At 34.4% G+C, this 70,785-nt stretch overlaps 2 protein-coding genes and 2 pseudogenes across 2 annotated transcripts; 2 read left to right on the top strand and 2 right to left on the bottom strand.

Annotated features, from left to right (window-relative positions):
- Positions 1-12,264: 12,264 nt before the first annotated feature.
- Positions 12,265-13,795, bottom strand: LOC120149017 (annotated as a pseudogene).
- Positions 13,796-31,770: 17,975 nt separating this feature from the next.
- On the top strand, positions 31,771-35,595 carry LOC120149065. Its single transcript, XM_039161976.1, has 6 exons — positions 31,771-32,420; positions 32,536-32,611; positions 32,696-32,747; positions 32,833-33,336; positions 35,307-35,359; positions 35,530-35,595. The coding sequence occupies exons 1-6, from the start codon at positions 31,771-31,773 to the stop codon at positions 35,593-35,595; spliced, it is 1,401 nt and encodes a 466-aa protein (XP_039017907.1).
- A 9,773-nt stretch (positions 35,596-45,368) lies between these two features.
- Positions 45,369-49,999, top strand: LOC120149026. The gene is made up of 2 exons (XM_039161961.1): positions 45,369-46,039; positions 48,783-49,999. Exons 1-2 carry the CDS (start codon positions 45,410-45,412, stop codon positions 49,653-49,655), a joined length of 1,503 nt encoding a protein of 500 aa, XP_039017892.1. The 5' UTR covers positions 45,369-45,409; the 3' UTR covers positions 49,656-49,999.
- Positions 50,000-50,670: 671 nt separating this feature from the next.
- On the bottom strand, positions 50,671-64,505 carry LOC120149063 (annotated as a pseudogene).
- Positions 64,506-70,785: the final 6,280 nt, after the last annotated feature.

Raw genomic sequence — 70,785 nt, 5'->3', positions numbered from 1 at the left:
AACCCATAGAATGATTCAGTTATTTCCACGGATTTCATTCGTTCTTCTAAGTTCTTGATCTGTCTGGTTAATTCTTCATTTACTTTTTCTTTCTCATTCAGCTCATTCAAATCTGGGATTAGATGCTCAGCATTAAAATCCCTTATTTTCACATCTGATATAAGTGGATTTTTGCTTGAAGATGCAGGATCAACTTGTCGATTTTCATGTGGTTTGGCTTCTTGAAATGCTGATGTGCGAGCATTGATTTGTATAGGTGTAGTACCAGAGTGATAAATTGGTTCTGGTGGAAAACCTAAAGGATACATAGGTTCTTGGTCAAAAGATACAGTATTTTCATGCATTTTTCCAATGATAGCCTGCCTTTTAAACATGTCTTCTATTTTCTGCATCATGCTGTCTTGTGAATTTGCAATACTGACTTTAATTTTCTCCAGCTTCATTTTCATTTCTGCTTGTTCTTTATTATGCTGTTCCTCAATACGTTGTATTTTATCCTCCATAATTCTCTTAGTAGCTTGTCTAGTACCGTAGTGATGTTGTATTTCTCTTTTGGCCAGAATAACTGCGATTGAAAAAATCTTTTGATATTATTTTCCAAATTTTAATTAATGAATTTTATCTTAAAAAATATCCATAAAGAAAATCATGAAATGAATAATGAATGTATGCAAAATGCATGTATGCAAAAAGGTATTGATCCCAAAAAGTTAACTGTCATAGAACAACTTTCAACGGCATACAAAAGTTTCTTTATAATATTTCATAACTACAGATAAGGCGTAACTTTCCTATTAAGCTCTATAATTTCTTTCATTAACCTTGACACCCTCTTTCCGAACTTAGAGACTGGATCAACGTGATGCTCAATTATTTTAGCTTCAACAGCTAATTCCCCAACATATCTAGCAACTTCGCTCATTTGTACCATGGCCTCGAACACCATATTACTTCTTTCTTCACTTCTTTCAACATAGAAATCAGTTGACTTTTGCCATTGTTCATTAGTTCCTTCAAGAGTTTGCTCTAACTCAGTGATTCTGACTTGGCAATTGTACAGAGTTTTTTCAAGATCTCTAATGCGTCTTCGCAGTGAAGCATTTTCCTCATTACTTTCTTTGAGATCATTAGGTCATAGATGAACCTTTTCTTGAAACAATGATTCTTCAAGTTGCAAAATGTAAGCGTTAAACTCTGAGTTTTTGTTTCTAGACTGATCCAGATCTTCTTCAAGTTTTGTTCATGCTTCTTGCGTTCTTTGATTAAGCTTCTGGATTTGAACATTCTTGTTTCTGCATCTTTGCATCCAATTGCTAGCCACCTCTTGCTCTACCTCAATTTTGCTGTTGAAATTCTTTCTTTCCAACTCCCATTTTTCTTTTTCAATATTGAACTCTTCAATCTTTTGGCCCCCGACTTCAAGTTCAGCAATTAGCTAGTTCATTTCAGATTCAAATCCCTTGAACATGATATTTTTCTCACCTTCAAATTTATCAAAGATGTCATTCTTCATCTCTTCTAAATCTTTGGCTCGATCCCTTTCTCTTTGCATTTCATTCATGATCTCGCGGTGTTCAGGCTTGTGTTTTATAATTCTCTCTCTTCTGTCGATCTCAAAATCTTCCATTTTTTGCTTTCCTTTCTCAAGGCTTTTGAGTAGACGGATATTCTTTCCTTTCAGATCTTCAACTCGACTTTTCTCGATGTTTAATTCTCTGGTCATCTGTACCGTTGATTGGCTTGGTTCTGATGCTTTCCAGGATTTATATAACTTTTGGTAATTTTTCTTTAATGTTCTAAATTCACCATCAACTTTTTCTTTGTTTTCTCTCAACATTGCACATTGTGATGAATGAAAGTCAATATCAACACCCAACATAGCTTTATCTCGTCTCATTTGCTCTAATTCTCTTGACCAGCTTTCTCTTTCTGCTTCAAACTCAGCTCTCAGGATTTTAATCTCTGATGGAACCACCTTAATGCGATCTTCCATAGAGATATCCTCATTTTGATCTGGTAGAGGAATATTTTCATTTTTCCTGACAGATCTCCATTCCTCATAATCAGGAGTTAGCATTTCTTTTGCTCCTTTAGCTCGGATACAAAAAGTTGTTTTCCAAGCTGTAACGACTTCCATGATATTTCTTTTATAATTTTTGCTGTGGAATGCGAACTCAGATGAATGTAATCCAGCGGTGACAGGTACAAATTGACGACCTTCATACTGTCTTATGACCAAAAGTGGTGCATATCCAATTCCTCCCCATAATCCGAGCAGCATTATCCAATTGTAATCACCACATTTGTAAAAGAATTCCCTTTGGATTTGCCACGGGGCTCGCCAAACAATGTCATTGCTTTGCAGATTTCGAAAGGCATTAATCCACATATCTTTCTTAATTTCTTTCGGCCATTCTTGCTCCAGAAATTCTTTTAATGGTGAGTAATCCGTATTAAAGCGTCGGTATAAAACCTTTTCTGTCCTCCAAAAATGGCTACGGATCCAAACATATAACAACTGGGTACACCCTGAGAATCGTCCACCTCCTAGCTTTTTACAAGCATTTAACGATCTGAAAGTCTCTGCTAGAATTGCAGAAACATGATTAATCTTTTTCGGTAGCTGTTCAAACAAATCTACCACTACAGCTTCAACATATCCCAATACTTTTGGGAAGATGACCATACCATACATACCCAGAGCAAATAGATCGAATCGTACTTTAGTGTCTGGATGACTCTGAATAAGTTCTTTAATGTTGGTCCAAGCAATGCCTTCGCTTTCGCCTTTTTGTTTTGTACGGGATGCCACCCATTCTTCTCGTACCCCGACAATCTTTGCTAATTTAACTCGAAAGGGTTGAGTTTTAATTGACTTTGAATAAATTCGATTCTCCAAAGCCCCTTCTATATGTAGCAAAGTTGTATACTCTTCAATAGTAGGGACCAAGTCCTCCTTATTGAGAGTGAAGCAATTATACCCTGGATTCCAGAATTGAATTAGGGCTCTGAGTAATTGATCATCAACTTCGACATAGAGCAAATATGGGATGTCTCCGTAAGTCTGATAAAACTGCAACTTTTTGTTTGAGTCCCAACTTTCCCAAATGCTTCGCAAATCTTGCATGTCATTTCTTTTTAACGAAACTGGAGCATAACTGGCCAAGTCCGATACATAATCATCTTGCAGGCTGTCTCCTCCTTGTCTTTGTAAGTCCTCAGCCCACTGTCTTACTTCTGAATTTAGAATTATTTGATTTGAACACTTTTTATCCATGGATGAAGGCTTTCCAATGAGACAATTAACACGAGGATCAATGCCTTTTATTCTGTATGATGCTATGCAAACAGAAAAAATAAAGAACACACAAAAAGAAATTAGTTTATATAATAAAGAAATTTAATAATAACATCTACCTAAATATCTTTATTAAAACATGCTTTTTCATAATTTAAATGATTTAAATATACATGTAATTTAATCAGTAAGAAAATAAATAAATTAAAAGGAAAGTTAAAAATTCATTTCTCCTGTGTGTACACCTATTTTGGGTATGGCTTCAGATCGGAAGGGTTTCTAGGGTTTATTATATGCAAGGTTTTAGATCTAAGAATAAAGATACCCGAATTGTCCTTGTTAATGCCCCCTTGGGCTGTTAACCCTCAATCCTAATCCATCACAGACTAAAGTGGATCGAGTTCAATTCGAGGGGATACATTTCTCTATGCCTGACACGGAGAATAAATTCTCACGAAGACATAAAGTATATGAACCCCGAAAGTTACTTGCTAGGTCTGACACGGAGAATAAATTCTCATGAAGACGTCGCTTTCACTCCCACTTAAAAGGGACAAACTCAATTATAGAGCTTTATGTTATGCAATGCAAGTGTTGTGTGTGAGGAGAAATGTTCAAACCTCTAAAATTAAATATTTAAAAATAAAGCATTAAATAACATATAAATATTATGAAAATAAATAAGTATATGTATAAAAATTTGGAAAGAAAGAATTAAAAATTAAATATATGAGTTTTTAATTTTTTAATTGATAGAGACAATTAATAATTGGTTTTAAAGTTTGACTCGTCCCCAGCAGAGTCGCCAAGCTGTCGTAACCGGTTTTCGTCCGGGCACGAAATATTTATTTGGCGGAAAAATTGATGTGAATAAATGGTTTTGAAAATAATTTGGGAGTCGCCATCGGCCTTTTGGGTCAGGTAGATCGAATACCTAAAAATTATTTTTTTTAAAAGAGTTTTAAGAAAACATCAATTAAAAAATGAACTGATCTGCGTTTATAACCAAAAATTTGTTCTTTTTAATAAAAAAAAGGGATTCGTGGTCGGTTACGTTTAGGGAAGGATTAGCACCCCTACAACGCCCAAAATTGGTACTTTTTAATTATAAATTGTCTCTATTATTAAAATTTAAAAAAATTCAAAATATATTTAATTTATAATCCTATTATTTCAAAATTATATAAAAAATATTTATTTATTTAAAAATATCGGAAAAGGACTTCTAGATGCCTTAAGACAGCTCTTTTCTTTGATATTAATAAATATTAATTTAAATAAAATTAAATAAGAATTTTTTATAATATTTAATTTTAAAATACCAGAATAGGACATCCAGTTGTATTAAGACTGCCTTTTTCTTCGATATTGAAAAATAAATATTAAAATAATTTATTGAAAAAATATAAATCATTATTTATTATATATATTTATGACTACATAATAATAATAAAAATATTTAAATATATAAACAAGTAAAATTAAAATAATAAAAATACAATTAGAACGATATATTTAAAAGCAGTAAAATAAATAAAAACATTTAAAATTAGTGACTAAATTATAGTAAAATTAAAATTAAAAACCTAATTCATAATTAATCAAAATTATAGGAATTAAACATGCTATTTTTTATTTATTAATTTAGTGACTAAAATAAAATTATATAAAATTCGGATATTAGATTAAAATAAATTAAAACATACTATTCAGATTAAAATATTAATTATTAAAATTAACGGACTAAATCTGTTATTTACCCTAAATATATTATTTTAATATAAAGGACTAAAATAAATAAAATTAAAATTAAAGATCTGAATTAAAAGGATTATAAACTCGATTTAGTGACTAAAATGTAAAGTTTACAAATTAGGCTGACTGCGGAAAGGATTTAACTATTATTTAATTACACGAATAGCCCTCCCCGAAACGACGTCGTTCGGGAAGGGCTATTTAAAGCCGAATTCAGCTGGCCCTTCGGGCCATATTTCATTTCTTTTTTTTATTTCTCTCTCTAACTGAGAGAGAAATAAACGCTCTCCCATCTCTCTAGCTTCCCTCATCGGAGGGAAGCCGGTCACCAGACGGCAACCGTCTGCCGCCGTGACCCTCACCGCCGGCCACCGCATCCGGTGGCCGGAAAATTTTATTTTTTTATCATTATGTAGATCGGACCGTCCTAAGAACGGTTCCGGTGCTTTTTTTCTCCTAAATAGCTCTTGATCGGAGCAAATCTAAAGAAATACCTTCGGTTTCCGAAGGTTTTGGTGACGTTTGAAAGGTCCGGTGGCTTTCTCGGTAAGCTTATTTCCTTTCTTTTTGTTTCTGTTTTGGTTTACTGCTGGTTGTGGGTTGTTTGTTCTTCGTTTTTGTAGTTTTGCTCTCTGTTTTTGTCTCTCTGGCTCTGTGTTCTCTTTTTTTTCTTTCTGCAGATGGGGTGATGGCTTTATAGCCATCACCGGTGTGGCCATCGGACCGGGTAAAAGAATACCCTTCGGTGAGTCACCGGACTCCCAGTGGTGACTCACCCCATAACCATAACGTGGACGGCTGGCGTTGGAGCTTCTGGAGCCTTCGGTTGGGGCGTGGCAGCGGTTGGAGCGACGTGGAGCGGCGGCAGCGGGTGTAGTGCCTAGGGTATCATAACCCTAGGGTTTCGTCTGGCGCCATCTGGACCGTTGGATCAATGCTAGATCCAACGGTAGAGAGGCAAAGCGGCGGCAGCTGGATAGAAAACCCTAATTGGGTTTTAGGGTTTCTGATTTGGGCCAGTTGGGTCCTTTGTAATTGGGCTGGTCCAATATGGGCCTGTTTGTAATTATTTTTTAATAATAATAATAATAATAATAATAATAAAATGAGTAAAAAAATTTAGTATCTTCAAGTACTGTGATATTCCAGTCCAAACATTAACTGGAGCAAGTGCCACGTTCTTGTAGTAGAAATAAGGAGACCCAACAACATCTTCTGGAAGTGTTCTTTGAGTTATCTGATCTGGTTCGGTAGGAACCCCAAAACCAATCATTAAATTTAAAAGATGAATTTGCTTATAGTAGAAATAAGGAGACCCAATAGCATCTTCTGGAAGTGTTCTTTGAGTTATCTGATCTGGTTCGGTAGGAACCCCAGAACCAATCATTGGAATTGAAAGATGAACTGCATGATCGTCTTCATTAAGAAGCTTCTTTTCAAGCTTCATCTGCTTCTTCCTTTTCAAAAATCATAGCCCAAGTTTCACCTTTGCTTGTAATTGGGGTCATTGCATAATGAATTCCTACCTTCTACTGGAAGAAATGCGTCAGCAACTTTAGCCATTTGATCAGCACATATAAAATCTGTCAATTCTACAATTGATGAATCTGGACCACATCTCTCCATGGTTATTGAAGCCTCAACCTCTGAGTACCCCATTTTCGTCAAGAATAACAGTTTATTCTCCTCATCAGAATCAGAATTCAGGATTTTCTCGGTATCAGAAAGAACTATCAATATCTGTGAAATCATCCTGAAAGATCGCTTCATAATCAGATGAGTTGCTATCAGAATCAACATGATGCATGGGTGTGGATTTTTGATGAGCCTGTACCACTATATATGTAGTCTTGCTATTGCATCAGATTACTGTTTGCATAAATTGGTTTCTCTCCTACGGAAAAGTATATTTCAGAGATAGCCTTCACTGAAAGATGATAAGCCACTGTGTCAGCCTGGAACGTATTACCAAGCTATTTTTACTGCTCTGTCTGACTAGATCCCTCCAGATACAGAAAATGGTCACCTCATTCAGAAGACACACATCTCAGACGTTTCTGTCAGAATGATTGAGTACTTCTTAAGTTTGTGACAACATGAAGAGAATTTCTCCAGTTACTTGGCGATACTACTGTTTAGTGACACCAAAATGAGAGTATTCAAGATAAACAGATTTGGGGCACGAATAAAGCTACAAGTACCTACAACAGTTTATTGTTAAAATTGGACCTCGTAAGGATCATGACATTTCAATCAAACAGACGTCGAGAGTAAACCAGAAATAAAAAATTGAGGCATCTCGAAAGCCCAATTCAGACAGATCTAGAGGGACATCTTGAGGGCCCATTTCAACCAGAAATAGAATATTGGGGCATTTTGAAGGCTCACAACAATATGAATATTTGGGCATTCTTGGAGGCTCATCTCAACAAGAAGCAATGTTGAGCACACTTTTAACATCTGTATCAGCAAATGTTGGGGCATTTTAAAGGTTCCTTCAGACATATCCATGTGGGGCATTTTGAAGGCTCAGATTAACAAGAAGCAAATGTCGGGGCATGCTGAAAGCCCATTTCAATCAGAATTAGGAATGTTGATGCATTTTTGAACGCTCGTATCAGCAATGCTGAGACATGCTGAAGGCCCGCATCATTATGTGTTAAAGATCATTACCTTGAACAAATATTTCCAATGAGACAGAAAGATATGAAGAATGAAAATGATGAAACAGTGACAGTCAAGCTGACTATACATAATTGTTTCGTTCATCAAGCAGTTACATATTGATCATATTGTTGAACAAATATATACTCAGCAAGTATGGTTTCAAATACCCAATCTTCTTAAACCATGTGTCACATGACAGTGTGTTAAACTACATCATGGATAAAGATGGTCCCCAGGCATACTACTCGATCCAGGGTTCAATTCCTCAAGATCTCATCTTTGAATTTTGTATTCTGTGTGTCAGTGATGATTGGAAATATTTCTTTGAGATTCCTGGCAGTTAGTTACAACCATACTGTTGGGATTACGAAGTTATTTTTCACAATAGTTTTCTCTTAATCGATGACATTGGAAAGGGAGACTCGATTCACTTACATTACTGTTATTCCCGTTGTTACTGGGGTTATCATTACCAGCCAGGCTGAACTGAAGTTTTATCTATTTTGGGTTTTATCATGTACGTTTCATCCCCAGCATCAAGAATTCCACGGATATCTTTCCGTACATGGATCCTATAGCTGAAGTGTTTCTACTCTCTACAATGCTCATTATAGAAGAAAACGTGATCAGTATCACACTTGCTTTTGCCTGAGATGATATCGAGATCAATTAGTGTCTCTTATTCAATTCGACACCAGCACATTTTGTGAATTTGACCAACTTTTTGGTCATACCAGTATTTCACTTATATTCCCATTGAGTTTTGTTCTCTAGTGGTCTTGTGACATCATACAAAAACTTTGAACACCATGTAAAGAGCTTCATTGACCAACAATTCGAGCAGAAGCCACAGGAGATGAAGAATGTGTTGTCAAATGTTTTATGAACCAGTGATTATGGTGTTGAACCAATGTTGTTATCATATGGTTTTCCTTTATTGATACAAGATGAAGTTTGTCTTCTTCAACCCCAAGATTAAAAGTGAGATATAATGAAGATTTCTTTCCACAGAAGGAGAGCTGAAATTTTAACAACAAGAAACTAGTGGCGCCAACTAAGGTTGAACGACAGGTTGTTGTTAAACATCTCGACATGATATGGTCCAAGTTGCCTTATTTGAGATCTGATTATATGTGGAGACACGAAAGGAATTGGAATAAATCTTCCTTGTGATGTGTTTCAAGAGTTAAATTAGAACATACTCTACTCTCCTAATTAATCCCTGCTGAGTCAGGCATATCTACATCTACACTCTTCAAAGATGATAGATTCTCTTTTCAAAGATGATAGATTCTCTTTTTAAAAATGATAGATTCTCTTTTCAAAGATGAAAGCTTTATTGGATTTCTACACAAGTCCAGACAAAGAAAACCGACGTTACCAAAGACAAAATAGGGCATCAAAATCGTACTTCTGATTACAGCAAGAGTTCCACAAATGAAACATTTCTTCTGAGACTTAAATGAAGAAAAGAAGGCACCAAGATACAAGTTGATCAGATGATTCTGCAGAAATGCAAGCTTGATAGCATAAGTTTCTACACTGATATCTAGAGGTAACCCTGGCAATAAATGATGAAGTGAAGGAAGACCTAGTTCACCACTTTGAAGTCAAATGAAGATTGCATCAACATTTATGCGTTCATAAGAATATCATTTACACAATAGACAATGCATTACATTGATACATATGATTGTATTCAAACATAAGGTTTTGCAGATCTTCATATGAAAAAGAAGATTCATGATGAACAATACCTTACAAGAAGAAGGTATTCAAAATCGCAAATACAGGAATCACGCAAACATCTGAAGAATAGATGGACGTAATCCACAAAAACAACCTTATCTTAAGATTGGGGCATGCTACCCAATCAACATGTTATTTTGAAAAATAATGAGAAAACGATTTCCATAGTTTCTCATTCAATCTTTTCTAAAAATGAAATTGTTGAATAGTAAGAAAACGATTTTCATAGTTTCTTACTTAGTAAACTATTTCTCAAATCTGTAGGTCCTACAGTGCATGATGTTTCCAAAAAGCCTTCGGGAGCTTTTTGATGTTTTCAAAGCCTTAGGGTCATATGTAAGTCCTACAGTGCATGATGTTTCAAAAAAGCCTTCGGGAGCTTTTTAATGTTTTCAAAGCCTTAGGGTCATCTGTAAGTCCTACAGTGCATGATGTTTCCAAAAAGCCTTCGGGAACTTTTTGATGTTTCAAAACCTTCGGGTCATCAGCATTTCCAGAAGAGTTCATAATGAGAAGAACTCATCTGAAGAAGGAAGAAGAAGTTCATAATGAGAAGAACTTGTTTAACCTTTTGCTTGAATTCATCATTCGATGGATCAGCATTACCAGGTAGAGTTCATAATGAGAAGAACTCATCTGAAGAAGGAAGAAGAAGTTCATAATGAGAAGAACTTATTCAACCTTTCGCTTGAATTCATCATTGATGGATCAACATTTCCAGGTAGAGTTCATAATGAGAAGAACTCATATGAAGAAGGAAGAAGAAGTTCATAATGAGAAGAACTTGTTCAACTTTTTGCTTGAATTCATCATTCGATGGATCAGCATTTCCAGAAGGAGTTCATAATGAGAAGAACTCATCTGAAGAAGAAGAAGTTCATAATGAGAAGAACTTGTTCAACTTTTTGCAAATTCATCACTTGATGGATCAATATTTCCAGAGAAAGTTCATAATGAGAAGAACTTATCTGAAGAAGAAGAAGAAATTCATAATGAGAAGAATTTGTTCAACTTTTTGCTAGATTACATCATAGAAGAAGATAAATTGTCATCCCCAGTGGAAGAATGGAAAAGTTCATAATGAGAAGAACTAATCCCAGAGGAGAACTTGTTCAACATTTCCATCTTAATCAAGAGAAGTCAATTGAACAAAAATTGATTGTCTTTTCGTCTTTGCTCTATTCTTGTTAACACAAGAATGAGCAAAGAGGGGCAGCTGTAGACACTAAATTTTTGTCCCGATTTTATTTATATTATTATTATTATATTATTATTTATTATATTTTTTTATTATAATAATAATAATAATTATTATTATTATTATTAAATATATTATTACAAGCCCAAGACCCGGAGGCCCGTTTTACAAATCTTGGAGGCCCAGACCAATCCAGGCCCAAACAGATAACCCAAACCCTTTAGGGTTTATATCATTCATACTAGGGTTTGAAACCCTAGCCCTTCAGCCGCCTCTGATGATTCCAGAAGGCCAGCCACCGCCTCTACCAGGTGGTCCAACGTCCAGCTGTCAACACTCCAGTGCCACGCGACCTCGTCGCTGAAGCCTCTAGAAGCTCTGCTGCCACGACTCTGATCGTCCACGTTGTTGCCTATGGTGAGTCACCACCATAGTTATAGTGACTCACCGAAAGCTTCCTAAGGGACCGGTCCGACGAAAGCCTCGGTGGTGGCTATAAAAGGCACCACACCTATTTGAGATGTTGGGTGTTGCTGAAGCCATTGCCATTCCAGTCCCAGGTATTTTATCTATTAATTTTCTTATGTATTTTGCTTATGAATCGCCACAACGTATTTCGAATATAATTCTTTTGAAAGCCATTAGAGGCTAACCAAACCAAAACCGAAAAATCGATTTGAAGTGGATTATTTGATTCTGTTCGATTCCGTTTTCTTAATTTACGGTTTGATTCGGTTTAAAAAACATAAATATGCAATTCGGTTCAATTTTAATTTTTTCATATTGAAACTGTTTGAACCGAATTAAATTGAATTAAAAAATAAATAAAATAAATGTCCAAAACACATTCATACTGAATTTATTATAATAAAATATTGAAAATAATAATATTTTATTTAAATTTTAAATATATATTTGCACTCACTTTAAATTTGCTTATTTTGGAAGTTGAGTTTAAAAAATAATAAAAATGGTTGTCCCTTATTCATATATGTAATGGGGTAAGAGGGAGGTAAGATAGTAGGTTGCCCCTAACACCAGGTTGAGAGCAACTTCCGTAGAAGACCTCTGAATTATGAAATGCCCTCTGTGGGACTCGATCCCACGACCTCAAGGTTAAGAACTTTGTACACTACCAACTGAGTTTGAAAAATAATAAACAGTGAAAAACCGTCGAACTGAAACAACCTGAATCAAACTAAAAACTATGATTTTTATGTCAATCGAATTAAGTTCGAACCGAATACACCCCTAGCGGCTAATGCTTGTAAAGACCGTTTTATATATTTTTTAAAAAATTATGTGAATTGATATTGCTGAGTTTGCTTGGCTCCTTTGTATCCAAACATATTTTAAAATTGGGTTTCTGTCTTTGGATGAATAGTGTTTTTCTAGTAAATCTTTTAACTCCAGTTGATAAAACACTGCAAATGGGTAAATTTTGGAATGATTTTTCTCTTTATGTACACATACATATGGTAAATATAGAAATTTACCGACAAAAAGAGGCAAAATAGTAAAGAACTGTAAAACTACAGTTAAGAAAACGAGTAAACACATCTGAAATGTAGTCGAGTCAAACCCCACATGTGCACGTGCGACCCCACTAACTCCCCACGTGATGTCAAATCCAAATCAACTCTTTACCACGTCGGCATTACTCCCATTCGAATACGACACTCTAAGCACACGTATACGGCTCTTCGATGATTAGTTTTCAGGGAAAGCCTAAAGCCTGGAAAGACAAATCTCCAACTTTAATCCTCATGTCTCTCTCAAAGAAAATATTTGATGTTGTGATATCTCGATAAAGAATCGGCGGCAGAACCGAGAAATGCAAGTACTCAATGGCCAGAGTCGTTTGCAAAGCTATTTCGAGTCTCACCAGCCAAGTCAGCGAAGCTTTTGGACAGCCGTGAAGATGGTCGGCGTGGGTTCCATTTGGAACATAATCGTAAACCAAAGTAGCCCTCTTGGATCGCGGCAATAATCGTGAAGTTTAACGAGATTCGGGCGGTTAATCGACGAAAGGATTAAGATTTCGTTGCAGAAAAACTTGGTTGATAAAGCGTTGCCCAAGGGGTTGTTTTGTGAAGGTACTTAACTGCTACTATCCGTTTGTCGTGGAGTTGACCCAAATACACCGACCCAAAGCCGCCGTCGCCGATTTTGCGTTTCGGGTGGAATTTATTGGTGGAAGATTCCAGTTCTTCGTAAGTGAAAACGGGAGGGAGAAGACTAGCGGAACGATGACGCCGTAGGAATAAAGTTTTCGGGTTTTCTTCTACGGATTGGGATCTGAGTTTCTTGGATCGGAGAACAGCAAATATTACTGAGAAAACTAGGAAAATGAAGATTAATGCGAAAACAGAGGATAAAATTGCAATTTTATGAGGGTGATCAAACGTGATTCCAAATAGGGGAAATGGTGGTTTTGGCTTGGAAACAAATGAAATTTTTGTTGGGATCCGATGAATTGAATCCGCAAACACCATTCTTCGATCTACAGTCTTTACAGCTCGAGAAATAAGAGTCTTGAGCTTCGTCCTATTCAATCTGAAAACCCATGTGGAAGAAGAAATTTTCGAGGTAACCCAGTACATCAGCATGGCATCCTGCTCGGGAAGAGGACGGGTCAACCCGCAGCCCAGGCACATTGGGTACAATTGGGAAGACTTGAAGGGAAACAAGAATGGAGAACCGACAGTCTATAGCAATAAGCCTCGGAGATTCGAAATAGTGAACCGGAGAGATTAATCGGAAGGAAATGGAAAGAAGAGCAAGTGGAAGTGGAAGAGAGTGTAGTCGATGAAGGTAAAGGAGATAAGTGAGAGAAGATGAGTTCGGATCGAAGCTGCGTAAAGAAAAAGAGTGGTTGTTAATGGAGATGGTGGAGTGAGGAGTGGAGCAATTGATTTGGAAAGAAGGATGGCCACACCCAGAAGAGGAAGAGAAAGGGAAAGGTGGCGTCGAACTGAAAGGAGGGCATGGGGATCTAGACAAGATTTCTGGGCTAGAAGAACATGAATGGTGAGTGAGAGTAGCTTTTGAGAGCAGCAGCCATTGGAAAGAGATTAAGAAAACGGTGGTTAACAGCGGCGGCAACGGTGGCGGTGGTGGAGGCATGGGGGAAGATAGGCGGGGAGGGTTTTCAAGAGGTCATTCAAAGGGTCAATGAGGGGGAATCCCCACTGATTTCGTTGAAAATCCAACTGTGACGGATTTTGGGGAACGAAGGTCCGGGGGAACAACGACGAGTCACGTGAACTCAAGTAGAGGGGAGCTTTTGCAATGCGGCGACTAAAAAACGGTTAAAAAATATGTGATCGATTAAATAAGTGATTGATTAAAATTTAGATCGGTTATGTTATATAATTTAACCAGAAATATTATCAAGTACAATAACATATTAGGTAGTGCTTATATAATATAATATAATAGGTAATGTTTATATAATAAAATAGGTATTTAATCGAAAATATTATTAAGTACAATAACATATTAAGTAGCGTTTATATAATGTAATAGATAATGTTTATATTAACCTATTATCTAAATAAATTAGTATATTTATACCGGTAACATTGTAAATTTATCTATTACATTATAATTATCGGTTTCGATATTTTTTAGATCGATACAATTTTAAATGTATCGACACTTTATGCATGCACTTCGTTGGGCATTCATTCTGAAAAAAAGTATCGACACAAAGTTAAAAAAATGTCGATATATAATTTAGACTTTTTTTTTTCATAAAACAGGTATATTTCTATCGGATACATTGTAAATTTATCTATTACATTGTAATTATCGGTTTCGATGTTTTTGAAATCGATACTTTTAATAAATGTATCGACATTTTACGCGTGCATCTCGTTTGGCATTCATTATGGACAAAAAGTATCGACACAAATTTAAATGATGTTGATACTTTATGCTGACCTATTTTCTCATAAAACCAGTATATTTATACTAGTTACATTGTAAATTTACATATTTATAATTATCGGTTTCAATGTTATTGAGATAGATACTTTTAATAAATGTATTGACACTTTATATTATGGACAATAAGTATCGTCACAAATTCCAAAAGTGTCGATACATTATGTTGACATGTTTTCTAATTAACCGGTATATTTATACCAGTTACATTGTTAATTTACCTAATATATTATAATTATTGGTTTCGATATTTTGGGGTCGATACTTTTAGAAAATGTATCGACATATATTTAGCTAGTTATTGTACATACCTAAATATGTCATGTGAATTTAATGTTGTATCCACCCTTCAACTACCACTACCAATACCACATCCTATTGAAAGCACGACTGAAACATGTTCAATGAACATTTACTTACATCTCCATCAACTTCGGGACCACTGAACTTGCACAACAAAATTTTTGCCATGATCATACTGATGCAGACAATGTTAAGCCAACCGAGGAATGCCATGAAGTACATAATGTTGATGAATCTAACAGATTGGTTGGTCAACTATTCTCTTCACGTGATCAAGCTTGGTACTTTTACAAGGGATTCGCACGAGAACATGAGTTTAGTGCACGTAAGGGAACAACAAGGCTTGACGTGGAAGGGAATGTGAAGACACAAGAATTTTGTTGTTCCAAAGAAGGGTTTCGAGTATCAAAAGTCAATATTGTTGATCGTCAACGTGCTCATATGCCAGTCACAAGAACAGGATGCAAGGCTAGAGTCGTAGTTACAACAACAAATACAAACGATCAGTGGCTTATAAAGTAAGTCTTATAAAAAAACATAATCATGCATTGTGCACACCTGCTATGACACCATTTATGCGTTCTAATAGAGCTGTAAGTAAGGCTGATATCGATGAGGCAACAACATTGAAAGAGATTGGTGTTGGAACGTCACAAGTAATGAACTATTTAACGCAGCAGGCAGGGGGTTATCATAATGTTGGATTTACACATAAAGACATGTACAATACACTTCAAAGAAGTAAAGCAAAGGAAATCGTCGATGGGGATGTGAATGCGCTTATTGCTTACTTTGATTATAAGAAACATGATGATCCTGGGTTTTTTATGACATACTCGGTAGACGAATCAGGGGCATTGCATAATCTTATTTGGTCGGATTCTACATCGAGATCAGATTACACATGCTTCAGTGATGTAATTGCGTTCGACACAACGTACAAAGATAATTTGTATGGTCGACCAATTATGTCTATTGTCGGTGTCAATCATCACCATAACACGTCCTAATCTTTTGAGTGGGTGCTACATAATATTTTAGAAGCCATGATGAATAAATCGCCTATTTCAGTTGTCACCGATGGGGATAGGGCAATGCATAGGGATATCAAATCTGTTATGCCTTATGCTAAGCACAGATTATGTTATTGGTATCTTTCTCGCAATGCACAAGCTAACATTGGTGACCCAAAATTTACAGCAGCATTTGTATGCTCTTTGTGAGTACTATAAATGAGTGCGGATATGTGTGCAAGTATACACAATTGAACAAGTAATAAAGTGATAAGTTGAGTATCGTCTCCACAGGGAATTGGGGAAATCAAATAGGTTTGTCAAGGCACTTTACTTTGTCACCTAAGTAAAGTTAGTTATGGTAAGTACAAATGATAATACTGTGGCAAAATGAGATGGATGTTGTGGAAATGGAATAGTGGTATGGTAGCAAATGGATATGTTGCGGCAAATTAAATTGACGCATGCAAACAAATAGAAATGTCAAGGCAAAATAAAAATGCAAATACTAGATTTAATATATATATATGACTTTAGCTTTCTCACACGACAAGCTACTATGGGAATGAGTGGTAAGAGTCACAAGGAAAATCTAAGTTTATTTCTCTGAATAGTATTTCTTCTATACCTAACCTGCCCGACAGAGTCTACAGAGGTGTCATATACTATCTCTTGTAAGGGACTCGACAGATTAAAGATACCCTGACAAATCCGATTGGCGTAAACCCTTGCAGTGATCTTATTGGTTCAGATAACAAGATATGTCTCGGCAATACCTTTTTGCTGCAGCATTAACATCTAACCTATCGTTTCTTGTACAACTCCTTTTAGTCGAATGAAATCCTAGCCTTATCTCTAAGGTGAATTAGGCCTAGTTACTACCTAAAACCCCTTGTTTATGTAGTTCCTCCCTAGCTTCTCTCGAAGACTAAAGATAAATTGCCAAGGCATTCTCTCGAACCCTCAAGCTCTCCTAAGGAAAGGCTACTCTCGTAGCTCCTACAACCTTAAGGCATTAAGTTTCACAAACAAAACAGAATAAAGTATAGAAAATCAACCATTCATTGCAATAAAAACTTAAACATCCAAGTGAACTCCCACCAAATAGGATTAGTTCATGGCGGGTTCGAAATAAACAAGCACAAAGCAAGTTTCATTCGTTCCTTACAACCCTACAATAAAATATGAAAGCAAGAACTCAAGGGAGGAGAAAAAGCCTTCAACGTGCACTGCCAAATGCCTTCCTCAGCCACCAAGAACTGCTCCTAGCGAACTAGCTCCTCTTGGATGCTTAGAACGCCACTCCCTTCGGCTTGTCAAGGAGAAATGCCACGGCAAGTAGGATTGACTGAGAAAAGTAAGACCTTCTCTCTCTAACTTTTAAAGCTCAAATCTGGGTGGAACCAAAGTCTTCTTCCATGTGGCTTCATCCTCTATTTATAGGGGAAAACAAATCCTAGGACTTGATGCTTGGGAGTCGAGCAAGATAGGCTATGATGCAGCCTGGGTAGCTGGCTGATGGACTGGAAAAATCCCGTTGCATGCACCCAAGGACAAACAGGATCTACAGGATCTCGCAATGTGAGCACTTTCGAAATGCCGACTGAACTCGGCAAATTCATTTTGCTCAGACATATACTTATGTCACGACATTTTCTTTCCTCTTTTCCTTTCTTGTAAAACCTGTACATCATCAGACAAGTACATTTCCCATAAAGCAGCACCGCATCATCAGGCAAGTATTTTTCTTATAAAGCAGCACCGCAGTAAAAATAAAATACTACGACAAACTGAATTCCACCACATGCAACTAAATGCTTCTAAATGCATCTACATGGTCCTAAATGAGTTATTAAACACTCAATAACTTAAGTGAAAAGGTCCCAAAATATGACATTTTACAGAGTTATCAGCATTCTCAAAATGCATGGCTTCCTGGTGGACAACCGAGGAATTTGATATTCAATGGCGTTCGGTTGTTTCAGAATTCAACGTTGAAAATAATCCATGGGTGATTGAGAAGGGAAATACTTGGCACTTATGGGCACAAGCATATCTAACCGGTCATTTCTTTGCCAATATTCGCTCAACACAAAGGTGCAAGTCTATGAATGCTTCACTCGCAATTGCACTGAAACACAAGAAGACGTATTTAGATGTTGTTCGTGCAATTGAAGATGGAATTAGTAGAATGCGTATGAACAAGTTGAAAGAGGATTACTTAAGTTCCCAGACAAAGCCCTTCCAGATCACAAAACTAGTCGACCTTGAAAGCCATTCTGATGAGATTTTTACCCGCTTATCTTTTCGTGCATTCCAATATGAACTTCAACGAGAGACATTGTACTGGATTCAGGAAGAGATTCAATCCTTATCACATGAATGTCAACATTATATTTTGACAAAGTACAAACAAAAAAATAGGATATTTAAAATTAGTTTTGATTCTCGTACGAAAACCTTAAATTGCTTCTGCAAAAAATTCGAGACCATTGGACTTTCGTGTCGCCATCAACTTCACATTTTGAAGCACTTGGATTACACATATTTGCCCGAGACTTTGATTCAAAGTAGGTGGACTAAGGATGCGAAGGCTTCTGCACCCAGTTTTGTTGACTTGAATATGCCTCCAGAAGTGATGCAAATGGCAAGGTTCGTTGCTCTACGTTTAATGTCAAGTAGATTTTGCTACATTGCATCAAAGATAGAAGCGTTTTTCAAAACCACAAGAGATGATATGAAAAGACTAATAGAAGAATTTGAAAACTCGTTTGGTTTGAATGATTCAGTCAACCAGAGCAGTGTAGTAAACAACGTTCGTGACCCTCAACGAAAACAAAACAAGCGAAAAGAAATACCGAAGAACAAGGTTGAGAAGAAAATTAGGCAATGTGGGTACTACAACGGTGAGGGACATAACAAACTAACATGTCCTCAAATCAAGCTCAGTTTGAATACAAGCACACAGCCTACATCAACTGATTTTTTTCGAAGACGGAATGGAATGGTCATTCAGTCCCGCACGTGATGACAACGATCTCCATATATCGTAAGTATCAACATGACCCCTCTTGTGTATAAGAAACATGTACAACAACCTATTTCTAACTTTTCTCATCTCATACATAATTACATTCACATGCAAAATTATAAATAGTATACAACATTATAAATCTTATACAAAATTAACCCTATATTAACAAAATTTCCTCTCTTAGTCTATTTTGATTGTGACTTACGAGACCGTTTAATATTTTATCTGCATCATCACATAAAGGCCAAACAATCTGTAGACTAGAGTCTCCCGCAATCATGGCCGGAATCAGTTCTGTAACTGGGATTATCCAGGTTAATCATGTTGACTGCAGAGCCAATAAAACCCATTGCAGGGTCCAAATGGTAAGCTAGGAAATGGTAAGGCAAGCTTCTTTAGAGGGTTTAGGGTTTAGAGCCCTCTAACGTAAGGAGTGCATGATTGAACATTACGTATAATAGTTGTATTCAGCTTTTGAAGAATTGTTCTTAATTTTATATAAGGATAGTTGTTATGATATACGTTTATGTTTCGGGACCAGTTAGTTAGATGCATGTAGTATCTTATATCCTCGAGGCAGAGCAAAAGAAATCTGGCACTTAAAGATTTACCAAGAGCGGTAGCTTTTGCTCTCCATGAAGACCAAACCTTGAATCAACTTTGCAATCATATCTATCATGTTGAATAATATGATTTGCACACAACTGTAAGCATTTTAAACCCTAAACCCAACTTTACAATCATACCTATCATGCTGAAGCGTTTAAAATGCTTGTATTTGTGTGCAAATCCTATTATTCAGCAGGTTCTCTTCAACATGATAGGCATGATTGCAAAGTTGATTCTAGGTTTGGTCTTCATGCAGAGCAAAAGCTACCGCTCTTGGTAAATCTTTAAGTGCCAGATTTTTTGTGCTCTGCCTCGAGGATATAAGCTACTGCATGCATCTAACTAATTGGTCCCGAAACGTGAACGTATATCATAACAATTATCCTTATATAAAATTAAGAACAATTCTTCAACAACTGAATACAACTATTATATGTAATGTTAAATCATGCACTCCTTACGTTGGAGGGCTCTAAACCCTAAACCCTCAAAAGAAACTTACCTTACCAATTCTTAGCTTACCATTTGGACCCTACAAAGGGTTTTATTGACTATGTTGTCAACATGATTATGAGCTTCCTTTATCCTTTCGCATTCAGTCAGACTGTAGAGATTTGAATCAATTAAATTGGATTAAATACTTTAATCCAATTACCATTTCAAGAACAATTAAATGAATACATTGGTACTTATTGGTCGCTTTCGATTTTCTTCAATATTGATACGATGGGGCTCCATTTGATAGTCATTATCTTCGCGAACAAAGATTGAACTTTCAATCTATAACCATTCAAAAACAGCAAACTTTAAAACCTAACCCCTCTTTCCGAATACTAACATTCTAAAAAATTATAATTTCGACAACATACCTATCAAACACATGAAGGGAAAAAAGTGTCCAATCTGGAAATCAATACCCTAGCATTCGATAAATTTACATGAATAAATGATCATAACCGTTATGAATGCTGGTATTCGTCGGTGTGGAAGAGAAGAGAACTACCTTTAGGGTTTATCGATTTGGGGCTTGTATAGCGTTACATATAAATAATGAAGGAAAAAACGCGTAATTTAAAAACGTATTGACACAAATTTAAAAGTGTCGATACATTATGTTAACCTATTTTCTCATAAAACCGGTATATTTATACCGGTTACATTGTAAATTTACCTATTACATTATAATTTTCGGTTTCGATGTATTTTGGATCGATACTTTTAATAAATATATCGACACTTTATGCGTGTACCTCGTTGAGCAAACAAAGCCTCGCAAAAAAAGTATCGACACACATTTAACAAGTGTCGATACATTATGCTGACCGCTTTTCTAATTAAACTGGTATATTTATACCGGTTACATTACAAAATTACCTATTACATTATAATTATGGGTTCCGATGTTTTTTGGGATCGATACTTTTTATAAATGTATCGACACTTTATGCGTGCACTCCGTTTGGCATTCATTATGGGCAAAATGTATCGACACAAATTTAAACAGTATCGATACATTATGTATACCTATTTTCTCATAAAACAGGTATATTTATACCGGTTACATTGTAAATTTACGTATTACATTATAATTATCGGTTTCGATGTTTTTGGGATCGATACAATTTTAAATGTATCGTCACTTTATGAGTGTTTGGCATTCATTATGGACAAAATATATCGACACAAATTTAAATAGTGTCGATACATTATGTATACATATTTTCTCATAAAACCGGTATATTTATACCGGTTACATTGTAAATTTACCTATTACATTATAATTTTCGATTTCGATGTTTTTTGGATCGATACTTTTAATAATTATATCGACGCTTTATGTGTGCACCTTGTTGAGCAAACAAAGCCTCGCAAAAAAAGTATCGACACAAATTTAAATGGTGTTGATACTTTATGCTGACCTATTTTCTCATAAAATCAATATATTTATACCAGTCACATTGTAAATTTACCTATTACATTATAATTTTTGGTTTCGATATTTTTTGGATCTATACTTTTTAAAAATGTATCGACACTTTATGGGAAATTTTAAGTTTGGAAACTTTATGTGTTGATACATGTTTGTAAGTTATCGATATTTCTAAGTAGGAATAATCAATGATAACATTCATATTAGCTAAGTTAATAAGTTTTGAAAAGGGTAAGTTGTTACCTTATAAATGAAATTTGAAACACTCTCGATGCTTCCATTGAGTAAGTTGTTGTTTGGATGGAACAAAGGTTCGGGCTAATATTTATAGTGGACCCAAAATTTATATTGAAATTCAAACTCAAATTGAAATTTAAATTCAAACTCCAATTACATATGAAATGAATTTAAAATGCAGTGTTAAATTGAACATGATAATTACATAATTGATTCATATTGTTCAAGTAACATGCGTTATTAACCATCAAGCGGGTAAAAGACAATATTGATTGAGTTTAAAGCTGAGTTGTGAGTTGATGGGGTTGTCACACTTGTCACATGGTGGGAATAAAGTACTCACATGGAAGAGATAGATATATTGTTTTGTTATGCACAACCTATCCTATCCGAATGAAAATATGCACACAATATAATCAAACCAAAACATACATACATAACAAATTTATACATAACAATGTTCAAATAATGTACCCACAACAAAATTAATCCGATGAAAAAGGGTTATTTCTAACGAAGTCCGGAACATTAGGCGCCTTCAACAAATTTTCCAAATACTCTCATATGTTACTGTTTTTGTCTGAGGACATATATAAATAATTTCAATTATCAAACTAATGAGGTGCAATTTTACTAACAATAAACTAAATTCGCATAAGCAGGAATAAATTTGTGTCATAAGCAGGAATAAATTTGTGTCATACCTAGAGTATTGTCGCCCGAATGGGAAGCAGCGTTAAAGGAATGTGGACATATGTAATTGTATTTCTATATAAACACATAAATTGTTAATTAATCAATGTATGAACAACTGTTTAACTGGAAAAACATATTGCATAAATGTAACTTACCGGATTATAAATCATTTTTTCTGCTGAATCATCGACCAACAGTGTATTTTGGTCGTTAAAATCAGGAAACGCGTTCCAAACATCATCGAGATCTTTACAGTAGGTAACATTATCGTATGTTTTACAATTTGCTTGATCCTGTTCACAAACAGTCGAACATAAATATGTAGCAATCATAGACAAATAAAAGTCAGCAAACTGTAATGACATTCATCATACCCAAATGAATAGAAAATAGTCAGACAACAAAGGTAGTTTCTCAAGTACAGGGTCGATGTTATGCCTGAGATTGTAATCAGGTTTGAATGTTAACATTTAATCATATATTAATGATTTTGGCTACAGTAATTCAATCGCTCAACAGTTCTAACCTCATCTTGGAAGACCAAATGGCAACAACAAAATTGTCTACACAAAAATGCATAAATTCATATAATCCTGTTATGAGGACAACATCTACAACATGAAGAAAATGAGATTAAAGTTCTACGCTTATATGTTAAAATAATGGATACAAAAGAACAGAATTAAAACCTTTTGGTTGTCTTGGGAAGTAGGCAAGGATATCATTGACATAAAAAATTACAAGTTTTCTTACAGGCGGCGTTGCAGACACGATATACTTGTTTGGATCATCATCATCTTCATCGTCATCTTCATTTTCATTGACCGCTTGGTTGTCCACATCTGTTAAAAGAAAATAAAATACATTTCAGAACATGTAAATGTTTAGAAACATAAATAATTAATTACCTAACTCGTTTGATGTCATTGATGTAATTCTTCACGCAACATGGAGACTCATCGCGCAATGATGAAATATCGGCTCACATTCCACTCATAAGGGAATCAATATGCTCCTGAAAATTGACCATTTATTCCATCATTGTCTTAATTGTGACATCCTCTCCAACTGAAGCTTCTGGAGCTTTTTCCATCATTGCGTCTCCCATTGGTTGGTCGTCTTCATGTCCAATGGGTTTCATGTCCTCCCTCTCTTGATCTAATCTGACATCCTTGACACGCTTCCAACCGACATTTTCAACAAAATCATATCCCGCTTTTTTAATAAATAACATGTCAATCTTGCGGGTTAATCGAACAGGGGCGACATGCGAAAAATCAATTTTTTTCTTATTCAACAGATGGGTGTTGACACATCCATATGGTAGTGAAGTTGAAATTGTTGCTCCCTTTATGACCATATATACAATTGTATTAATATCAATTTAGTAATGTTTGGAGCCGTTTTGGATTTATATTTTGTTATCCACAAATAATCGTTGTCTCGAAGCGTTGAATGTTTTCCCCCAGTAGGCCGGATATACCAAGTGAATATTTTGTGAAACACTCTCGACTCTACATCTAGGTGAATTGGGCTATTTCTAGCAACCTGTTGTATTGTAGTATCTAAATCATTTTCATTTGAATCCCCTTTATTCACGACACCTAGACCCTCCACAATAGTATCCGGAGATATATATATATATATATATATATATATATATATATATATATATATATATACTTCCCCATGACATGAGTATTAATTCCTATTATATTAGTCTTATTAGGCTCGTGTTGTAAGGAAGCATTGTCATAGAATACTCTAACTAGGTTGGGGTAATGTTTTGGTTCTACACCAAGGAATTCAAGCCAACCCCAAGGTGTAAATATGGATTTAAAACTAAATGCATATTTATCATCGAACAAGAAACCCATGTCAATGACACGTTCGGGACGAATCTTCCTTACTTTAAAACTCCTCTGCCATCTTTCTTTCTCCGCATCGGATCTAAAGTTCAGAGTTTTGAACGACCTTATTTCCTCAGAAGAACCGATTGTTTGAGAAGGAGGTTGTAGTTTAGAAGACCTAGGTTGAGAAGAGCTTTGAGAAAGACTGCACTTCTGACGCTAACGTTTTGGTGCCATTTTTGGTGTGGATATTGTTACATTGAAACACAAACACATTCAGGGAAAAAACTCCAATATGGAAATCAATCAAACCCATAAAATATCGATAAATTTACCTGAATATCTGATTGTCACTGTTATGAGAACACTGGTATTCGTCGGAGAGAAATAGTTCTCTTCTGCCTTTAGGTTTAGGGTTTGTCGATTTGGAGTTTGTATCGATTATAATCTATAAATAATGAAGGGGGAAAACAAACGATATTTAAAATGGTATCGACACAAATTTAAAAATTGTCGTTACTTTATGCTGACATATTTTCTCATAAAACCGGTATATTTATACCGGTTACATTGAAATTTTACATATTACATTATAATTATCGGTTTCGATGTTTTTTGGGATTGACACTTTTTAAAAATGTATCGACACTTTATGAGTGCACCCTTTGGACATTCCTTCTGGACAAAAAGTATTGACACAAATTCCATAAGTGTCGATAAATTTTGTAGACCTATTCTCTCAAAAATTACCTATTACATTATAATTATGGGTTTCGATGTTTCTGGGATCGATACTTTTTATAAATGTATCGACACTTTATGCGTGCACCATTTTTTTGGGCATTCATTCTGGACAAAAAGTATCAATTCAAAATTAAAAAGTGTCGATACATTATGTAGACCTATTCTCACATAAAACCGATATATTTATACCGGTTACGTTACAAAATTACCTATTATATTATAATTATGGGTTTCGATGTCTCTGGGATCGATACTTTTTATAAATGTATCGACACTTTATGCGTGCACCCCTTTTGGGCATTCATTCTGGACAAAAAGTTTCGACACAAATTCCACAAGTGTCGATACATTATGTAGATCTATTCTCTCATAAAACCAGTATAATTATACCAGTTACATTGTAAATTTACCTATTACATTATAATTATGGGTTTTGATGTTTCTGGGATTGATACTTTTTATAAATGTATAGACACTTTATGCTTTCACCATTTTGGGCATTCATTCTGGACAAAATGTATTGACACCAAATTAAAAAGTGTAGATACATTATGTAGACCTATTCTCACATAAAATAGGTATATTTATACCGGTTATATTACAAAATTACCTATTACATTATAATTATGTGTTTCGATATTTTTGGGATCGATACTTTTTATAAATGTATCGACACATCTGCTTACCTATTTTTGGAAACTTTACGTTTGGGAACCATATTGGACAAAATGTTGGAAACAAATCTTTTTGTTTATTAATTTTGTCATTAAAAAAGTCTATTTTTACCACCTACATTGTAAATTTACCTTTTTACTTTAAAGTTATTGAATTTTGTAGTTATTGTACATACCCTCAATATGGAATTGCCATTCAGTCCCGAACATGATGACAATTATGATGATATTTGGAATAATACAGACAACGATCTCCATATATCGTAAGTATCAACATGACTCTTACTGTGTATAAGAAACATGTACAACAACCTACTGCTAACTTTTCTCATCTCATACATAATTACATTCACATACAAAATTATAAATCGTATACAAAATTATAAATCTTATACAAAATTAACCCTACATTTACATCATCGCTTCCTTTTGTTATTCGTGTGTCTTATGGCAGCTTTTGTTATCTCCTCTCTTAGTTGATTTTGATTGTGGCTTACGAGATCGTTTAATATTCGTGATCGATCCCAATGTCTAACAACCTATATTCAAATTGTTAGTACGTTAAGTATTGTAAACCACAACATTCAATATACGGCTTTTAACAATTTAACCGCAAACGAATTTTTAATTCCATTTACAAAATCACCAGTTGCCTTTGTAGAACCGATCGATTCCATCTGCATCATCACATACATGCTGCAATCATATATGTTGCAAAATTTGAATACCACACTTGTCAATTATGAAACCTACATAAATTAAGTTTTCTATTTATGATAACATCTCATACCCATTCAATTGCTCATTCCTCTTATGCTCCACAAATTTGAAATTTTTCAAGTGGCACTTTCCTAGAGGCCCACATGCTTCTACCCAATTGTGTTTCTTATTATAACTATCTACTATTTTCATCTGCATTAAAAAAATATGAAGTTATGATCCAAAAAAATTATGCATTATAATTTACATAATTTCCTTTCATACATACCAATCTCTTAGCATCATTCACTCTCTGTGGAGCTGCTTCAGATGTAAATAGACTATCATATATTTTTGCAACACGATCTACCATATCCAACACCAACAGATACCAATGCGAATTATGGTAGTTTATTGTGATTATGATCTGCAACAAATTTCACACCCAATTTGACAAAATTCAACATTATATATCCGAAAACATCATTTGCAATTCGTATGGTGTCTTACCTTCTCACAGTCGGTGAATTTCACGTAGTTATCCAATATGGGACCCCAAAAGCTAACAATACCATCAACACTTACTTTGTTGTTGGCAAATTATTACACAATCAGAACATATTCAATAGGTTTTAACAGTTTGTACTTTCTACTTACCACACCGCCAACCCATTTCGTAGGCTTCAACGTTGCAACGTCGGATACACTAGCGAATTGATTTCCCATTGAGATTATAGAATATCTATATGAATCATTAGGATTAATATCTTGTCATGAAATATTTAAATATCAACTCCGCTTTTTCAACCTACAATTTTGTATACAAATTTTTGTCACAACAACATGATGAAGATCAAATTAAGTTTTCTTTTATTTAACTTACCTTATGCTTCTTCTTCTGGGGTGCAGTATATTCCGAATCCAAATTTGCATCTATAACACTCTCCGGTGTATAGATCACATCGACATCCTTCCTCCCCATTTCCTCCATCTTTTTTTCTTCCTCCATCTTTTCTTCTTCATATTTTTTTAGTTCATCATATTTTTGCTTTACATAGCTCTTCATCTCTTTTATTTCACCCTTCAATTTTTCCCCTTCATCCAAGTTTTCCTCAACTACCCCCTTCACCCCCGTAAGTTCACTCCTCAATTCCACAACCTCCTTCACCACTCCATCAATTTTTTCACCTGTCACCATCTTAAGTTCACCTCTCAACACCTCAACTTCTTTCACCACTTCACACCTCAATACCTCAACTTTTTTCACCACTCCATCTATTTTTCCTTCCACTTTCCCCTTGTGCCTCTCAAGTGTCTTTTCGACTCTCTCAAGTGTCTCTTCGACTCTTGATTGTCTTTGCATGATATCAAGTTGGATTTTTTTATATCACCCAATTCAGACATCAAAATGTCGAATTTACTCTGTTTTTCCTCACCTTCATCCCCTAATACAACAATCTCTTCTTCCTTCTCCTCTACGTCCTCTACCTTCTTGCCAATAACCTTCAAAATTAAATTACAATATTAAGACAATTATTATATTCTTAATATTATTTAATTACATTTATTACCCTTTCTTGCTTCATCAGTCTATCCAACTTCAACTTCGCCATCACTCTAGCCACTTCTTCCTTGCTCCATGCACGGATGCGTGCCACTCTGATTCTTTCATAAGCCGGTACTACCTCATATCCTGACCAAAAATCGAACAGTGCAACCTGCATTTATAATAAAATTTATCATTTTATATAATAACTATACTATCATTTTACATAAAAAACCAAAAACGTTATTCAACTCATTTACCTCTAAGATTGCTATGAACCCTTTGAGGTATCTTTGGCTGCCCTTTTTAAAGGTGATTATTGATTCAATCAATCTCGAATGGACATATTCAACCCAATTAAATTCACCCTTCAAGCCTTCATCGCAAATGAGCTTCATATAGTCCTTATTCGTTGACGTATCACCCGTTGGACAAAGAAAGATCCCGACAAGGTACAATAGAACTCGGGCCTTCAGCTCATCCTCCCCGTAAAATCCACTTTTGACTTCCTCTTCAAGTTCAGCATATGTCACCTTCTTTTTCAAACCATATTTGGAGGCAAGTGCTTTCCAGTTCTTACTCTTAGAGACTTCTACAACACTTTTGCCTTTATTTCTTACCCCCAAGACGGCTGCAGCACATGAGATCCCCAGAGGAAATGAATAGTCACCATATTTAGCAATACATTGTTCGACATCAAATTGCCCCATCAAGGATCGACACAATTCCCTCCGAATAGGTCGATTCCTTACTCCTACCAACGATCTAAACCCCATTTCTCCCAGTACATTCAATTGACCATTCTCCTTAATGTGTTTAATTAATGAATTCACCCTTTTAATGTTGCACATTGTCGACACTTCCTACTTTTTTTAACAATATATAATGTTATAGTTCTTATATATTTTGTATCAACGTATTTAGAAGTTTAATGAATACCTTCTTTTCATGTGTTTTCCTCCATTCTTTGTATTATTCACTATCCATCTTTGACTGTGCTATGTAAGGTTCCTTCTCAGCATCACTCATCGAATTCCATTTCTCCAACACATCATTTCTCACCTAATATTAAGCATAAACGTTTCTTAATCAATATATTAATGCTAAATAATGCTCAATGTCAATTTCAATTTACATATCGAACCGATGTGTTTGCCACCTTCCTTCATCCTTTGGCATTCGGTCATACTGTCAACATTTAAAATTTGTAATCAATTTAAAGTTCTTAAATACTTTAATCCAATTACCATTTCAACAATAATAACAAAAAGACATTGATCCACTCTTTGGGGTTGCTTTCGAATCTCGGACTCAATTTCAACGTCATCTTCACCACCAATAATTCCAAGATCCTTTGACTTCATTTTTCCTTTATATATCAGTTTACGCAAATCAAATCAAATACTGGTTACATATACTGTATTCAATATACAAATATCGATAACTACTCTTGTAGTAAAACGGTTTCCTTCAAAAGAATTTGAATGGCCACTACAACAAGTGTCGGCACATTTATACATCCTACAATATCATTTTCTACCTATAATATTATAAACAGGTATCCATATTTATTTTCTACCTACAATATTATATAATCAATCTAATATCCTTTTTGGCTTCGATTCGAAATCCCTAAACCAAACCTAAAAGCCCTAATCCCTATTTCCTTCAAACAAATGGGAACACTCAATACTCCAAGTATGGGCATATTTATACAACCTATAATATCATTTTATACCTATAATATTTAATAAAAGTATCGATATTTATATTTTACCTAGAATATCACTTTCTACCTATAATCGGTCTCAAATGCTTCTTTACTCCAAAACCCCAAACAACACATAAAAACCCTAATAAAAAACTAGGGTTTCGACAACGTACTTTTCAATTCGACTACAGCAACAAACAAACAAACTTTACTTTAGAAACGCCTTCTGAAATGCAACAACAATTGCGCTTAGATTTCAAAAACTCGTCCGTTCTATCTATTTTTCACAGGATATTTAACTATGCCCTTTATATTTTCACCGGATATGTTATTTATATTTAATCGATACAACTACCAAAGTGTCGATACTTTTATGTTAGGTGTCGATACTTTCGATAGTATAATTACCTATTTCTTTGAAAGTATCGATAATTTATTACGCGTACTTATTAAAGTATCGACACTTTCAATATATTCGGTAGCTCTTTATCGTTTTTGTCATTTCTAGACCGATTTTGTCATATTTTTACCTGTTATATCATTATGGATCGATACATTTTTATAAAGTATCAACACTTTATAGGCGCTAAAACTGCTTCTCTTTTAAATTCACAAAGTGTCGATACTTATATTAAAGTATCGACACTTTCAATATATCTGGTAGCGCTTTACTAGTTTTGTCTTTTTGAGACCGGTTTTGTCATATTTTACCTGTTGTATCATTATGGATCAATACATTTTTATAAAGTAACGACATTTTATAAGCGCTAAAAATATTTTTCTTTTAAATTACCAAAGTGTCGATACTCATGTTAAAGTATCGACACTTTCAATATATCCAGTAGCGCTTTATCGGTTTTGTCATTTCGAGATCGATTTTTTCATATTTTTACCTGTTATATCGTTATAGATCGATACATTTTTATAAAGTATCGACACTTTATAGGCACTAAAATTGCTTCTCTTTTAAATTCACAAAGTGTCGACACAAACTTAAAAAGTATCGACACTTTCAATATATTCGGTAGCGCTTTACCGGTTTTGTCTTTTCGAAACCGATTTTGTCATATTTTTACCTATTATATTGATATGGATCGATACATTTTTATAAAGTATCGACACAAACCGACAAAAGAAGTTTTCCGGTTGCCAAAGTTTTTAATATTTCTTCATGATTTAGACCTACTACATTATTATTACTCAACATTTCCGGTAGCGCTAAACCAAATTTATTCATCGTATATTAACTCGCCTTTCCTGAGACAATTCTCAAATAGAGTTAAGACAAAAACGATAATAAATTAAAAATATATACTAAAGCTGCCCTAACGTGGTACAATAAGCGGGCCTATGTTTCCTTGTTCACTATCTTTACCAAAGCTACATTTGAATTATATTTTTGTACAAATTAATCTATGGATACCAAAGGATATATCTCATAATATAATAAATAGATAAACCATTTAAATAATTATTAATGTTCGAATAAAACATTTTCTTAATGTTTTAAAAATAATTATTTAAATTATTAATTTATAATAAATTGATTATTAATATTAATTTGACACCATAGTCTAAAATGTTTACTATTACTTGACCTCGTGAAATCATTTTGTTAAATAATACTCTCAGAGTCGGATTAATTGTCACGTCAATGCTTTATTACTTTCATAACAATTATCAATAGTAACTTAACTGTCACATCAGCTTCTCTGTTAAATATTAACGATAAGTAATTTAATTGAATGCATTTAAAGAGTTGAGTGTTTGATTGACAAAATTTAAAAAATGGTCATCAACATGAAAAGGGCAATAGTATAGTTTATCCTTTATTTTAAATAATTTACCTTTAAATTTTAATTAATTTATAATTATACGTTGAGTTTTTTAGAATTTTAAATTTTTATAAATTAAATTAATTGTACTCATCATTAGTGGTGTCTATCGGTGCTTGTCGAGCGTGACAGACTCATCCTAATCATTAACTATCTAAATATTAATTAGGGATGAAACCAAGATTTCATCTTGAGGGGTAAAATATAAATTTCTAAAATTATGGGGTAATTACATAATTATCTCATTAATATTTAAATTTTATATATAAATTAAATGTATGGTAGGAAAACCATTTCCCCTAGATGCTCCATGAAAATTGACCTTCACAAGGTGTTTGACTCTCTTGATTGGAGATTTATTTCTGTTGTTCTTAAAGCTATTCAGCTCCCTCATCAATTTATTGCTTGGATTGAAGAATGTTTTACTCAAGCCAGATATTCTATTGCTTTCAATGGTACCTTGATTGGTTATTTTAAAGAGGCTAGGGGGCTTAGACAAGGAGATCCACTTTCCCCTTACTTATTTGTTCTTGCTATGAATATCTTAACTAGAATGCTTAATTTGGCAGCAAACAAAAGAATCTTTGGATTTCATCCTAAATGCAACAAACTAGGTCTCACTCACTTTTCTTTTACAGATGATCTCCTAATTTTTTGTAAAGGTAATGTTGACTCGGTGGTTGGTGTGATTAGTGAGCTTGATCAATTCCATCAATTTTCTGGACTTAAGCTAAATTCTTCTAAATTTGAGCTTTTTGCTGTTGGTATTCCCATTGGCATTACAGAAAAAATCAAAAGGATTTATGGCTTTAAAATTGGCTCTCTTTCTGTCAAATATCTTGGTATTCCTCTTGTTTCTCCAAAGCTCACTGATAAAGACTGCGAAGCTTTAATCATTAATATCAAACAAAGGCTACAAATCTGGTCTAGTAGGAACTTAAGCTATACAGAAAGACTTTAATTGATTAAAACTGTCCTTTATAGTGTCTGTAATTATTGGTGTAGACAGCTTATGCTGCCTGCTTCTATCTTAACCAAGGTGGAGTAGCTTTGCTCCTATTTCTTCTGGAAATGAGTTGATAAAAAGGTTGTTGGAGCTAGAGTTAGCTGGGCACGTATCTGTCTTACAAAGTCTGAGGGAGGACTTGGTCTAAAAACTTAAAAGACTGGTGCAGGGTCTGTAATTTTAATCTTATCAGGAAGATTCTTGCTGGAAACGGTTCCCTCTAGGTAGCATGGCTCAACAACTATGTTCTTAAGAACCAAGACTTTTGGCATTTTTAAGCTGGAGCAAATGTAAGTTGGAGCATTAAATGGATATTTAAACTGAGAGCAGCTGCATTCCCTCTTCTCACTGCTGGCATGCAGACCAAAGATATCTGGGAAATAACTCGAACACATGATCAAAAGGTTTCTTGGCATCGTTTAATCTGGTTCCCATTGCATGTTCCCAAACATAGTCTGATTGCTTGGACGGTTCTTCTCGATCGCCTCCAACGAATGGGAATCTGTTCTGAAGGTATTTGTATCAATTGCAACTTCTTCCAAGAGTCACGGTACCATCTTTTCTTCCACTGCCCTCTGGCAGCCGAACTCTGGAATTCTTTTCTGCAGCTTAATGGTATGAACTCCACTCTCACGTGTTGGGATGATTTTATAGCTTCGGCATGTTCTACTTGGAAAGGGAAGTCTCTTATCACTGTCATATTGAAGCTTGCATGGTCTGCTTTCACTTATTTTCTGTGGCAAGAACGTAACAGCAGAATATTCTTGGGACGTCGAAGAAATGTTGAAGCCTTGCTCAAAGAAATCAAGGATGTTGTAGGCATTCGTCTAAGGGGTAAATCCATTAATAGACTCGATAGTATTAACATTTCTCTTTGTAGTGATTGGAATATAACCTAACCAATCTTTTGTTTATTTTTGTATGTTCATAGTTTCTTTTGTTGTATCATTTGTTGATTGGTTGTAGCATCATTGCTATTTTGCGTAATAAATTTTTGAATTATCCAACAAAAAAAAATTATTGGGTTAGGAGGCCACGGCCCCTCCCAACCCTTTAATAGTTATGTCCCTGATCTTAGTATTTTAAATCAAAATATTTATTTTAAGATTACAATTATCTTAAAATATAAAATGTAGTAAAAGTATTAATTTTTAAATAAATTAGAGTATCGACCGATCTCGTCCAATGAAATTATTGAAAATATAGGGATCTTGTTTTTCAATCATTGGATGTTCCATTCAGTTTCAAAACCCTGATTCCTTTTTATTACTCCCTCTCAAACTCACTCGCAGGTGCGACGATTAAACAGCTCCCTCTCATAATAATTTGAAAGAACGAAAAATTCCACTGCCGGGACGACTTGAACCAGGGTCTCTCGGGTGAGAGTTGAGTATCCTAACCCACTAGACTACAACGGACTCTTGCTCGAACATGGGCTATATAACATCAAACATAAACTGCATGTCGTCGTGATTCCCTCCATTGTTTTTCTTCTTCGACATCGCCGGTGATTTTATCCTCTTTTCCGTTTGGTTAGAGGACTAGAAAGAATTATTATTTTTATGGTTTTGGAAAATCTTTCCCGATTGAAGAAGGATTTAGTGTCTTTAAGAATTCAATCGAACGAGGATTAGGGTATAATTTAAGATTCGAACTATTAATAAAGTGGGTTTTTGTTGGTCCAATTAGATATTGTATAATATAAAAAGCCACGTTGATGACGAAATTTTTGGAAAAAGAAACTCAACTTTTCCTCGAATCTCGTCCTAGTTAGATTGAATATTCCTTTAATGCCAGATGTATGCAATCATTTACGAAAATTGTAAGCAATGACCAACATCATAGAATATCACAATTTTCATACCCTATTTCGTGTTAGAACTTGTTTATTGAACACATTTAATTCAAATATGCTGTATTTAATTTATTTATATTCATGCCCTATTTTTTTAAAAAAAAATGTACGATTTAGGAATGTGTTTTACTTATTTATTTAACCCTATAATCAGAGATTAATTCATTCAAATTTATTGATTGTTAAATGTTTGAGTTAACATGTATTGTTTTGATTTAATTAAGACGTTATGTTTATCCTTTTAAATTAAACAATCTAAATACATGTATAATATAAATTTGTTTAATTTAAGTAAATCGACACATTCGGAGAAGGCTTAGTTATGATTTTTTATGTATTTAAATTGTTTTTATTAAAATAAATCTTTAAATTATTTTTGCGTAATTGTTTTAATTAATTCAATTATTTTTCGTTAAAATAAATTTATAAATTTTATTTTTAATTTTAATTTTAAATATTTAAATTATTTTTCTTAAAATAAATACATAAATATTTGTGGCTATCTTGTTTCGTGAATGTGAAAGAGAGAGTCATTACATCAAAAGGAGACTATTCGGTCATTGAGAGGTGTCGTAAAAATCTTTTGGAGAAATACTATATAAATAATCTAATGCAACGTTAAAAGTGGATAAATAATTTGTAGAGGAAATACTATGTAATTACCAAATTGGTATCTTGTCGAATGAGGACAACATCGATCAACCAAGCTTTGTTGATTATAACATTGCTGGCAGGAGAGTGAAAATCCCACTCAAATATCTATCCTGAAATCAAAGATGGAGTGGAGAGGGTGCTGTCTAACGGACTAACTAAAAGCGATGTTCAACATTGTCTTAGTTTAGGAAGCCTTCAAGTCTTAAGGTATATAAGCGCTGATATGCCCGTGGTATAAGCAACTGGTGGTGGTGCGTTGTAAGTCTCCTGAAAGTCGTGCACTTCTCTGGGCCAGGAGAGATGAATTCCTCCACCGATGGTTTTGTTGGCTCCTGGAAGGATTTGAAGGTAAGAGAAGAGTAAATTTATGTGTAAAGCTTGAAGATGTACTCTGAAGTGTATGGGAAGAATCGTTCTTTTCCAGATTAGCAAGCATGTGGGGTGAAATTCTTGAGATTGATGAAGATACAAAAGGTTTAAAATGGTTTGATGCTGCTTAGATTCTTCTGGTTGTCCAGAATGTATCGTCGATTCCTAATAAGGCTGTCATCATTGTCAATGGGATTTTACTAAAAAAAAAGTGACTTAGAGTAATTATTAAATAGTATTTAAAAATTGAGTAAGAATCAGAGGTGGATAAAAGCTTGTATTACTACCCCTAGTTATTCAATCTCTTTGAATGGAAGCTTGGTGGGATTTTTTAAGGGTGCTAGGGGGTGAGACAAGGGGATCATTTATCCCCTTATCTCTTTGTAATTGTTATGAATGTCTTATCTTCCCTGCTGGATGCTGTAGCAAAGAATGGTGTTTTCAGATTTCATCCTAAGTGTAAAAGAATTCCCCTCACACACCTATGCTTTGCTGATGACTTGCTTCTGTTCTGTCATGGGTCTTTGGATGCTATGTTGGGAGTGGTTAGTACTCTTGAAAAATTTTATGAACTCTCTAGTCTTAAGTTGAATGCTCTGAAGACTGAGTTGTTTGCTTGTGGAGTGGCTAGGGATGAGCTAGAAATGATCCAAAGTGCTACTGGTTTTAGGATAGGCCAGCTTCCTGTTAGGTACCTAGAGGTGCCCTTGGTTACTCGTAAGCTCACGAGTAAGGACTGCTCTACTTTACTTGTGAAAATTAAAGGTAGGATTGACAAATGGTCTAGCAGGAAACTCAGTTTTAGGGGAAGATTACAACTTGTGAATTCTGTCATTTTCAGTTTATTTGGTTATTAGTGTAGGCAGATCATATTGTCTAAGGGGGTTATATAACATCCCAAACTATGGGTTAGTGACCAAAATGTAAAGTTTCAGAATTTGGTGACTAAAGTAGAAGAATGAATTAGTTCAGTGATTTATTTGAAAGTATTTCCTAAAAGTTGTTAGTAATTATTAAAGGAACTAAAGGGTAAAATGGTCATTTGATCATTTAAAGGAATTAAAAATGTGATAGTGGGGATATATATTTTTAGACGTGGGAGTGTAGGAAATCAAAAACAATGTTTCCAGAATTCTCTTCTCCTCCTTTCTTCTTTGTGCGTGAAGCTCCAGCTTAAAGGTGAGTTTCTTAATTAGTTGGTTATTTGTTGAATTAAAAGTTGGGTTATGATTCTTAGGTGATACTTAAGCTTAAGGAAAGCTTAAGTTATCTTAAAATCAAAAGATAAACGAGTTAGGGAAGATTAAAGATTTGGAGTTCTTGAGTGAATTTCCGGAATGGAGTTGATAAGTTGAACTTGAAGTTAAATTTGACTTGTCATCAGCTTAATTAAAAAGTATTAAGTGTTAGAATTGTATTTGAAACATGTGGAAAATAGGGTATGATTCTTGAATTTCCTAAAGAGGAGAGGATATTAAGGTTAAAGATGAGATAAATGAATATTAATGAGTTTAAGTATGTATATGTAAGTTAGGAATATGAACAGGGCTGAAATATGAAGGATTTAATCCAAAAAGAATGAATTTTCGGGTTTAAAAAGAGGATTCTGGGAAGAGTGCATCGATGCATATTCATAGTGCATCGATGCATATTCGTAATGCACCGATGCATCAAGGTTGAAACCCATAAATTGTTTGAAGGTGTATCGATGCACAGGTAGAGCATCGATGCACTCTTTTAAAATACAAACATCGAATGTATTTTGTGCACCGATCCACAAGTAGTGCATCGATGCATCGTTAGGGAATGCATCGATATACTGTGTAGTGCATCGATGCATACCTTCATTAAAAGATGAAATGGGCTTTTCTTTTAGCCTAAGAAGCGACAATTTAGAAGATATCAATTAGTATACTGATATGTATCAATGTATTATTATGATGTAGATATAGAATGAAGCTTGTTCCGGAACAATCTAAGGATTAAGATTGATTCAAAGCAAACAAGGCTAAGGTGAGTGCACATTATTTAGTATATAAGGTTCAATGGAAAATAAGACTTGCAATAAGTCTATTTCCAATAGTGAAAAACATGAATTCATAGATGTATGTGTTTGTTATGATTTATATGTGTTATCGATATGAATATGGTAAGTAAAAGGGATAAATGGTGAGGATAAGAATAATAATAATAAGGATAATGAAATGATAAATATATGTGAATATATGTATTGATGTGTTTTTGTATGTATTGTAAGATTATATGTTTATGTGATAACATGATAAGATGACAATGATTTACATGTCATATGAACACATGAGAAATGTTATGAGCTATATGAAAGAGAAAGTATATGTGATACATGAGGGTGAATCCTATGTTTATATGAATATGAACTCATATGAGAATTGACATGAACTACGTGATTACATGTATATGTGAATGAAACCATGAGCTTATATGAATATATAATATGGTTACATGAATATGTAAAAGGATATAAAAGATAATGCCCATGTTATGTGTCATGAGAGCTAGGGGTATAGTTGGCATGCCAAGGGTAGAGGGTCTATGTGGTCCTTCAGGATATATATATATTCTTTGGAACATGTGTGAAGTCTTGTGAGACACATACTTGATCCCTAGTCTATGTGTATGATTCTTAAGGAATAATATGTGGTCATTATGGACATTATTATATGGCACTACGGTGCAATTCTACGTGGCACTTCGGTGCAATTCTACGTGGTACTTCAGTGCATTTATATGAGCTGTGGTGACAGTATTAGTGCACAACCTCTATGTACTCGCATATCTTTAGTTCTCGCATGTGTATCATGGGCTATTAAATAGATAATATTAATAAAAGTGATATGATAATATGTTTGTTTCCTTGTGGAATTTTATGTGTGATATTGATTGTACAAATGGTAATTTATAAGACCATATGATAAAAGGAATCAATGATAGTATATATATATGGTTTACATGACATGATATATATATGTGCAATTGGTTATGGTATATGTTATATGATATATGATATACATGAGTACAGGTTAAAGTATATGTGAATGAGTATAATTGATTAAAATGATGATATAATAATAAGTCTATAAGATATATAATATGGACATAAAAGATCATAGGAACATGAGATAAAAGATATGAATGATAATGACATATATGTATGCATATATTTGTTACATGTAAAAGTATGAGTTGAATGAAATGATAGTAGTAATTGTTTATGTATGATTATTAGTTATCGTTTACCTTATACGTTTATTGCCTCACTAAGTCTTTGACTTAGCGTGTAAGTGATTTTACACGTAGGTTTCGAGAAGAGTAAAGAGCAATGTGGAGCAAGACAGGTCAGTTCTCCTTACTAAAGGTCAGATCAGAAAAGAGGTGAATAATATGTATTTTAGTATATAAAGTTCTAGTTGGCATGTTTTCAACAGAATACATTGTTTAAACTATGAACAGTTTTATAAATGTTTTTGAATAGTTATATGTAAATAAATAAGTGAAATATACACGCTCTAATTGATTTTGTAATAATAAAAATGTTTTCTTTTATATAAATTAGTCATTTATATGTTATAAAAGTTTTACATTACTCATTATTTTATACAAGTTCATGTTTTGAAAGGTCAATGTGACACCTCGGATTCGTATCCAGGTCGGATACGGGTTGGGGTGTTACATTTAATGGTATCAGAGGTACGGTTTAGCCGATTCTAGGCATCAATCGAAGTAAAAAGTGTTTTAAAAAGTATACATGCCAACATAGAGTGAATAATTTTTGATCTGATAGTGTAAGGAGTGTATTGTATTGCTAATAGAATTAAAATGTTATGTTATATTAGATGTATGATCATGAGAGCTTCCAAAGTGAAGCACAAGGCAATAGACTGAAGGTAATAGTATTCACCTGCCCTGGCCAGGTAGGGAGAAGAGCGAAAAACCTCAGGAAGTGCCTGTATAAACTTAGGGAATGTCTTCACCATGTTGAAGAATATTTTGATGAATTTTCAATTTTTACTTCTTTAACTTATAGAATGAATGTATAGAATTAGTTAAAAAAGTTAAGAGCACCCGAGTTCAATGATGGATTTGAGGAAGGTTCTGTTGTTACAGACCTATGGTTAGATGATATGATAGAAGGTTTTCATTTCTCCAAAGAGGGAAAATTAAATTGAGTAGTTTCGTTACTACTTTGGCAAGTTAGAGTATGGTGGACAATTGTCACCATGAGAATGTCAAAAGATCAAATGATGCAGTGAGAATTTGTAGGAGAGTTCAGAATAAGTGCATCAGTGACAAGTGTATGATATATATATATATATATATATATATATAAAGTCAGAGTTTATGAATTTGAGGCAGAGGGAAATTGTAATGTGTATGGACAAGAGTATAGTTTGATAAGTAGAGTGAAAGTTTGTGAAACTAATTTGAATGAAAATGATGTTTGCAAGTGATATGTAGAGGACTAGTGCCTAGATTAAAAAAGTGTTATACGTGTTGAAAGGGTTTTTTTATATAAAAAAAGTGGTTGTCGACTTAGTTGGAATCAGTTGTATTTCAAGTTAAAAGATCAAATTGTATGAAAGTCAGACTTACTTAAGTGATAGAGTTTGGTTATGGATAATTAAATGAGAAGTTAAAGATAGATGTGAAGTAAGATATGAAAGTGGAGGAATGGATTAAGTGTTTTGCTAGAGATTAAATAATGTGAAGGATAAGAATTATTTTAAATGTATCAAGTGAGGTAGATACTATTTTTTTTTAAGATGGAAAGAGTTAGCGTTGGCTAACAAGATTATGGGATGGAATGTATTGGAATTACAAGATTTCAAGATATGGTAGGTTATGATAACCAAATATGAAGAGAATCTGGATACAATTGTATACTGTGATTATAGTAAAGTGATAGAGTGAAGGAAGTGAGGATTCAAATGTTTAAGTAAAACTAAGGATTGATAAGAAGAGTTTAAGTATGGGTACATCAATGATCAGTTTATAAATAAAGGAAGTTAGAATGTTAAGCTTGAATAATGGAAGTGACATGGTGTATGAGATTGAATGTTTATTTGATTAGTTGAGTAAACTATTGTTGAAATAATTCCGACTGCAAAGAATGTATATGAATGGTTCGATGAAGGTTTACGTTTTAGATTGGAAGAACCGATGTTGACTAACAGAGTTATAAGATAGTAGTGTATTAAAGTTAAAGGATTAGAAGATGATTTTAGGGTAAGCTAATTATGTATGGTGTGGATTGAGATATGGTTATGTATTTTAATCATTGAAATGAAAAGTAAGTTTTCTGATGGTGACAGGAAAGATTAAGTAAATGAAGCAACATGAAAACATTAGAACATATGTTCTTCTCAGGATGTGCAGTGAAAATTCGAGGAAGAATTTTTAAAAGGAGGGGAGATTTGTAACATCCCAAACTATGGGTTAGTGACCAAATTGTAAAGTTTCAGAATTTGGTGACTAAAGTAGAAGAATGAATTAGTTCAGTGATTTATTTGAAAGTATTTCCTAAAAGTTGTTAGTAATTATTAAATGAACTAAAGGGTAAAATGGTCATTTGATCATTTAAGGGAATTAAAAATGTGATAGTGGGAATATATATTTTTACACGTGAGAGTGTAGGAAATCAAAAATAATGTTTCCAGAATTCTCTTCTCCTCCTTTCTTCTTTGTGCTTGAAGCTCCATCTCAAAGGTGAGTTTCTTAATTAGTTGGTTATTTGTTGAATTAAAAGTTGGGTTATGATTCTTAGGTGATACTTAAGCTTAAGGAAAGCTTAAGTTATCTTAAAATAAAAAGATAAATGAGTTAGGGAGGATTAAAGATTTGGAGTTCTTGAGTGAATTTCTGGAATAAAGTTGATAAGTTGAACTTGAAGTTAAATTTGACTTGTCATCAGCTTAATTAAGAAGTATTAAGTGTTAGAATTGGATTTGAAACATGTGGAAAATAGGGTATGATTCTTGAAGTTCCTAAAGATGAGAGGATATTAAGGTTAAAGATGAGATAAATGAATATTAATGAGTTTAAGTATGTATATGTAAGTTAGGAATATGAAAGGGGTTGAAATATGAAGGATTTAATCCAAAAAGAATGAATTTTCGGGTTCAAAAAGAGGATTCTAGGCAGAGTGCATCGATGCATATTCATAGTGCACCGATGCATCAAGGTTGAAACCCAGAAATTGTTTGAAGGTGTATCGATGCACAGGTAGTGCATCGATGCACTCTTTTAAAATACAAACATCGAATGTATTTTGTGCACCGATACACAAGTAGTGCATCAATGCATCGTTAGGGAATGCATCGATACACTGTGCAGTGCATCGATGCATACCTTCATTAAAAGATGAAATGGGCTTTTCTTTTAGCCTAAGAAGTGACAATTTAGAAGATATCAATTAGTATACTGATATGTATCAACGTATTATTATGATGTAGATATAGAATGAAGCTTGTTCTAGAACAATCTAAGGATTAAGATTGATTCAAAGAAAACAAGGCTAAGGTGAGTGCACATTATTTAGTATATGAGGTTCAATGGAAAATAAGACTTGCGATAAGTCTATTTCCAATAGTGAAAAGCATGAATTCATAGAAGTATGTGTTTGTTATGATTTATATGTGTTATCGATATGAATATGGTAAGTAAAAGGGATAAATGGTGAGGATAAGAATAATAATAATAAGGATAATAAAATGATAGATATATGTGAATATATGTATTGATGTGTTTTTGTATGTATTGTAAGATTATATGTTTATGTGTTAACATGATAAGATGACAATGATTTACATGTCATATGAACACATGAGAAATGTTATGAGCTATATGAAAGAGAAAGTATATGTGATACATGAGGGTGAATCCTATGTTTATATGAATATGAACTCATATGAGAATTGACATGAACTACGTGATTACATGTATATGTGAATGAAACCATGAGCTTATATGAATATATAATATGGTTACATGAATATGTAAAAGGATATAAAAGATAATGCCCATGTTATGTGTCATGAGAGCTAGAGGTATAGTTGGCATGCCAAGGGTAGAGGGTCTATGTGGTCCTTCGGGATATATATATATATTCTTTGGAACATGTGTGAAGTCTTGTGAGACACATACTTGATCCCTAGTCTATATGTATGATTCTTAAGGAATGATATGTGGTCCTTATTGACATTATTGTATGGCACTACGGTGCAATTCTACGTGGCACTACGGTGCAATTCTACGTGGCACTTCGGTGCAATTCTACGTGGCACTTCGGTGCATTTATATGAGCTGTGGTGACACCATTAGTGCACAACCTGTATGTACTCGCATATCTTTAGTTCTCACATGTGTATCATAGGCTATTAAATAGATAATATTAATAAAAGTGATATGATAATATGTTTGTTTCCTTGTGGAATTTTATGTGTGATATTGATTGTACAAATGGTAACTTATAAGACCATATGATAAAAGGAATCAATGATAGTATATATATATGGTTTACATGACATGATATATATATATGCAATTGGTTATGGTATATGTTATATGATATACATGAGTACATGTTAAAGTATATGTGAATGAGTATAATTGATTGAAATGATGATATAATAATAAGTATATAAGATATGGACATAAGAGATCATATGAGCATGAGATAAGAGATATGAATGATAATGACATATATGTATGCATATATTTGTTACATGTAAAAGTATGAGTTGAATGAAATGATAGTAGTAATTGTTTATGTATGATTATTAGTTATCGTTTACCTTATACGTTTATTGCCTCACTAAGTCTTTGACTTAGCGTGTAAGTGATTTTACACGTAGGTTTCAAGAAGAGTAAAGAGCAATGTGGAGCAAGACAGGTCAGTTCTCCTTACTAAAGGTTAGATCAGAAAAGAGGTGAATAATATGTATTTTAGTATATAAAGTTCTAGTTGGCATGTTTTCAACAGAATACATTGTTTAAACTATGAACAGTTTTATAAATGTTTTGAATTGTTATATGTAAATAAATAAGTGAAATATACACGCTCTTATTGATTTTTTAATAATGAAAATGTTTTCTTTTATATAAATTAGTCATTTATATGTTATAAAAGTTTTAAATTACTCACTATTTTATACAAGTACATGGTTTGAAAGGTCAATGTGACACCTCGGATTCGTATCCAAGTCGGATAGGGGTTGGGGTGTTACAGGTTATAAGGGATATTGAGAATATTTGCTTGAGGTTTTTCTGGAAGGGCAGTGATACTTCAGCAAGAGGTGCTAGAGTTAGCTGGAATCAGGTTTGCACCCTTAAATCTAAGGGTGGTTTAGGCCTTAGGAAGCTGGTTGATTGGAGCAAGGCTTGTTGCTTTATGCAATTAAAAACATTCTTGCTGGGGATGGATCTATATGGATTGCTTGGGTGAAGACTTACTATTTCAAATTAGTAGATTATTGGGAGGTTGTCAGCAAAACTCACTTCAGTTGGATTCTTTGCAAGCTGATTAAGGTGAGGGAGGAGGCTAGAAGACTTTTCAGTCCTATGGCTAATTTGTCTCAGATTAAGGGCAGATGGATTTGGGACAATATCAGAGAAAGGAGAGAAAAGGTGGACTGACATAGGCTGATTTGGTTCCCAGTTCATGTCCTTAAATTTTCTTTAGTTGCTTGGATGGTGCTGCTGGATAGACTGCCAACAAAGGACAAACTAGGCCGTTTTGGTATTGTTTCTGACAATTTGTGTGGACTGTATGGGGTTAGTCAGGAAACTTGTAACCATTTATTCTTGGAATGCTCCTATGCGAATGATGTTTGGTGTGCAATTATGCACGCTTGTGGTCTGCAACACCAAATGCCGAGATGTTGGGATGATGTTGTACACTGTATGATCCTGAATTTTAAAGGTAAGTCCCTCTTGATTCATATACTCAAGTTAGCTTGGACCAGTTTTGTCTACTTTATTTGGGAGGAGCGAAATCACAGATGTTTTAGAGGAGTGACTCGTTCGGTTGATTCAATTGTAAATAAAATTAGTGAGGCTGTTAGAATTAAGCTTCATAGATGTCATATGAATAGGATTGATGCTGTAAATATGCAGTTGTGCCTTAATTGGGGCTGTTATAGTGATTTGTATTGTTTCTTGTAGCAGTTTTACTGCTTTTTTTTGGATAAATAAAATTTTACTTAACCAAAAAAATAGTATTTAAAAATTTTACTTGGATTAAAATTCATATATTACACGAGTTTAAACTTCTGCATTTGCTTTAAAAATATAAAACATCTCCATTTAAAAAATTATTTAGATTAAATTAAATGAAAATATATATAGCTTGAAGATTTTTTTACTTTAATTATTTTAAAAAAAATCAAATATAAGAAATTTGAAGGAAAATTTGAGTGATGCGCAGGAAATTCCCAAATCTGAACACTTCGGCCAATATAAGAAATTTCAGAAGTTCAAGTCATTGGTCTCAGCCAGAGGGCAAGCAGGGAACCCGCCAAACCCCACCCGTCATGATGCAACACAAACACTTGACCACTCGCCATCCTGGTAGGCAAATTAATTAAATACGCGTGGCCTATCCTAGAAGGGAGCGCGTGGGAACTGACAGGTAATCTTGTTCTCCTTGTAATAAATGAGGGCTACGACCTGGAACTTTCTTTTTAATCATCAACCCAAACTTGTAGACTTTCCCCTCTTTGGTAATTTCTCCTTCATCTTCTTCCTTATCAGTTATCACCAGCGCCCTTCACAATCTTTCTTACTAAGAAAATTAAACAAATTAATTCCAACTGCTTTAATCCTTACAAGAAATATCAAACAAAATAACCTTTTCCCATATATTATTATACTCACGTAATCTTTAATAATCAAACTCCACATCAGTTCATGTCATCTTATACATAATAATTTTCACATTCAATCCCCCACCCAACCTTTTTTTTTTTCTTTCGTTGAGGTTGGTACTGTTCGCGCATGGAGATTTTTACAAAAGCGAAGGCTGTGAAATTGAGGAGTCACCTGGAGAAATCCCTAGTGGCCGACGACGATCAAGAAACCGTTCGTCAAAGCCGAAATAGCTCAGGCATAAGAGCTAGGTGGTTCGTCGAGCTTGTTCATGATAAACCAAACGTTATCCGTCTCAGAAGTTGCCATGGGAAGTACTTGACCGCCACCGATATACCCTTTCTTTTAGGCATGATGGGTAACAAGGTGCTGCAAACGGTACCGGATAAGATGGATTGGAAACTCCAGTGGGAGCCTATAAGAGACGGCTCCCAGATCAAGTTCAGGTCTTGGTGCGGTAAATTTCTGCGCGCGAATGGAGGAACGCCGCCGTGGAGAAATTCCATCACTCATGACGAACCCCATACCGGTGCGACGCAGAGATGGGTGTTATGGGATGTGGAGGTGGTTCAGGTGCCGGAGTCAGATTCGGTATTGGAGTATATATCATCGGTTTCGAGATTTTCTTCGGTGTCCGATGAGGTTTTGGAGACTTTGAGCGATGGTGTTTTCGGGTCAGGGCCGCAGTCGCCGATCTCCGCCGTGTCGTCGGTAAAGTCCACGAGGTTTTCAATGGTTTCAACAGGGTCACCCAAACAGGTACGTGCTGTGCTTTTAAACCTTTTTACTTAATTAACTTGTTAATTAATTTTAGGATAATATGCTTATTTAGTCATTACTCCTTATTTCCTTGTTTTGTTTGGGTTTATTTTCAAAACATTATTTTTTTTATTTTGTTTTGATAGCTCACTATTAATAAATAAACATAATTATAATATTTTTAATATTATGTAGTTAAAATAAAATAAAAAAGTAACATTAAATATAATTTAAAAAATAGATAATTAAAATAAAATTGTAAAAATATGCAAGTGACTAACTATATAATATTTTTCTGAAATTTATCATAATTTGGTGTCCTGATCAAATTATTGATCGTATGAATATTACAAAGGACAAGACACGGATGATAGTTTAATTTGTCATTGTAAACCTAAACCTACGAATTAAAGACACATAAATTGTAGGAAAAAGCTAAAGTTTGACTAAGTGGTATGAACAAAAAACACCCTTAATCCATTTTCCCGGGAAAGCTTGTTAAATGAGAACACGTTAACATCAATAATGGTATTAAGACATATTATTGTTTAAAATCATACATTATGTGGGCTGAATTTATCACAGCTGAAAAAAAAAAATATTCGAATAGGACACTCGCGAAATTATTTCGTGAAATAGAATGAATGTTACAGTAAATTCGAAGACGCATTGGAGTTCAAGCGATTTACTGGGGGAGACGCATGGAGTGCAATGCATCTCCCATATTTTTTTCACTATGTAAATATACAAAGGGTAAATTACACAATTAATCATTCATATTTTTATGTTAGTCGTGTAAATATATATATAAACTTTATATCTACTAAATATTCAATTTAAATTGGTATTACGAATATATTTGACATTAATTTAATTATAAAACAATTTTTATTTAAAATACACGAGATATTATCATAATGATACTATTTTGGACAACAATTTCAATCAGAAATTATGTAAGCACGATGTTGGTTTATTTAATACACAAATTCAATGCTTAGGCTCCAAAAAAAATTACCCTTTGTACATTTATGAAAAAGTGAAAAAATTACCCTTTAGTACACAAGTTGAGTGATTAAATTGAAAAAATTAAAAGTATAGTGAGTGAATTTGGAGAGAGAGTAAAGTTGAATGATTAATTGTGTAATTTACCCTTTGAAAATATGAGAGATGCATGGAGTGTAATGCGTCTCCCATATTTTTTAGGCTAAATTACATAATTAATCATTCAACTTTAATCACTCTCCAAATTCACTCACTATACTTTTAATTTTTTTTTTCAATTTAATCACTCAATTTTTGTTTTACTCATATTTTGATCACTCATCGACCATTGTTCAAATTGTTATATGGAAGCCAATTTGATCCATCACCTCTAGCATTTAATTTGTGTACTAAAGAAACCAACATCGTGCTTACATAATTTCTAATTGAAATTGTTGTCCAAAACAGTGTAGTTGTATTTAATTAATTTGAAGAGAGAATAAAGTTAATGATTAATTGTGTAATTTACCCTTTGTACATTTACATAGGAATGAAATTGGTGAAAAAAATCTGGGAGACGCATTGCACTTCACGCGTCTCCCCCAAATTTATGTATAAGTCGTTTGGACTCCAATGCGTCTTCGGATTTACTGTAGCATTCACTCTATTTCACGAAATAATTTCGAGAGTACCCTATTCGAACAAATTTTTTTTCAATTGCATTATTTGATAAATTCAGCCCATTATGTGTATGTAATTAAGACATTTGGATTGTTTTGACATTTGGGATGTGGATGTATGGATAAGACAATACTACGCCGTTCTATTAATCGAAACGTATAGTTTTTGTATAATGTGAAACTAAGAACAAAATCATGTTGGTATTGGGATATTATTAATGAATCATGAAATGTCACTTAATGAAGAACGAATTGGTATTTAGTAAAACTATGCATAATTCTATTTTATCAAGCAATATAGAAAGATAATTAAAATACATATAGAGACATTGTAGTAGTTATTTATACATATGTAGAAAGACATATTATAGTTATTATTTTAGACAACGGAGTTAAGAATTTTGACCTTAAATTCAATTCTATCGTCAAATTCATCTTGAATCTACTTTTTTAAACATATTTTTTATGAAATAAATCGAATCAAAATGATCAATCTTTTTTTATTTTTTTTATGGTGGTTTTCTTTTTTAGGTGAGAATCAATGGTAGTGAGGGTGACGACCTTTAAAGAATTTTCCATGGTGGGATTCACCTTTTAATGAGAGTTTTATGGCCAAATGAATGATTACTTGGATGAAACATAAAGGATTTAAGGGCAAAAACGTAACACTGACGTTAGTTTTCAATTTCATGTTATAATTAATTTCAATTGTCTTTTTCACATGATATAATAAAATAATTTTATATGTCTTCTTATTCGTTTTTTCCCCTTCGCGGCAATGTCTTCTTCACCTTGTACATATGCTCGTATTTTCCCCAGAAAAAGGTCATATGAAGGTATTAAATCTGGAACTATGTTATGTAGTCACAGTCACCTTTGTTAAACCGGTTATTTTTTTGTGATTACGGACCAAAGAGCTAAAGGGTCAACATAAAATTATATAAACATATGTCATTTATTGTAATTATCCCCCTTTTCAAAGACTTCATTTTCAGACAGACGAAAACAAACTTGGATTAAACCAAAGTTTGGTTGGTCTTTGTTAACTGCTCACCTCCTTGTTCAATTTTGTTCAACAGACAAATTCTAACAAATATCGGGTGGCGGCGGTGGATTTGTTCCTCAACGCCAAAGCGGTGCGCCTACGGAGTCACCACGACAAGTATCTCGTCGCCGAAGAAGACGAAGAATCCGTTTCTCAGGACCGGAACGGCTCATCCAAAAACGCCCGATGGATCGTCGAGTTGGTACCCGGATTCGAAAACATCACCCGCTTAAAAAGCGTTTACAACAAGTATCTCACCGCCTCGAACCAACCCCTTCTACTCGGGACGACCGGTCGGAAGGTGATTCAATCGCTTCCTAAGAGGCTCGACTCATCGGTCGAGTGGGAACCCCTTAGTGCAGGGAATCACGTGAAGCTCAAGACCCGGTACGGTAACTTCTTGAGAGCCAATGGAGGGTTACCCCCTTGGAGGAACTCGGTGACTCACGATATTCCTCATAAAACTGCTACTCAAGATTGGGTGCTGTGGGATGTTGATGTTGTGGAGATTCAAGTCAAGTCTCTACCTGCCGTTCCTGATGAAGATTCGTTGAATTTGGAACCTACTTCGCCTTCTGCAGTTTCGGCTCGGTCGAGTGATTCTTATGTGGATTCGCCGCACAAATCCGATTGTAGGACCATATACTACCGTGTAGAGGACGACAATGGGGAGGCCGATGATGAGGCAGCGGAAGGGCACTCTTTTAGTTTCAAGGGAAACAATGTGGCCGAACTGACTCATAAATTAATGGAAGAAACAGGGCACGAGGATATCGTGGTGTGTACCCGCAGCCCTTTGAACGGGAAGCTTTATCCTCTTCGGTTACAGCTTCCGCCCAACAATGCCGATATGCATGTCGTCGTTGTTTTGCCATTAGGCTCCAGAGGCGAGGCTTCTCTTTGTTGATTCACTCATCCCTTCCGCTGGTATTTCATTTGACATGGTTTTTTCAGGGGCAAGAAATTTTGCAAAATGAGGAATTAATGCATGTGAGCTCCATGGAAGGAACGTAGATTGTATATACTAGTCTCAAGTCTCTTGTTATACTTAGATTATAGTATTCAACGAGTCGATTACATCCCATTGCGTTTTTTCAGCTATAGGTTGGGTTAAAGTCCAGTGGAGAATGGAGATTGTATTGTTTTTTCCTCTATATCAGAGGATTTGTGTTGTGTAAAATATTTTTATGTGCTTTCTGCCAAACTTATTTTGAAATCCCATATATATACATCACCTCATTGTTTTTCCCATATAACATGTTGGTTTAATATTTATAAATGCTATAAACAAATATGTATGTTAACATTAAATGAATTTATATAAATACAAATATTTTTAAATAATATAAGATTAGTTATAAGATAGAATATGTTCAGAATTTTTTAATCATTAATAATGTGTACATATTTTGTATATACAATTATTTGAATTTAAAATCTATAGGAAGAACAATACTTTCATATTAAGGGGAAGTTTGTTTACTTCAAAATGATTAAGCACTAAATGATTCAAATGCTGAATGATTCAGAGGCGTTCGTCATAAATTGGCGACCAAAACCCGACCCTCATTCTATCGTGAAACGCCTCCGTTCGTCACAAATTGGCGCTCGAGCATGCGACGAAATAACTTCCCCGTCACGTTGGTTTTTGCTTGATTCCGGTCGATCTAGCGACTGTCTAGCTTCACCACCACCACCATCTGGTTCCCCGTCCCGTTCCGATCAAAACCCAGTCGAGTTTGTCCCTCACCGTCGTTGTCTCCGTCGATCACCGATTAGGTAAGGTTTCGTACGTTTGTTGGGTTGATTTGAATTTTTTGGGGTGAAATTTGACATATATGAAAATAAATTTTGATTTGTTGAAGTTTCCGGAGTAATTGGTTGATCAACCCGCCCCTTGTCGTCGTCTCACACGCCACCACTCACCATCGCCTATGCATGGGGCTTGCTTCCCAGCCGAGACTTCTAGAAAGGTTGAGTTAACTCGTGAGTCAACCCATTGAGTCAACTTAGATAGAGTCAACTCAACCCAACCCAACCGAATTTCGGATACCCGGATATCCGGGTTTTTTCCAAATTAGTAATTAAAAAAATACACAAATTTAAATGTTCGAAACATAAAATTAAATAATTCAACATCCAATCATAAAATTTAATCTCTTTTTTATTGCTCTTGTGACACCCAACAAGTTGAACATTTTGGTAGAAGAACAGCGGCCGGAAGAACCATTGCCCTGCCGATATGATCACATAGTCGAAATTCTCGATCTCATTTGCCATGTTTCATCAGCTTCATCAAAGTAAAGGCTCATTAGGCTGTTGAATGAATGTCCATCAGGGTCTGCATCTCTAGATTTAACCAGGAAAGGTGACCAAAATGCTTGAAGAGTGAAATTGTATTCACCATAGAACAAACGTTTGAAATAGTTCATGTATGATGAAAAATTATGAGAAATGTCCTTTGCATCTGCTACCTGAAAGAAACAGATCAGACGAAGCAAAACATGCATCAGATTCAGAGTTCAAATGGTGGCAAGAAAATAGGGTTAGAGACTTACATCAGCTAAGAGACACAATAATGACTGCATTTGGTTCCTTCCTTCTGAGTCACCAACAAAGGCCATGGACTTCCCTCGGACAATCTCTAAGAACTGAGTTGCATCGAAGAGGGGTAGTTCATAGTCAACAGGCTTCCACCTCCATTTCATAAACTCGGAGTCGGGTCTCCCGAACTTGATGCAATTGTGCTGATCGATGATGAGGCGGCAAGTTTCATTGGTGTAGTAAGGACCTTGTGGGTAAAGAACCCATTTTCCATTAAACACATCACATTCGTAATCCAACTCTATGCTTCTCAGGCCTCTAATCTTGGGGGTTGCCAAAGGCGGACGGGAACATATCAGGAGGCCTAAAGGGATTGAACTGATGAGAATCAAGGAAAAGGTAGAAAGAAAGAGCAAGGGATAAAGGGCGTTTTTCTCGAAAAATCACTGGTGACCGGTATATTTATCGATCTAATACCGGTCAGATTATATTTCCCGATCTAACACCCGTAGCAGTAAAGCACGCTCACTGCCCTGCGCTATATAATGATTTGGCAACAAGTGGGGTATAGCGCGCCCCCTGATCCGCGCTATACGCCACGTAGGGGTATAATGCCGCCCCTGCTCAGCGCTATACATGGGTATGAATTATATTTAGCACGGACCTTTTATCTAAATAATTACATATAGCGCGGTGCAGGTATCGAGCCTTATATGGTTATAAATACCCTTCACTCCCGGTTAAGTTTCTCACATCTCTCCTCTCAACTTATAAATTAATACAACAATTCCGTCAACGAGTAATAATTCTGGTAATTTTCTCATAGTTGATTTAGAAGTTCATGTGATTTTTCGTTATAAATTTTGTTATAATTTTTTTTATTATACTTATTGTTTATTATGATTATTTGAAAAATATTATACTAATTATTTTCAATTAATTTTTGTGTTTGTAAAATTGAAAAGCATGAGCATATGTCAAAATAGTTTTGTGGTACATATAATAATATAAAATTATATTATTTAAATTATTTATGTTGATATGTAAAAAATTTATTGTGTTATATTTTCGTTCATATATAATTTATTTAATCAGGTTTGTTTTAGTTAATTTTTTTGCAGCTATAATATTGCCGCACTTTTAAACTCAAAGAATAGCGTGACTTTCAACTATTGTTTATTATGATGGTGAAATTCGAGAAGATGAAACCGGCGTTGTTTTCGTATCAAATGAGCGTGTTAAAATATCATTTAAGAGAAACAAAACTCTTGAGGAGTTGATAATGTAGATTTCGAGGAAGATTCATGTTGGAAGTAGTAGAAGAATGTCGTCGTTGCAGTACAGATTTCCAACATCATTGTTGCCATTAACTTATACAGCGTTCGAACTTTCGAACAATGATGATGTTCAAATGATGGTTGAAGCTCAAAGTAATTATTCAGACACCGCTATTGAGATGTATGCACATTTTGTTCAAGTGCGTACTGTTCGGGGTCAATCATTAAGCTCACACTATGGGATGGCTGAACAAGTTGATCAAGTTGACAACCCGACTACAGTAATGTGTAATGATTTTAATGCCATAATGGGGAGATATTCATCCGCAACTCCTTACGATATGTACCGAGGTGGGTCTACGAACAATCCGTGTGGCAACACCGCGTCCAGTTCAAGGGGAAGGAATTCATCTGTAAATTTCTTTGACCATATGGAGATGCCATCGACGCAACCATCTGTGCAGTTTCCATTTGACACGATGGTTTCAAGCTCCAGGGGGAGGCATTCGACTGCGAGATTTTTCGATCTCAATGTCGATATGCCTTCCAGTTCAAGGGGAATGCGTGCAAGTAGTAGGTTCTTCAACCTAAATGTGGAGAGCATGGAGGAACCATCATCTCCATCAGAAGAACCGCTTCGTGAGCCTGGTGCGGATGGTGCTGAGACTGGACTATTCATTTACCCATAATCACCGTAATTCAACTCCGATGATGATAAAGTTCCAGGAAATGTGGCACAAACTGACCCTCCTGCACACATGTATGAAGCTGATTATGGTGCAATGTACGGGCCAGAATTTGTGGATATGCCTCATCTCGGTGACTATGGATATTACTCATCAATAAATAATGGTGAGTTATATTTAGGCATGGAGTTTTCAAGCAAAGAAGAAGCGGTGATGGCTATAAAAAATTACAATATCCGTAATTCTGTTCAGTCCAGAGTCAATCGATCGACGACCGAAAAATATGTATGCTATTGTGCCCGAAGCGAAAACGGATGCAATTGGATGGTTCGCGTATCGAAAATGAAGAGGAAAAACAACATATGGAAACTAACAATATACAACGGTCCTCACACATGTTGTGCTGGAGTGGTCAACCAAGATCATCCCAACTTGGACTCTGAAATGATATGCCAAGCAAGATCATGGAAGGTATAAGAAGAATGATGAGCGTCAATTAATTGTGCGAATGGGTAAGTGAAACTGATGTAGTTTGTTTTCTTTCAATCGTTTTAATTTTACAAAGAAAGCAAGTTAGTAAGTTATACATTTTTTGATCAGGTTACGAACTACTTCCTCGAACGTTTAAATCAATGCTTCAAGATTTGCGGGCGAAGAACGAGGAATGATACGATTACATCAGCCTCATCGATAAAGAAATGTGGACGAACGCATATGATGGGCTCTCTACGGGGAAGGCACCGATGTCGATCTTCCCACCACACGACCCACTCATGATGCCTCACCAGCCAATCTGTATCTGTCTTGTCGCGTCTATCTAAGCTATGCAACTCGTCCATATTGCGATGTGCTTCCGGAATTGGTTGAAAACAACCAAACTGTCGGAGCACGCGATCAGTAGAGTGCCACTCGACGGTCGCATAACAGATCAGAGGGACCATCGCCATCCAAACATCTAATGGGCCCCTCAACTCAAGTGAGATCACCGCCCTCACATCATTAGTACAATATGGCACTCATTCAAATTAAAACAAATATTATATAATTTTTTATCAAAATAATAATCTAATTATATAACTATAATCTAAAATCGATTTTTAAACATTAAAATTCATATCTGTGTGCCAGTCTTCTGATCGATTAGCACCCTAATTTTTTCTAAATCATCAGGTAGCTCCTGATGATTTTTCCTCTCAGTAGACCACCTATTCAAAGAAAAAAATTATTATACGATGTATAAAATTATTAATATACAAAATCAGTTTTATAATTACCTCAGAAGTAGTGGAAATACGAATGGGTTCTTCACAACGGGACATAAAAAGGGCAATCAATACCATGCCCAAGACTGCAGCAGTAGGAGACATCCGCCGATAGCATTACGCCTGTAGTCAGTGGCTCCACACATCTCCCTGTATAGCAAAGCCAAAACTGCCGAGCCCCAACTGAATGATCTGGTTAGACGAAAGTCGCTAAGATGTCGCAACCACATGTAGTGAACTAGGTTGTGCGATTTTTCCGGCATCAGCAACCCTCCTATCAACTGCAGTATGTGTGCCCGTGCATACATCTTAACTTCATCCTCAGAGGCGTCTGCGCTCAACTCCCAAAAATTGGCATCTAACCAATTTAACGGTATCCTACCTCCGATAAAACTTTCCGGGACACGTCCTAGATTATCCCGGCACAAAGTAGTCCAGGAACCCTACGAGATCCCTGATATCACATCTCCATCCACCGAAAGCCCTAGGTGCATAGCAACATCCTCAAGTGTAATCGTGCACTCTCCGCACGGAAGATGGAATGTGTGGGTCTCCGGCCTTCACCGCTCTACTAAGGCATAAATAAGGTCTGGTTCTATCTTACAGTGACCATGATATCTATCTATGTAACCAAATCCAGTCTCTACTAAATACGGCAAGACACGACTAGGTATCACTAACTTAAGATTCCTAATAAAAGGATCTAATACACGGTCCTTCTCCTAAAATTAAATGATTACACAAATTAATTCTTAATCTAATAATCATGCATTAAATAAATCAACAAATTATTACAAATAATTTAAATTAAATTAAAACGTTAAAATGTTACCGTATCAGTAAAGTGTAGAGATATATGATTAGCGAAGTAGACCGCCTTCCATTATATATCTGCAAAAAAATTATATTAGTAAAATATTAAATAAAGTAAAATGCTTAAATAAATTAAATACATAATATTATAAAATATTATAAAATATACCTTAAATAGAGAGAGAATTTGAGAGAATATGATGTGATGAAAGTAATAGAGGATGAGGGTATTTATACGGAGGATTAGGGGGTAATTAAAGGAATAGCGCGCCTCCTGTACCGCATTATACCCCACGTGTCAGATAAACAGTTATAGTGCGGATCAGGGACCGCGCTATACTCACGTGTAAGTTATGTCAGCGTATAGCTTGGTACAGGAGACGCGCTATACCCCACGTGGCGCCAAATCAACATATAACGCAGGACAGAGAGCGCGCTTTACTGCTACAGGTGTTAGATCGAAAAATATAATATGACCGATGTTAGATCGATAAATATACTGGTCACCGGTGATTTTTCGAAAAAAATATCGGGATAAAGTGAGGTTACCGAGTACCCGAAAAAATTTAATTTTATGACCTGAGTCCTACCCAAGAAATGGCGGATCCCAACCCAATCTGATAAAATTTTTATAAAATTATTTGATTTTTTTAAATTCGGAATAATAAATCGACAAATCAAATCAATCAAATCAGATATTTTTACACACTGCCATAAACACATAAAATGAAAGAAAAATGTACATTTTTACCATTATATTAGTTTCAAATTTTATTATTAAGTCACTGTTTGTACCTTTGCTTCAAAAGATTAGAGAGGAGAGGCTTCATTCAGTTAGCCACATCATCAGTCCCATCCACGAAATTAAAATTGCATCTTGGAGATCGGAAAGGAGACAAACAGTACCCCACTCTTTAATCTCACCATCACCGGCTGCCACGTTGCATCATTCCTCTCCATTTGATTGATCAGAGCTGGATATGTCTTTGTTATTTTTCTTTGAACAGAGACCGAACACGTGGAAGATTCAAACCAAATCACGACCACGAATACGACCCTGGACTGCGCGGTGGTCGGCAGAGCCAAAATTATATGCATTCATTCCCTCTTCCTTCTTGCTCAATTTTAACTTTAAATTTCTTTTTTCTTTTTTGAGAAAAGCAATATTGAATATACGAGAAGTGTATTAATCTTAAAAGATAATATATATTAATAATTTCATCGATCAAATTTAATTTATTTCTAAACCCAATTCATAACAACCTTATTTCCAACGGATACATATGCATTAGGATAAAGTACCTTGACTATAGTATACAACTTTGTTGAATTACTTCATTATTAAAATTTATAAAAATAGTTCATCGATTATAGAAGATTATTTTATTGAGTCTCATTACTATTAAAAGTTATAAAATGGTCATTTGACTATTCCTTATATTTCAAACTCGTATTTTTCGTTAAAATTAACGGTCATCTGAGTTAGACATTAGTATGCTGACTGAGATATGATAGTTGTTTGAGATTATGAGACCATATTTTATCATATCTCATTCAACAAGTTAACATACAATTCATACTGCCGTCAGTTTTTTAATGGAAAAGAACGAGTTTAGAACATAATAAATAGTTAGATAATCATTTTATAACTTTGAATAATCAAGGGACTTAAAAAAGTAACTTTCAATAGTCGAATTACTACCTTATAACTTTTAATGATAAAAAAACTTAATAAAACAATATTTTATAATGATAAAAAAACTTAATAAAACAATATTTCATAATCAATAAACTATTTATATACTTTACCTCAGTTACCACGATTGATTCTTATGTATATATCTTGATAATAATTTTTATTATACAATTTCCTTTGAAGTCATCTATATCTTTAAGCCTTAAATTAAAAATAAGGTTAATTGCATGATTCATCACTTATATTTTTGTTTTTTTTTCACTTTTTGTTATTGATTTCAAAAAACATAATATATGACTATTTTCATTTTATTTAATTAAGATGTGATCAGTACGAGTTAACACTACAACAAATTTGTCAATTTATAACGAAATTTCTATGTGACATTGCATATAACATCACAAAATATACTATAATGTGACATTTTTTTTCTTTTCGTCGTATTTATTGATTAATGGTATATTTTTTATGACAATTTTAAAAATAGTCATTAATTTTCGTCACTATATGCTTGGCGCCAAAATCTTTCCACCAATATTTTTAGTGGAAAACCTTTTAATGAAATTTAGATAAAATAATGACATTGTAAAATCGTCTCCAATGAAAAAAAAGTATTAGTGACAATTTATTATAATGACGATTCGATTTCAATTAGTGACGTTGCACATTTGTCACAAATAAGTTTTATTCGTAACAATTTAATTCGTCATATTTTTAAGACATTAAAATGACGTTTTATTATTTTCACAAAAAATAGTTTTAGCATGACGAAATCAATATTTGTCACTCTTTGCTATCTTTTTTTTATATGATTATTTTAAAAGACATCATGAAGTTACGTCACTTAATGTTAAAAAAATAAGATAATCTAAAAACATTATTAAACAAAGTAATTTATAGAGATTTTTTGTGTTTTTAATTTTATTGACATTATTCTGTATTAGATTATCTCACATTCAAATATTTCTTTAGAGAAAAACTTAAAATAATAAATCGTAAAAAAGAAATGACCATATGATTTTTTTTATATTATTATACTTCTATGATTTCCATGATGTTCCATCAAAGTGTTAAGGGAAAAAATGATATTTATATTTGATCATAGAAATACCCATAAAGCTCCAATATATTTAGATACATATAACATCAACAATCTTAAAATATAAAATATTACTCTTGTAATAAAAATAAAACAAAATGAATTATTCGCATACCTATACATATGTAAACATACCACCATGCGAAATAAATATAAACAATTTATTAAAGAGAACAAATCTAACAATGGACTAAAATAAAAGAAACTTAAATTTAAGGAATTAATCTAAATCTAAAGGTTTAATTTAAAGTTAAAATTCTAGGACCGAATTTAAAATGACCATATAGATCAAAATATTGACTAAACATAAACTAAAGTTCTAATTAACTGTAATTATTTAAAATAGAAACTATCTAACCTAGGGATCAATTCTAAAAATCTAGTAACTTAAAACATGTCAAAATTTACATAAATATATTTACTTATTTGAAACAATCTAAAACGAAAAAAACTAATCTAATTAATTACAAGGCCATAAAAAATTAATTAATTCTAATTAATATCCAATCAAATTAAATAATTAAGAGACTAAGTCAAGAAACATAAAACCAACTAGAGTTTAGGATTAAAGCAAAACCTATATTAAACTATGACGACTAAACTATAAAATAACACTTAACCTAAAGTATATATGCCAAATTATGGCAATTTACGGCATTTCAACCTAAAGCTAAAGTGGAGAGCCGCCTCTCATCTAATGATTTCCTCTCTTCACATTTGGTCTCTCGATCGAGAACCTTCACAAAACAGAACCACCATGCACCGTCGCAAATTCCTATCGCTAGCTTGCTTTGATCATTGGACTCCGGTGAGGGGGTTTCTTCCTATCATTTCTTACAACCCAAGCAAGTTCCAGAACCACAACTCTCATCTAAACCTCCTCTCCTTCTACCATCCCAAATCCAACAGGGATTAAACCTTACCTAAAATTAACATAAAACCCCAATGTCCGACCAAAACCGACCCCTCGCTCACAACTCCGGTGAAAGTAACCCGATGAAGAACGAAAACGACGCCTAAGGTATGAAACTAAACCCTTCTATATTAATTCGTTTAAAAAACAATAAAAAAATGAAACCTTACTGAATCTTTTTTTTTCTCTCTTGACTGAGGCTCTTAGAAGAACCCTCGTCGCGCATCAACTTCAATCACACTGAAGATGTCAACCCGAATTAGATCCCTACTCTATTAAGGTAAACAACTCTCTTATTTTCTCTTTTTGGTTTCAAAAAAATACATGCACACACAAAAATTCACTAGCAAATGAAAGTAAATTCTTAAAAAAGTACCTCAAAAAATGTTTGTATTGATTTCAGTTTTTTTTATTGCTTACTTGAATACCACGAAGGAATCTTTCCAGGTATTGCTTTCCTCGACGATTCTTTGCCCTTCATCTCCGGTGACAAACTGAGGTGCTCCAATGACTTCAAATTCGTCAGGTACCCAAACCAAGCAAGGTGAACATATAAAACCTCTTTAAATGATTATCACTATCATTTTTGGTTGTGGACTGCTCTATCTAATGTTTTCCTTCTATTGCTTTGTATTGATCAAAAACAAAACCTTGTGTTGCTAATAAAAAACCGCCCTGAATTTTTTTTTTTGCTATTCAAAGAATAAGATTACATCCATCCTCTTTCGAAAAGGAAGCCCCCTATTTGGTTACAACGAACCCCCTTTTACAATTTGTTTCCCTCATTTTTTACTTGATGAAAACTGCTCTTCCATACAAGAAAAATGGCCTTCCTCCCCCAAAGAAAATGGCCTCTACCATATTATAGTACTTGAAGCGGTTCATCAATTTCAATATCCAAGTAATTGACATATTTTTTTAATATTTTATTTTACTGTTAAATATAATTGATTTTTTTTGGTATAGTTTAGATGGTTTCGTCATTTTTATTTTAATCTTTACTTTATGTTTTTACATAGTTATATTTGCTATAGTTTTAGTTTTAGGGTCTTTTTGTTCTTACCCAAAGTAGTTGTATTTTTACATAATTGAATATTTTATATAGTTTTTTTATAGAAATATTTTATATAGTTGAGATGGTTTGGTCAAACTCAAATGGAGATTATGAGATCTGTTTTGTTAGCTGTCAGAATTCTTGTGCCCTCACTTTAATTTTCAGGTAAACAATAATTTAAATAAATAAAATAATTATATAATTTTAACTATGACAATTAACGTGCTAATTATTTTTGTAGCTTCACATGATACCACAAATTAATCATCAACAAACTCGCAATCGACACAAGATTTGAATTGAGATTCTCGCAAAAAGTTATTCTACAAGTCATATGAGGGTCATATTATTTTTATTTTCTTTGAAAATTTAAGTGTTTTTATATTTATAAAAATGACATTATTATGTTTTCTAGTAAAATATTCGTATAAATTTTATTTATTTTACAGTAAGTAAACTATGTTATTTTTTTCTTTGGATTAATATAAGTATTTTCATTTTAATATATATTGTCATATTATGGTGACAATCTTTATTTTGTCACTATATTGGAGAAAATTGTATAAGGTGACGTTATGCATAATCATCATTCAAAATACTATTACATAGCATTATATTATGTCACAAAAATTTGACAATATCTCTTTCGTAACATATAGGTTGATCTTATTGTAGTATTTGTGACGATATAAATTATTAATAAAAATATTATATAATTTAGTGATGTAAATAAAATGGCGTTATGCATAAGTGTCATTTATAATACTATTAGGTAATGTTATATTACGTCACTGAAAATATGACAATATCTCTTTCGTCACATATAAATTGATTTTAATGTATTATTCGTGACGATGTGAATTATTAATAACAAAATTTTATATAATTTAATGACGTAACTAGTTGTCATTGAGTATCAATTATAAAGTGACGTTATGTATAAACGTCATTTATACTGCTAATAGGTAACCATGTATTGCGTCACTAATATTGTGACAACTTTTTCTTTCGTCACGTATACAAAGAAATTATTGAGTTATTGGTGACGATATGGTTTATCAATGACGACAATGTAGATTATTTGGTGACATAATTAATAGTCATTGAATGCAAATTATAATGTGACATTATCCATTAACGTCATTATATGTTTAATAATACGTGATGAAATCTTATACATCGTCACATTTGACATTTAGTGACACACATAGGGTGACGTTCATCGTGACTTCAATTTTTATGTCACAAAATACAAATAGTGACATAAATGTATGTTTCAGTGACAATATTTCAGATGTCACGAATAATCAAATTTGTTGTAGTGTAACTGTTGTTAATTTTTTTTATAATCATACATTTGGTCTCTATGTATTTTCTCAACTTAGTCATATTGTTAATAAATTAAAATAAGTTTAATCATTCAATCGAATGATGACATGTGTCGCTTGTACCACGTGTCGTTTCACGTATCACAATTCGGTTGAATGACTAACTTTATTTTAATTTAATATATTATATTCTTATATTAACTTTAAAATATTTTAACATAGAATATATTAAAAGTAGGAATAAATGAAAATAAAGTTAGTCCTCCAATAGAATAGTGATATGTGGCATCAATCAATTGGAGAATATCACTATTCGATTGGATGATTAAATTTATTTTAATTTATTAAAAGTAAGACTAAATTGAGAGTTGCTTTCGTATTTGTAAATTAGAGTTGTTTTCGTAATAACATATAGGGCACTGAAGTTTTCCCACCATGAGGGGTTTTGGCCTACATGAATGGAATAGCAATATAGCCAATCCAATGAAAACATGCTTGACTAATAGAACCTTGTTATGGGAAAATGGTGCAATGTATTGGTTTTAAGTTATATTACTCAGTTTTAAGTGCAGCAGCAAGCCACAAGTTGAACTTCACTATTTTAGGCAGTTTTAGCTAGCGTGAGTTGATCAATCACGAGCGGTGAAAAACCCGATAGGAACCCTAAATGCTTTACTCAAAAGTCGTATTCTATAGCAAAATGAGTTTTCTATTTATATCCAAATTATTCACAATTTCGGTCAAATCTTCCAACATAAGTAAAGCAACTTCATCTTTTAAACATGTCATCGTTATACCCTCACCTAAACATCTAAATCGCACAATCCTATTAAAGGCTGTGTAAGGGCATACTATTTTCAAATAATTTATTTTTAATAAAGGTCCAATGCTCTTGAGTCATTAAATAAGAATATAAAGTTTTCAGATCTACTCAAACGAGATCAAACGACAACTCTCGTTTGAAAATGTTATTCGAGTAAATTTGGAGAAATTAACCCTTTATTTGATAGTTTTAAAATATACTAAAATATTATTGTTATTCTGAATTGTTAAGCTCTTATATAAAAGATCTGTGCAAAGTTATGTCAGAAAAAGAAGTTATATATATATTTTACATGAAAAACTTCTATTCTTAAAAGTCCACCAGCGTATAGTGGATGTACCATTTCTATACTTCACCCTAGGTTTTAATGCTTCTTTTAATATGCATCTGAAAATCGTCCTAGGCATTGGACGAGCTACAGCATAACACATTGTGAACAAATTAACTCCACCAGCATCCATTCCCTGCAACATCAGCCAATGGTATCATATTTTCTGATGATCCCATTGTTGGGAATTAAAAAAACGAGTAATTTCCTTATAATCAGATTAGTGAGAATACGAAATAAAAGCAGAAAAATAATACCCGAAATTGATAATGGAGTTCAACCAATTATGCCTACATCTCCGGACTGCTGCATATATTTTACTGAAGAGATAAAATTTACAGGTGTTTACAAAACACTCACAATTCACAAGAAAATTCTCTAATATTAGGAGAAAGAAATGATTTGGGATAATTTTGAAGCTAAATGGGTTATGGTATTTATAGTTGAAGCTTAAGGACTAATCTTATAAATACCCTAAAGTATAGGGACTAAAATGTAATTATCCCATTACAAAAAATCAACAATATCATCCCCTTTTGACTTCCTCATTTCAGTGCCTACACTTGAATTTTCAACCCATTGTGCGGTGCCAAACTTTGAATTTGCATTGCTTGACTTTCAACTCCAACAATCTCCCACTTGAAGACTGATTTTAATCTGTCTTCACACCTTGATCAATGCAGCAACATTTCTGGTCTTATTACTCTAGCATGCTAACTGAAGTTGAACACAACTTCAGTTTGTCCGTAGTCATTGAAGGATTGTTCATCACTTGAACATCCTCGGTAAGCCCTTGCTTCAACCCTTCTCTTAAGATGGTCTCTAAAGCCATGTTCTCTACACGAACATACTCGGCAAACTCCTTGGACACGAACAACTCTTCTTGCACTTGGCTTTTACTCGCCTTGGCAGAAATGAACCTTATTGAGCCAACTCTCAACGCTTCTTCGATCCTGGGTTCGTCCTCTTCTCTGGACAACTCGATCTTGGGCTCATCCATCACCTTGGATGACTCGGCTCCCTCGGGTAATTTTGCAATACTTCTGGCATCTTAAGTCTACGCCCCATCGTTTGCTCGACTCTTACCCTCAGCTTAACATCTTTAACACTCGAACTTGTGCCAAGACTACATACATTTTCCCCAGACTCACCATCTGGTTCATCATTGAGTGGATTTTCTCTGCCACTCAAGGAACAACATTCCTCATCCTCTGACTTACCTTCATCACGGAATCTCTTGCCGCTATCCTCGGCTTTCGATTTTGCTTTGGAAGTCTTGTTCTTCTTGACTCCAAATTCTTTGATGGACTCGACGATGGTTAAGGCTTTAGACAGCTCCTTGACTTTCCTTCGCTCCAGCAATTTCTTTGCCCACGGCTTCAATCCAAGCATGAAGGTAAAGAACTCATCTTCTTCAATCAAACTCGGGACTTTGAGCATGAGTTTTCTAAATCAGCTCACATACTCCTTAAGTGTCCCTTATGCCTGAGACGCCTCAACTTGGACCACGCTTCCATCCTGGCATACTGTGAGCGGACTTGCTCACTTTGCACCCTCGGCTTGACGTCTTTATCTCTTGCTATTGTACCAGGTCCATTCTTGTGCTGGAATGCTTTGACACCCGCAGTCTCGTCACGTCTCGATCCTGGGTTGACTACTTGAGAACTTGTAGTCACACCACTCTTGGTCCTTGATTAAGCTACTTTGGAACATATAGCCTCACCAAGTCTTTCACCTATCTTGATTGCTTGGATACTTGTAATCTCGGGCTTTCTTTCGGGTCCGGCTGCTTCAACATCAACAGCCTTGCCTCGTCTTGATCCTTGTTTGGTCACATTGATCCTATCAATCGGGCCAAGTCTTTTCCCTGGCTTGGTAACTTTAACACTTTCAACCGCTTCAAATCCTGCTACTTCTCCTTCTTCTTCTCTCATCCTCTTCATGATGGTTGTAAGGCGACGCTTCTCAGGACATCCTCTAATCATGTGAGGACCATCACAAAAGTATCACTTCAATTTTTCCTTGCTCCCCTTCTTCTTTACACCTGACTTAGCCTTGTCATTCTTTTCCGATGGCTTTCCTTGGCTACGAACAGTCGATGTCTCGCATTGGCTATTCAAAGAGCTTTTTCTACCATCTCCCCGCTGCACCTTTTCCTGGTCTCCACCACTGTTACCACTATCTCTAGGCATGGGCCTGGATGACACATTGCTACTTTGCTTGTAACCTACAAGCTCAGTCAGCTTTTCGTCTACAGTTATGGCCTCCGAAAGTCTCTGGGCATCACTTTGCTCTCCCCCGAGCATCGCCCTGGTCTAAGTCCTTCCAAGAAGGTATTGAGCGCATCTCATTCACTCATTGCTCCCTTGCATATGAGCAGCTCCCTCTTGAGTTCATCAACTTTGTTTCTCAAAGCCATCGGTCCCACTCGAATCTGGCTTCTTTTGGATCGTTTCTGACAATTCTTGCGAACCACCATGTATTAGAACACCTCCGTCGACAAACTCGTATCGCCTACCAAATGTTACTATTCACGTAAATAGTAATCTCGTAGAAAAAAACCACCAAAATTAACCACCAAAAGCTCTGATACCAGTTGTTGGAAATTAAAAAATCGAGTAATTTCCCTATAACCAGATTAGTGAGAATGCAAAGTAAAAGCGGAAAAATAATACCCGAAATTGATAACGGAGTTCAGCCAATTATGCCTACGTCTCCAGACTGCTGCAGATCTTTTATTGAAGAGAGAAAATTTACAGGTGTTTACAAAACACTCACAATTCACAAGAAAACTCTCTAGTATTGGGAGAAAGAAATGATTTAGGATGATTTTGAAGTTAAATGGGTTAGGGTATTTATAGTTGAAGCTTAGAGACTAATCTTATAAATACCCTAAAGTGCAGGGACTAAAATACAATTATCTCATTACCAAAAAATCAACAATATCAGCCCCCTTTTGACTTCCTCATTTCGGTGCCTACATTTGAATTTTCAACCCATTGTGCGGTGCCAACTTTGAATTTTCATTGCTTGACTTTCAACTCCAACACATATCAGTACTCTGCAGTTAATTGAATGCATTGGGAAATTGGAATGACACAATCTCAATATTTCATATTTTCTAAGGCTTAATACAAAATAAGTATTTAAATTGTATCTCGAAAAATTATATTTTAGTATATAAATAAATTTTTATTAAAGATAAATACCTAACGTTTTCTTAGTCATATTTTTTATATGTCTATCATTTTTAAACTTTTTATAAATAAAAAAACATTTTTTAAAAGAAAAAAATTAAAATAACTTAAATTCTTTATAAGAAAACCTAATTGTTTTTACTGAAATTATAAAAAAAATCTAAAAATCTAAAATCAATCATTTCAATCCCCGTTATGAACTGTCATCGACCATTTATGGCCATATTCGTCACTGTTGAATGGTCACCCACCCATTGTCACTCATCCATTGATTATTCGTCGCCCTTACGGTCACCAAAATCCCCTAAATCTCTAATCCTTTTAAAATTCTAATCCCACAATGGAACTATGGAAGAGCAAGGATGGAGCGATGGTGAGGAACATAACCACTTGGGTTTTTATCAGAATTACACGATGGTTCGATTGGTGATGACGGTATAATTTATGGACGACGAGATCGGTCAAAATTGAAAAAGAACAATGATGGTAGATTAAAATGAAAGCCCAACATGGGTTTGATCGGGTGTCGACACCGGTGCTGGTGATGGTAGCGATGACAGTTACTGTTGGTTGGCGACTATGGAAGGAGGAAAGGAAAAAGAGGGATAAGAGGAGGGAGCACGGGTTGTTTGGGATTTTTATAATATTTTTTAATTTTTCAATAAATTCTCAAAATTATTAGAATGTGACATGTGTCATTTAATGGAGATTTTTAATGACGGTTAATATTCGGACACAAAAAAATTTGATGAAAATAATTAGATACTCATTTTTAATGAAGAAATCTTTAAACACTAAAACTTTTTTCTAAACATAGTTTAGACACTTATTTCTGTATAAATTTTTTAGTAAAGACGATACTTTTTTAACGTAGAAGCGAGGAAGGATATTTTGTCATCTGTTCCTATTTGCATCATCAAGATTCTGTTCATTACCAAAAGTAGGGGTGTAAATTAATCGAGGTTGAACGAATAAGGTTATGTTTGTGTTCGTTTATTTATTTTTGAAAGTGTTCGTGTTCATTTAAAATTTTAATATCATGTTCACGTTCATTTATTTATTGTTCACGAACATGTTCATTTAATGTGCGCAAAAATGTAACATCTCAAACTACGGGTTAGTGACTTTATTGTAAAGTTTTAGAATTTGTTGATTTAAATAGGAATATTTCAGTTGGATTTAGTGGTGAATATGAAAGAATTAAAAGGATAGTATGGTAATTTAGCTTAAAAGATATTGGCATCTCTCTATTTAGAGAGATACACGTGGAAGAGGAGATAATTCTCCAGAGTTATCTTCTCCGCTTTGTTCTTAATACGTGAGGCTTGAAGCATGAGGTGAGTTTTCTGATTTTTTTGGTTATTTGTTAAATTAAAAGTTAGGTTTTGATCATTAGAAGATAACTAAGCTTAAGGAAAGCTTAAGTTGTCTTATAATCAAAAGATGAAGAAGTTATAAGAAATTAAAGAAAACGAGTTTTTATATGAAATTATAGAAAATAGTTGATAAGTTGAATTTGAAGTTAAATTTGACTTGTCATCGTGCTAATTAAGGAATATGAAGTGTTAGAATTGTATTTAGAACATATTGAAATTTGAGAATGATTCTTGATTTACATATGATGGATAAGATTTTGAGGTTATGGATGGTTTTCATGGATATAAATTGGTTTAAGTAATGGTGGTTAGGTTTAATGACATGGTAGGGGTTTAAAATAGAAGAATTGAATGAAGAATTAATTATTTTCGGGAACCGATACCCTATGAATGGGTATCGATTCCCCCTCTTGAACGAAAAATTCCAGTATGTTCAGGGGGTATCGATTCCCCTGGGGGTATCGATTCCCCCCTAAATGAAAAATGGAATTTGGTTCTTTAATTTGGTTTAAGTTGTTAACATCAAGTTTAAGGTTTAGGCTTCTGATAGTTGTTTTGAAATGTTATATTTATGTAGATATTGAGTCTAAACAAGTTCCGGAATAATCCAAGGACTAGGATCGAATCAAAGCAAATAAGGTTAAGGTGAGTGCAATTTTAATTGTACTTATATTATTGAACGAACATTGGCTTGCGATGATCTAGTGATGGAGTTACTATGGTAAGAAGTGACTCCTAAAATGTTATTTGATTTGTGATTCTGATATGTGCATGAATACATGAAATGGGTATAGGTTATTATATATGTTACATGATATGCATAGACATAAGAGCATAAAACATAAGATATATGATATGATATACATGATTATATGCATATGTGACATATGCTATGAGACATGACCAATGTGAAATGAGATAAAATATGTGATATGATATGAAATACATGGTTACACATACATGTGGTATGTGACAGAAAAGAAAGAACAAGTGATGAGAAATGTATTCATCGTAAATGCCCATAGTATATGATATAAGAGATATATGTATAGTCGGCATGCCAAGAGTCGAGGATATTGTAGTCCTTCGGGACGTAGTGGTCCTACGGGACATATATAGCAGTCCTTCGGGACGAATACTGAACAAATGTTCGGTGCCCACGAGGGAATTTATACGAGCTGTAGTGACAGCATTAGTGCACAACCTCAATGTACTCACATACCTTTATTCTCAACAACAATATACATGGGCAATTGAAATATAAATTAAAGTGAAAGTGATGCAAGAAGGTAAGTTTCATGTGTGCATGACTTGGTTATATATGTCATATGAAATATATACATGCATATTGAAATATCATGATCAAATGGTAAGAATGCATATTCATTAATCTACTGTTACATGTTTATTTATTGCCTCACTAAGTCTATGACTTAGCGTGTAAGTGATTTACACATAGGTATCAATAAATGAGAAGAGCAATAATAGAAGTAGCAAGGACAGTATTATTACTAGAAGATCAGATCAGAAGTAATCGACAAAGTAGGTATTTTGTTGTGTATAGAGTATTGACATGTAATAAGTCGTTAATTATGAGAAATCTGATCGAGTTTGTATTTTGTGGTCTCTTTTATGTAAATTAACGTATTTTGTTTTAAACAAAGTTTTAAATTCCTGGGGTTTTTCTTTAAGAGTCAAAGTTTGAAAAGTCAAAGTGACACCTCAGACTCGTATTCGAGTCGGGTACGGGTTGGGGTGTTACAGTTAATGGCATCAGAGCTAAGGTTTAGTCGATTCTCGGCATAAACCGGAGTCTAGAGTGTTTTATAAGGTATACATGCCAACAAAATAGTGAAAAATTCTGATCTGATGGAATAGTAAGTATATTGTTATGCTAATAGAACTATATGATTGTATTTTTATAGATGTCCGGACAAGGTAGTTCTAGAAATGAAGTGGGAGATGATATACCCGCTGAAAGCAATAATTCACCTGCCCTGGCCAGGCAGAGTGAAGAACAGACACCCTCTGGAGTGCCTGTGAATGATCAAGATGTATTCTTTAGAACTTTAGACGCAGTATTGACGCATTTTCAGCCTCCTGCTACTTCAACTCCAAAAATAAATGTTGCAAAAGAGTTGAAGGGTTTAGGAGCTCCAGAGTTTAAAGGCGAAGCTGATGAAGGTCCTGTTACTGCGGATATTTGGCTTAATGATGTGAAAATCATGCTTGAGGGACTTCATTGTTCCGATGCTGACAAGCTGGATGGAGTCGTCTCCTTGCTTCGAGGGTAAGCGAGAATTTGGTGGACCAACGTTACATTGAGAATATTTGATGATCAAGTAACTTGGTCATTGTTTTTAGAAGAATTCAAACATAAATACATCGGAGATTAATTTGCTCGACAAATGAAGCAAGAGTTCATGAATCTGAAGCAATGGAATCACACTGTATATGAGTACGAGTATGAATTCAATAAGTTGAGCCGTTTTACTGCCGAGCTTGTTCCTACTGATAAGGATGATTGTGAGTGGTTCGTAGAGGGGTTACGTCCTTGGTTGAAGGAAATATTGATTGTCTTGAATTTATCTTCATTTCAAGAAGTAGTCGACCGTGCTAAAGCTCTGGAAAGAGCTCGGAACGAGAGATTTGAAAATTCAATGACTCAGACAGTCAAGAGAATGGGTGCTTCTTCGAGTTCCGCACCGTCAAAAAGAGGCAGAGATGATGGTTCTCGACCTCAAGCTAGATTGGAGTCAGTGGTATCCTCAGCTAGAGGATTAAATCCGATGAGAGGCAGACAAACTCAATCAATGGGATTTGGAGCTGGAAGATTTAACCAGAGCCAAGTTCGACAATGCCCACATTGTGGAAAAAATCATTCCGGGATATGTAGAATGATTTATGGAGCTTGCTTTAGATGTGGGGACACCAGACATTTTGTTCGGGATTGTCCTAGGGTAGTCGAAGAATCTGCACAGCCAGAGAGGTCTATTTCTACAGGCCAAAGGTAGAGGCAGAGGAAGAAGTCAGTCAGAGTCCTCTGCTCAACAAGAGATACGTTCCACTGCTCAAGTGTATAATCTCAGGACCAATGAAGATCGGGATGATCCGGAGATTATAACAGGTACCTTTCTGCTGTTTGATAAATATGTTATGGTATTGATTGATACATGGTATACATATTTATACATTTCTAGTAAGTTAGTGAGAGAATTGAACATTTAATTAGAAGCTACTAACAATGAGGTGATAGTGACGAATCCGTTAGGGCACAGTGCTCGGGTAAATATGGTGAGTCGAGGGTGTCCCATATGAATTCAGAGAATTAAATTCCCTGCTAATTTGATGGAATTACCTTCTGAAGAATTTGAAGTGATACTGGGAATGGATTGGTTATATCGTTATTATGCTAATGTCGACTGTAAACTGAAAAGAGAAACGTTGAGAAGTCCGGAAGAGGTAGAAATCGTGGTGTTTAGTGAAGGGTGGAATCCATTGGAAAATGTAATCTCAGTGATGACGACAAAGAAGTTACTGTTACAAGGATGTCAAGGGTTCATTGCTAGTGTGTTAGATGTAAGAGCCAAAGACAAAGAGATTGAAGAAATTCCTATCGTGAGAGAGTTCTCTAATGTATT

Source organism: Hibiscus syriacus, unplaced genomic scaffold (assembly GCF_006381635.1).
Source record: "Hibiscus syriacus cultivar Baekdansim isolate YM2019G1 unplaced genomic scaffold, ASM638163v2 tig00110988_pilon, whole genome shotgun sequence".
NCBI classification, from domain to species: domain Eukaryota; kingdom Viridiplantae; phylum Streptophyta; class Magnoliopsida; order Malvales; family Malvaceae; genus Hibiscus; species Hibiscus syriacus.
This window is presented reverse-complemented; position numbering and strand designations above follow the sequence as displayed.

Bases quoted from the DNA above. Each gene is read 5' to 3' on its own strand.
- LOC120149065 (XM_039161976.1), top strand. From the start codon at position 31,771: ATGTATGGTAGGAAAACCATTTCCCCTAGATGCTCCATGAAAATTGAC. The intron at 32,748-32,832 runs GTTCTTAAGAAC...AACTGAGAGCAG, and splicing joins TAGCATGGCTCAACAACTAT to CTGCATTCCCTCTTCTCACT. The intron at 33,337-35,306 runs GTAAATCCATTA...TCTCTGGGCCAG, and splicing joins TGTAGGCATTCGTCTAAGGG to GAGAGATGAATTCCTCCACC.
- LOC120149026 (XM_039161961.1), top strand. From the start codon at position 45,410: ATGGAGATTTTTACAAAAGCGAAGGCTGTGAAATTGAGGAGTCACCTG. The intron at 46,040-48,782 runs GTACGTGCTGTG...TTTGTTCAACAG, and splicing joins CAACAGGGTCACCCAAACAG to ACAAATTCTAACAAATATCG.